The sequence below is a fragment of the Larus michahellis genome, chromosome 1 (genome assembly GCF_964199755.1).
Source record: "Larus michahellis chromosome 1, bLarMic1.1, whole genome shotgun sequence".
NCBI classification, from domain to species: domain Eukaryota; kingdom Metazoa; phylum Chordata; class Aves; order Charadriiformes; family Laridae; genus Larus; species Larus michahellis.
The window spans coordinates 160,521,848-160,593,936 of NC_133896.1; positions in this window are offsets into that span (position 1 = coordinate 160,521,848).

Consider the following 72,089-nt stretch of genomic DNA (forward strand, 5'->3'; position numbering starts at 1 on the left):
ATTACATGAGTGTCAGTCTTATTAGTTGCCCTTAGCCTCTATGTGAAATTAAGCTGAATGATGAAAGAAAACATGAACTCTCACACTTAGTCAGCTTGAAACATATTCTTGTTTCAGCAGGAAAAGTTCATTCCAGACATCTGAGGTGCATTCGCTGAACCTTTAACCATGTATTTTTGCTAGAATATTTCATTAGGGAATAATTCAGACATTCAAAATAATTAAATGAGTGGGAGGTTTATACATTCATTTTAAAAACTAGTTTCTATAGTTCCCATCAGATTATATTATTTATTAGGTTAAAAAAAAGTAGATAGAAATCCTTATTCAATTTTGTATTTAATATTTCATTTAGGCAATTTAATTTGCAGAACAAGGGGAATTCCCTGAGTAAAGACCAAGCAAAGAAACAAAAAGAGGAAAAATGGCTGCTCATCCAAAGGAGAGCTCTCTGACACATCAGTTTGCACTGGATACAAGAATGAATTGGTTTCTGTTATGTATAAGATCAACCTTGATGATCATAAATGGTCTGTGGCCTTAAAAATCCACAGGAAAAAAATCCTTATCATAGTACTGATTGACATAGAAGGGGTAGGCCTAGAAAAACAGAGGAAGAAGTGTAAAATAATAATTGCTTCCTTTGATGAGACAGACACAAATACGAAATAGTACTTTTAGATTTTTTTCTCTTGGTGGTGCTTGTTTGTTGACTGTAATATTCAAGGAATGTTCTTGCTTCTCTCCATTTATAATTTACTTTGTGACCATATATAAAATGTTTTGAGCACTTACATTCTATTCACTCTGTATTGCTATTTTAATGCAAATGATTACCAAATAATGACTTTCTACTTAAGAAATAATCTCTATTGTTGCAGGATCTGCATGTGATAATTGAATATTACTACAACTGTGCATCCAGAGCAGAAGGTGCAGATGTATAACAGGGATCAAAATCAATTATTGGGCTGCCTCACTCACAACAAAGGTGAACTATTGCTATTAGCATATTTTTTCTTAAAAAAATAAATAAAAGAGATAAATCATAATGTCTTTAAAATTAAAACAAAAAGTATACCGTGAATTCATTTTTTTCAGGTGACACTTAATCAGAGAAAAAGTCAGCCAGAGTAATTGTTTTTAAACAATCACTGTATCCTCATATTGTTTCTACCAACTTATTAAGCATCTCTGAATGCAGATGGGCTTGTGAGATGGAGGGGTGAGTGCGGTTGTGAATTATGGAAGACATTCTTATTGTCTTCTGAGAGAAGTTTATGACTTGGAAAATGAGGGACTTTACAAGTTTTCTTCACCTGGTACACTGACTAACTGCTACCATGATTTGTACGCTCTTCTATCACTGTTTGAATTTCTATTGTTTTCCACCTTCTCATGCACACACACAGGCACATATGTGTACACACACACAGTCATGCAAAATACCGAGAAATTTAAAATATCCATTTAATTCATTTTACTCAAAATGGCAAGTATTTTTATAGGGTTTTTTGTCTTTTTGGTATCACTTTCTCTTACAAGGCACACGCTGCATAATCAGCCAACTACCCTGTAATTACGTTGCAAAGACTATGTAAATACCTAATTATTTTCATGCAGATTACTTGATAATTATACTACCAGTTACGAAGTAATTCAAAGAATAATTACCATGTAACTTCCACTTTTTAGATCTGAGGATAAGGCTTTGTTTTAAAGATATAGAGAAGTGCATAATTATCCTGGGGTTACATTCTACTCAGATTGTCGATTATCCTATATTTACTGTATTATTATATGGCTACTGGGCTTAGTATCATGTTATCACAATTTGAAAAAAAAATCTTTGCACCCTGCTTTGTAACAAGTATTAGTCAATGCCAACGTTAACATTTTTTCTAGTGTCTTATTAATTGAAAAGATTTAAGGCCTTTTTTGACTATGAAGAAGAAAACGTCATTTTGTACTAAATTGTATTGTGGTTTTTTTTGAAGAAAAAGACATGGGCACAGATTCTTAAGGGGCACTTGGATACTGAAAAGCTCAATTATGCCAAATGTATGTTTTCAATTTCTAGAATGGATACCGTAGTGTATAGTTTATAAGAATAGGGAGGTTTCCCAGAAAAGATGCTGTCCCCCTCATAAGCTAGCCTAGAGGGAGAAAGGATGATGGGTGTCATCTGCTGCTCTCAGGACGGAGTTGTCTTCTTCCATTTGCAATTGCATAAAATAGATTTTAGGCAAAATACACAATGAGCACTTTGCAGTATATAAAGTGACTCCAGGACTGTCATTTCATTTCTAGCCACGAAGCTACAGATTAATGAATTTGTTGCCTTGTTGGCCCAGTTAATCTTTCATTACATTATAAAAAATGAAACTACTTGAATAGCAAGGGATGAGAATGTTCTTTTTCTCCTCTGAGAAGCCTGGTGTCTTGTTTGTTGGCTGTAGCCAGTGGAGAAAGAACAGTGCGTACAGTATGATTTATTTCTATTATAAAGCCCAAATACTCTCTCAATTATCTTGATGCTGAATTTAGATGCAGTACACATCACCATGGAAGTAACAAGGCTGCATAGAGAGGATACGACCCCAGGCTATCTCATAGCAGGCAGTAGTTGAGTAAAGGGATGAATCCCATCCATAAGATTATAGAGGACCAACATTGGTCACAAGCAAAATAAATGATCGCCTGGAGCAGCACGTTGGTGGAGAGGTTGCAAATTCATCATCTGTCAAAGAGGATGTCTGGGGATCTTCATGTTAGTGATAGCAGCCTATGACTGTCTGGTACCACCTGAGCAGCTCCTCCAGCACAGCCCTTCCAGGACAAGCCTAGCTGCAGAGCCTGGACAAGGTCTCTGCTACTAAGGGGACACAGTGGCGCCAGTACTTGAAATTTTACCTTTGTTCTGCATGCTTCCACCCATGCAGGTGGCAGGTGGCTCTATCTCTGAGGAACAAAACGAGAAGGAGGGAGACAGTGCCTCCTTTCTTTCTTCTGCACTCATCTGACCATGCTTCTTCTACCAGATGGAAAATAGGCATCATTGCCTGATGCAAGTGAAGCAGAATGGGAAGCTTGCTGAGTGATGGCTGACGCTTCTGAGAGCTGCTCTGACTGTCACACAGCTAAATTTTACCAGTAAGTTATTTTGCTGATGAAGGATGGCAACACTTGGTATTATTTACACTGTTCAGAAACCCTGAATGAACTTTGAACATATTTTCATTAAGGGGCTGAACATGTTATGGTTGCTCTGTTGTTACAACTGTGATTACAGTGTATAAAAAAATCCGTAAAAACCAGTATAATTGGTATCAGGATCTGTTGCATCTAGTGTAAGAATGCAGAGAAAACTCCATGCATATAGGTATGCAAGATATCTCAAAAAGCACCTTGGTACAGGGTGAGGTAGCTTCCAGTTTTGAATGCAATGTACCTTCTCTCTGCTGCCTCGGCATCAGTAGAGAAACTCAACAGAATTATCTGAGATCTGCTATACTTACTCCTTTTTACTCAGGCAAAGAAACCTAGAGAGCCATGCTTCCCTCTTGCTCTTGCACAATGCAAATGACTGCTGACATTACATTAGTGCTAATTTGGCTTGGAGGGGGATTTTCTTTGGGATTGTTCAACCCATTTTTTGCCTAAAAACCTTTATAAATCCAGTGTGCTACCCACGCTCTTAATCAAGGCTTGCCCATGTATATGTTGTTTTATAGTTTGTAAATCAGAAACCAGTCTTTCATGTATGTGTGTGCAAGCTTCCCATTCTGCTTCACTTGCATCAGGCAACGATGTCTATTTTCCATCCGGCAGAGGCAGCATGATCAGATGAGCACGGAAGAAAGAAAGGAGGCACTGTTTTCTATCAATGTCTATATACAAAATACATATAAGTCTGTGTATTTTTTGTATCTGCATGTACATATCAGACAGTGGCTGATCTTAAAGAGAAAATGCCCCATTGTAACTGAAAACTTGCTGTCAGGCACCTTAGTATCATATATCTAATCCACTCGAACTGCTAGACAACATGTCCTGGGGCTCCCTGATAAGTTTCAACTGGAACCTTTCAGAAGCATCCCGCCCGCTGACACCCTGGAGCTGCTGAGATGTTGTATAGGTGACAAAAGGTGCCAAGGCAAATCTGAGCTGCCAGGAAACCTCTTGGCTAATCGGTAAGAATAGATTGCCAAAACATTTTGTTTCATTAGGCTGGAGGACGATCAGACCTAACATAATTTTCTATGTGTTTTCAGTGTTCCAGCTTCTCCCATTCTTACTATGGCTACTGGCCAATACTTCCAGTGTAAAATGTACAATAGGCTGTCAGGACCAGAGACATTGTGTTTATTTGGCAAGACTTAGATATGGCTTATTGCATTGTATTAAAAATCCACTTGGGTTGTTAATTCCATCCCTTCTTAACCTGGTTGTTCAGATGTGCCATTTTTGGGAATGGATTCAGCCAGCTGGTATAGTAAATGATGAAGAGTAAGAGCTGGACCTCCCTACTCTCACTGGATACTGCTTCCTTTAGAAAAAGCCAAATATATGAGACACTTCCCCTCTGCGTTGAGCCAATCTGTCCTTTCCTGCATACCCCTCAATGCGATACGCACAGTGAAAAACACAAAGCTGCACTGTGAAATATCAGGAATCTACCTATTCCAAAAGAGTGGTATTGGTCTCTGATTCCTGCAGCTGTTCAAATGATTCAGGCACTGAGAAAGCCATGACTCACAGCACTGTTACTGGAGCAGCCCAGTCTCCCTAATGGTGAATATCTGACTTGCTAGGTATGATTACTCCAGGAGATGTATGATGTAGGATACTGGAGAGATAGCACAGGATGTGTGTGGGTGTTACAGATGGCACAGAAGTATGCGTGCAGGGCTGGAGCACATGGAGCCTTAGGGTTTGCTATGCCATATTTAACAACAACCACAAAAAAAAAAAAAAGAAAAAAGTCTGCATTAATGACCCAGTAACAGCAGCTTTGGCTCTGCACCCTTGTCCTCTAATGTGCTCAATTTTCAAAGCTGGAAGTAAAGGGAATGTAGTCCGCATCTTCATCAAAATCTGCTTTTGAAAGCTATTTTAAAATCCTGGGTGTTGTAGCAGCAAGGCTGGGGAGTATTCAAGTGGTGTAGCATATGTTCATGGTGTCACTAACTCTCCTGGTGCAATCACAATCCTTGTGATAAAGTTAGCATTTTTTTCCACTTGAATCAACTGCTCAAATGAGGAAGTTGTATGAGACCAACAGCTATGTGTCTGAAAAGAAAGTGCAATTTACAATTTCCTTGGCCAATAAACTCCCACCAAGACTTTCAAAAAGTCTTTTAAAAAAAATGTTCAAGTGTTCACAAAATATGTCAAAATGAGTTGTTCTTAGGAAAATAAATTACTTTAAATCATTACTGCAAAACATGGGATGGAATTCAGTGGCCTAGGTGCAGCTGTTTAATGCTGTAGGGTACCCAAGACATCCACATGGGACTGAAAGATATGGCAAACAAGGAAGACCTATAGCTGACCCAAACCCTTCTGGAGACCAGGCAGGGTACATTTACTTTTGTGGTAGGTGTGTGGTTTTAGGCCACTGAATTCCACTTCTGAGTTCAGCTGATGTGGATTGTCTCACCAACCCACTTCTTGCAGGTGGTGTGCTATAAACAGCTTGAAGAAATCTTGCTCTGTCTTCAGCCTGCTCATCTGGTCCTCTCCTCTGGGCAGCGTGCTCACAAGGACTGCATCTTTGGCTCCAGCTTTAGGCTTTCCATCTCCCTGTTCAGTTCTTCCCTTTGCTAAAACAGGCAGATTGCAAGAAGTCATCTGGGTTCTTGAAAAAATCTGGTGGGAGTTTTGGTCACTGAAAACGTCAGCAAAGTAGCTGGAGGGATGCTGGAGTAGCTTGAGGGTTTATTAGTTTCTAATGGAAGCTTGGCTACTCTGACTAATTTATGTGTTAAAAGCTTGCTCAGGTTATACATCACGCTGGCTTTCTTTTTATGCCCACGCAAGACAAAATGCAATGCCAGTACCTCATCTGGAAAGCCTGAGCTTTGCTCCTGACTGACCAGCACTTATAAAAGTGGGCATGAATGTTAGCTGACCTAGAGAGCTGCGTGTGGCTGCGACTTCCTCTGGGGGTTTTGCAATGGGAGATACTATTCTGCGTTACAATGAACGACTGGGGGCATGATATTTAATCAAACAAGTATAATATACCTGTGCACTTTGTTCTTTCAAACTGTAGAAACAAGTCCAAGCAGGTAACCAAAACAAAGCTATTTGGAAGCTTTTCCTGGCCTGACGTTGTCTGCTTGGACCCTTGCCTAAGCAGCTCCTGTTCAATACAGAAAAGAAATCTGGGCACCTATCCTGTGTCCAAAACATAATCCTTTTGTGTGTGTTAGGATATGTTCAAATCCTACCTTACAAGTGACCATTTGTGCTTTTTCTTCTGCTTAGAACTCTAAATAATACGTATAATTTAGTGGATTCAGGTTTTTGGAAATGTACGGCCTCATTTACTTATTTTTATCACACCAATATTACATTTTGCTATAGTAAACATTACAAAGATGCTCAGTCTGCTCCCTGTGGCTATTTAAATTCAAAAGGAACCATAAGACTTTGTGAAGAAGTGAATATTCAGTGGATTTCCTGGTCATTTCTTGTACCAGCTACTTCATCTTATCGTTTTCTTAGAGAAGATACTGTATGATTCATTGAAGTCATTCACAACATTTTATATTGACTCGCACCTTTGCAAATTGTATGAAAATTCATGCAGTGTCAGAATTAGACAGTGATCCTTAATGCGTCCTGTAGAACTCCATTTGGCATTTTATAAATGGATTTAAGATTCCAGAGTGATTCAAGTGAAAAAGCTATTAAGCCAGTCTTTTCTTAAAAAATATAAAATTGATGATAAAGCTCTTCTCTTCCCAACTATATGAACAGACATATGAAGAAATTCTTTACTATTTTAAAATAATACAAAACTCTGGAGTTATCTGGTAAAATCTTCTATAATGAACGCTGTTGAAAATGAATATTACACAAACATGATCCAGTTAACACTACATTTATTTTCAAATTGTATTTGCCACAGCTATGTTGACATCTCTTATTCCTTTGTTTTCAGGTGACATCTTTTCGTCTGTTTATAAAGGGAAGAATTCAATGATACTTGGTAAACAAGTTTTAAATAAATAATTTGCAATGTAGTCATCTATAAGTACTTTTTGTTGTCAAAAATTATGATTTTAATTAAGTGAACTACATCAAAATATCTGGAAAATAGTACAGCTTTTTAAAAGAAAAAGTTTTCAGAAGTAATTTCGCTATCTGAAAGAAAACTCAATCAAAATATTAAAGTGTTCAGTGTTTTCAAATGGAGCAAGTTTTGTGGGTGCAATATTCAAACAAAACACCGTAGGAACTTTGAGAATCAAACATCTGAGAAAAAAGTGTTGACAATCTTCCTGTAAGTACTCTTTCTGGCTAATAATAAATGTTCTTCAAAGTGTTCTACAGTATTTCATTACAAATGAATTTATATTTTGTTGTTTTATTAAAAGCAAATGATTTGAACCCCTTCTCTGTGGAGTTCTCCATTTCGAATCAGGCTCATCCCATTCCCAAATAACACTCATTAAAAAGGATTATTTAACTCACAGCCATTTCACACTGTACAGTAGCGTATACTAAGCTGTTCAGTGAGGGTGAGGTAGGGGAAGACTCCTGTAGGAACAACAGGATATGTCGACATCATCAAGAGCAAAATTTGACATTACAATTGCCAGTGCAATATTTTGACTTGAGTTGTGCATATCAGGCAGCATCCTTATCAAGGTGCAGTCTAGAACTGAATTGGTCCTGCCTCTGGGGGTGCACAGTAGCTGCAGCCTGATCCTACGGGTGCTACATAATGGACTGATGGGATGAATTCATTATGTCTGCTCCTGAAATATCCCACATCTTTCTGAACCCATGTATGGACTGTTTGAGGTGGCTCACTGTGTCAGCAACACGGTCTTCTCTTTCAGTTGGGTTTTTGATAAATATAACAACTCGTGATTGATTGTGTAACTTTGACAGTGCCAATAACCCTCCCCCTCTCCACCTCTTCAACTTAAGAAAAAGGTGAAAATGTTTAGGAGCTGTTTGTAAGTATAATGCTCTTGCTTTAAATTACAACTTTTCTCAACCACCAAACATAAACAAGGTGAAATATCAGAATGCTGAGTAGTTCTTCTTATTGGGTTGTATTTGGGAGTTGGATGAATACAGAATACATGAATACAATGAACACCTTAGTGGTTGTAGCAGCTTTAAATATGTTATTTTAAAGAAAAATTCACTCCTAGAATATAATCTGAAATACCAAGGTCCTGGCTACAAATGAATCATTAATGTTGATTTACTCTCTTCTCCCTCTCCTTGAGGCTATATAAAAAAATGTTCTGGCCTCTAAATGAAGGCATTGCGGAGTATTATCAAGTGGGGGGAGCGGGGGGCGGGGGGACATAAACCTCTTGTTTCAAAAGACTGTTATAATGACTTTTTGAAGAAAAAGGAAAAGCAATACCAGCCAGTTAATGAAAAGCAAAGCAAAAAGCTTTCCATAAGTAACAGTGGACCACTTGAAGGGAAAACAGAGACGCTTCACATTTTCAATGCATATTTATCAGGGGGCCTCACTGGAAAAAAATGGAAATTCACTGCATATACTAAGCATGCTGTAGTGAACAACAGTCCTGCCTGCCTACCCTCCTGTTTCTATATTTACCATTACAAACTGAAAAAAGGCTCCTGCATATGTTGCTATTTCTGAAGCTTAAAATGGCTTAAAATCAGATAACAGTGACCAGAGTAATCTAAGTAACAACATTTCCTATGCTGAGCTACCATCAGCCTCTTTTTTCTGTTGCCTCCCATTGTTTGCCTCACCCTTTTGCTGAACATGTGTCTTAACTTATCTCTGAAGCCCAGAGAGAGAGAGGGACAGGCACTGGGGACAGAGCGGACTGGACAGCACTGAAGGCTGGGTGTAACCAGAGAAAGCTTTCTGCACTGGTTGTAGCCAAAGGGAGAGGTGACACAGGTTGATTCATGACGGAAACTTTTCAGGTTGGCACAGGTTTGTGGGACCCACGCAGTGATTCCGATCTTGGTTGAGATGCTAGTGCATTACTTAAAAAAGAAATAAAGGCTTTGATAGCATTTCAGAATGAGTGAAACACATCTAATGTATCAGAGGCAGTCAATTCTGTGCTGTGACTTTTGTCTTATATTCAGTTTGGAATAAATAGATGGGGATCTTGGTGCTGCTGCTGTAACCTGACATTTTCGGTGCATTGAAGTTTCTGTAGAAAAAAGCATGAACTGCAACAGCTGTCACTTTGCAGAGACCGAGTGATTGAGAACCTCATAGTGCCTTGCCAGATAGATCCTGATGCATCACTGATGCTTTTTCCATTATAACAGATAGCCGCCATCAGAAATGATATACAACCAAGAGGCAGCATTTCATGTCCTGGATAACTGTGTTTCTTTTGCAGGATGTGGTACTGGTTATTTAGTGAATGTAGGCACAGGCAGTCCTTTTCCCCTACCCATATCTGAACTTCAATTTTTGAAAGGTAATTTTAATATTTATCTCTAAGATTATAATTTGTTCTGAGGATGACAGACCAACATGCATTTTAATGTTGTTCATATGGAAATATATTAATACAAACTGATATCCTCAAAATGCAACTGAAGCTGTTGGATGTCACCTTAATTGTTTCAATTAGGCTTTGCATTCCCTGCTGCTGGGAAATAATCATGCTGTAAAGCTTTCAAAGAGATGACTTCAGCAATGTGGTAAGCACAGTTTTTATCTGCTGCATGCTAGAGGAATTGTTATTTGAACATTTTTAGCTTTTAGATTGTGAAAATTTTAATGACAGTGATTGTCCTCTTGTATCTAAGAGGTTTTGTATCAAAGGAAGACCCTCACTGAAGTGAATAGATTTGATGCAGCCATTGTGTAAATAGGCAGCAAAGTACATCCTATGATTCAGGGGGCTATGACTGATTAAATGGAAAAAGCTAAACTAAACTAAATACTGAAAAGGATTCTGCTAGTCTTGAGGATTAAACATCCCCTCCCCCCGCTCAAAAAACCCACCCAGAATTAAAATTAGGAGTAAAATTAATGGCGTAAAAGTCAATCAAGAACTCAAGAAAAAACATTGTGGGTTAATGGTAAGTAGTGAAATGACTCTGGCTTTCTTCCTACTTTAGGGGTTCGGGAAAAAGAGAAGGAAGTGAAGGCTCCCAGGCTAGCAGATTAGAGGGTTGGGAAACTTGTCACTTGCCCATTGCCAATAGTAAACTTCTCACTTCAGCCAAAGACAAGATTAGTTGCTTGTTTGCAGTTGCTTGCCATCTAGTGAATCTCACATCTGAAACCTAGATTTTGAGAAACATTACTGCAGACTAGCCACTCTAATTGCAGAGGGGAGCAAACGATAGCCCTTGTGTTCAACCTCATTTTTTTCCCTTCAATATCCTATCTCTGTAGTTTTATTCTTTGTACTCTGCATTGCACCATAAGAGGAAAGGCTGATGAGGTTGAGGGGTGGGGGTAGGGAGGCAAGTATGAGAGATTGGAGGTGGCATTCAGAAATGTGAGTCATGCACGTATAGAAATATAGTGGAGAGTTCATCATGAATAACTTGAGTTACGTGACTCCATAAAATTTTAGTTTACAGCTGAAGTGGGATGTATTCACATGCCTATATGATTCCACGTAAGCTTCCACACCTGCCATAGATCTACATGCAGCATTAGATGTAGGTTGATTACTGATGTATTGGGTGTGCTTTTTAAATTTCAGGGCAAAATGCCTCTGTTATTTGCAGTGGAATGAAAATGCATGTGTTTCCACTTACCAGAGGTGACAGCCAGTTTTGTGCAAAAGGGTCTTTTATTTAACCACTGAAAAGCTATATAGCTGTCATAAATCTCTTTGAAATGGTATTGTATTAATTTCTGATAATATCCACCTTAATATCATTGTGTTCACTTTACGCTTCTTTAGCCCTTTCCTGTGTATTATGTAATAAAGTTCAATATTCACAGGAAGTCTTTATGCTGCTGGATGTGAAAGTCTTGCTTTCAGAAGATTAATGATGGCCCCTTGATTCTTCTTAACCCTCCCTCCCTGCAGCTCTACACTTTCACATATTCATCCTGCCTTTCCTTCCTTTGCCTAATATGACATCTATATCAAACACAGGGGCAGCAGGACAGATTTCTCAATTCTCCATATTGCAGCAGTAAAGTGCTCTTTTTTCTTTCTTCCTTTCTTCCTTTCTTCTTCCCATTCTTCCTTCCTCCCGTTCTTCCTTCCTCCCGTTCTTCCTTCCTTCCTTTCTTCCTTCCTTTCTCTGTCTCTGTTTCTCTGTCTCTGTCTCTCTCCAGTTCGCAGTTCTTTTCACTGCAGAAAGCAGCTCCCTAACTTTTCCCAAATACATATAAATAATTTTTTGAGAAGTAAAAAAAGGCTCTGAATAGATCCTAGATCTTTTTTAGCTTTAGAGCTTTCTAATCTGCTTCTCACCCACACAGTTTAACGGATGGCATCCCTTTCCTGTTTGATCTGGAAATGCTATGAACAAAGCTGTGTACGGCAGTATTTTGACATACAACTCTGTGCTGGTTTTGGCTGGGATAGAGTTAATTTTCTTCATAGTAGCTACTATGGAGCTGTGTTTTGGACTTGTGCTGAAATCAGTGTTGATAATGCAAAGATGTTTCCTTTACCGTTGAGCAGTGCTTACGCAGAGTCAGGGCCTTTTCTGCTCCTCACACCACCCCACCAGCGAGCAGGCTGGGGGTTGCACCAGAAGTTGGGAGGGGACACAGCTGGGACAGCTGACCTCAACTCACCAAAGGGATATTCCATACCATATGATGTCATTCTCAGCATACTTCTCTGGGAAGTTTGTCTTCCCAGATAAAGATTATGCGTGATGGAGTCCTGCTTTCCTAGAGGTGGCTGAATGGCTGCCTGCTGATGGGAAGCAGTGAATGAATTCCTTGTTTTGCTTTGCTTGTGAGCAAAGGTCTTGCTTTACCTATTAAACTGTCTTTATCTCAAACCACGAGTTTTCTCACTTTTACTTTTTCAATTCTCTCCTCCATCCTGCTGTGGGGGGAGCGAGTGAGTGGCCGTGTAGTGGTTAGTTGCCAGCTGGGGTTAAATCATAACAAACTCCAATAAGTGAATTGTACAAACAGAAGAGGACGGGTGGAGTTGGCATTTTTAGTGGTTTGGGGAAATAAGGTATCTTTCAGAGCTACTGTGGATACTTACTACTTTTTTTTTCTTCCCCCCCCCCGCTTCTTCTTCAAGGGAAGATTTATGGCTTTAAACCTTTGTTGACCAATATTGCAACAGTGATGTAGCAGGCTTGAAGTTGAAGGGTATCATGACTTCTATGGAAAGTCTTGTATTTGGTCTTCTCCAGGCCTTTTCTATATGGCTGACAAGTAGTTCACATTTTGATATGTTTTTTTCATATATAGAAACTGATGGATTGAGTTTTTATGGGTTATTCTATGATAATTCAGCACTTAGAAATGAGCTAAAATAAAATATGTGCCTCTTCTTTGTAAAGCTCACCTCAGAGATCTCTAACAAAGAGAATGTTCAAAAGTGGAGGGATATTGGTTTAGTTTAAAAAGGAGGTTCATAAATTCCCAAGGAAGGAGAACAGATTAGGGTCATGTCAGAAAACATTTGTGAATTACTCCAGAAGCACAGGCAAGGAGATGAAGGGAAGAACACTCACAGAAACACTCACATGAAGTTTTAGCTGGGAAGAATTTGCCAACTGATGTTTAAAAGCATGTTCCGAGGTCCAGGTAGGTGACACACTGTGTTCCCAGACGGAATGGCTTTTGTGTTTCAGATTAATGCAGTTAACCATGAGATACATCTTCTGCCAGAAAGACACACTGCTAGTTCCTTTGAGTTCTATGATTTTTTGATAGGTTACTCTTCTCACGAAACAACTACAAACAACTGCTTATTTTAATATTTCATGTTGGGAGTTTTGAAACACCTTGGCATGTAAGGGATGGCAAATCAGTGTCCATGGAGAGACTTTTAAGAGGGATGGGGTACAGGGGCTGCTGGAACTCTGGTAAAATAAAATATCAGATGCTGAGAGGGTATGAAATGCAGCTGAAAGTTTCAAACACGAAGCTACGTCTGCTGTCTGAAGAGCACATTTCTGCACACGCCCAGTAAAGGTCAGGAATACTGTCAGTGAAGATATCAAAGGACATACCTTTTGATATTTTGCTTGGAAGTTATATTATATGCATGAGCCAGAAATCCAGTCCTATCCTCACTAAAAGCACCGACAGCTGGCTGCTGGAATGCAGCTGAGGGTATCAGTGAAAATACACATGAGGTGATAGGGAAACAAAAGGGGAGGGAAGGTCAACATCCTCTCCCTCCACTACAGACAAAAGTGAGAGCTGTTATCCTCAGGTCACAATCCCAGTGCCTGTAAGCTGACATGACTCAGAGCAAGCAAGTCCTCCACCCATTTCCACACAGAAAGCACCAGGTATATCAGTTTTAGCTTGGAATAAGTGCTGTGTGACCACAAAAGATAACCTACTGTATATTGTTAGTGAGCAACTAGGGACAAAGGTGTTATGCAATATGACACACTTGAATTTGGGGAAACAGTGAAAAAGAAGCCATTCAGTCACTTAAAATGTGTCCATCTGTCTGTCCGTCCATCCGTCCGTCCGTCCGTCCGTCCGTCCGTCCATCCATCCATCCATCCATCCATCCATCCATCCATCCATCCATCCATCCCTGCATTTGTAAAGAGTACTATCAAATATGTAAGCCTTGACAGAAAAGTCCTTGGGAAAGAATGAAGAAGTCAGGAGACAGCCAACAAATTTTGGGGGCTCATTTTACCTAGAGACCTCGAGTTACAACTAGATGTGCTTGGAACGAAACATAGCCTTGTTGAAAAGAAAGGAGGGTTTGGGGCAATGAGGTCACAGGATGGAATATGGAACTTTGATCTGGGAAACTGATATGTCGAAGATGATGCCTGATATTTTATGAAAACTCCAGTGTTGATAAGAAAGTACTCAAAGAAACATTTTACTTCTAGGTGTACCATCAAAAACAGAATTTGTAATGGGGAACGAAGGATGTATCAGTACTGTAGTGTACAAATATAATATGTTTACTAATTTACCTAATGCTCCGTAGTTACTCAAGAGTTACTAGTTGTGCATGTAGCTGTAGATATTATTCTGCCGGCTGCACGGTGTTAAAATAAAAGAGGCTTCTATAGGGAAAATGAAAGGAAATGAAACAATAACAAAGACCAGGAAAAGAATGGCAGCCATTTTTTCCAAAAAACGTACCAAAAATCCTTCAGAGACATGTAGATGAACATTTCTGGGTAATGTTATCTGATGTACTGTAATGGAGCTAACGATGTATTTTCTAAGGCAGTGGGGCCAGCGGGAGAGTTTAAGACTGAAGGCACACCTCACAGTTCAAGGTCGCTTCTAAAGAAGGAGTTGGAAGCAAAAAGAAGCTGAGTGAAATAGCGTACATGTATTTATTGGTAGGGGTGGGACCTTAGTCCATTCCTGTCCCTGTTTTGGCACTGGTTTCTGTGGTGTTCCCACAGGGGTTGTTTGGCATAGTCACAGAGCCACAGCCATGCAGCTCCCCGTCTAAAAGGGAAGGCACTGAGACAGTGCAACAGCACTGCGTGGCTCCTGCTACACGGGTCTGGGTGCAACTGGGCAAAGAGAAGCCAATACATGCTTCCAAACAAAGAATAAATTCAGAAAAAAGCACATGCAGGCTTGTTATTTCAATGCTGTTCAGTGCATATTGTTTGTGTTTGGCTGCATATAAAAAGCATTTACTTTAAAGAACCTGTTTTGGGATTAGTTTAATTAATGGAGAGCCAGATAGAAGTTTTCAGCAGAGCCCTCTGTAAGACCTGGGACCTTTTTGCAGGTCTGTTTTGCAGCCATGGGAAAACTGCCGTGCAGTTCAGTATGGTCAGTCCAGTTCGAGTATGGTCAAACAAAGTTTCTTCTCTCTTGTAAGAAAGCCTTATGACCTGAGGGTGAGGTCACGACAAATTACAAAGGAATGTAAACCACAGCTTGTCCTGTAACAGGAGTATGAGAGGAGGCACCCCAGCCCCTACACTGGGAACAGCTGAAGTGGGAGTCAAGCGACACACAGCTTCATTGGAAGAAGCCTGGACTGCACTCTGTGCATGGCTTGGGCAGGCAAAGGCAACACACAGGGTTTGGCCAGGGAGTGGGTACATGCTTAAGTGCCAACTAGGTGAGGCACAGGTTTCACTCAGGCTCTAGCAAGCAAGCTCAGATCAATGATAACAGCCAAGGGAGCTGAGATATTTCATACCTGTTATCTCCTTGCAGTCATCTTAGATTGCCTTTCAGAGGCAGAAGACTCATTGCCCGTTTATTGACAAGCAGTGGCTCGTCACGGTTTCTAGCTCCCCCACCAAGTACCCTTCTCATTTAGCTGTTGCTAGATCTCTGCTTTTCATAAACAAGCCTGGAGACGAACATTTCATGTAGTTATCACCGACCAAACTTCATGAATATGTTCCTACATATGGTAAAACTACATTTATACCTTGTTTCTGCACCCCAAATATCACGGTGCAAATGAGGGCTCTACACAGTTCCCTGGTGTTCCGGAAACTTGTCCATATGCATATAAGTTGATACAGTGTGTTAAGAAAAGCATCTTTCCAGCTCAGTACTTACTTTTATTCTCAGCTGGAGCAGGGCATAAGGCTTAGGCATTGTTTAAAACATGGAAACCCTTCCAAGTATATTGGCAGATAAATACAGAAGCTCGTAGTTGGTTGCCTTATGAAAAAATACGGTAAAAAAATAGGTGAGCAAAAATATCCAAGAACTATGTGGAAACATTCTCATTATTGGGATCACAGAACATACTGCCTCCTGGGCATGATCCTTAAGGCCAAAACTCCCCAAATCCCATGAAGCTCCTGTAACAGAGCAGAATGCCTTAAGAAGCATAGCACAAATCCTATGAACCATTTAATAGGTCTTGGATCTATCTAAGGTAAAATTGACACATTGCGTTGGATTATTGTCCAGCATTCCTCCTCAAAATCACCTCTGCTGGTATTTATAAAGCATGAACAGCAAGCATAGCATGAATGCTATTTTTTATACTAAATATAGCATTTGCATCTATTGTTCCTTGACAGTGATTTTGGGTTATACGGACTATATTTTTAAAGGTGCTAAATGAGCTAGGAACCTTCACTGAAGTGAACTTCTAGTCCAAAAAAAAAACCCTAGCAAGAAAAGAAAAACCTTTTAGTATGTCATGGCACTTTAAAAACTGTCACTTAGAACTTTAATATTGGTACTTGAGGGGGAAAAAGGGTCTAGAAGTAACTCAGGGTAGTAGGGAGCAATGCTTCCCCAAAGGCTCCTATCCTTTCGTTCTAGGGTGGACAGATGGATAGACGGGTAGCTGGATCCAAGGATGATGTGACAGTATTACTCTTAGAAGTCCCTGCTGATTCAGTCTCTTTGACCACAGTCTCATATTACTCAACCAAGATGAATAACCTTGTGGTTATTAACATGATGCAGCACTATGGAAGTTACGCTTAAACTCTTTGCAATGTTCCATAGTTACTCAAGAGTTACTAGTTGTGCATGTAGCTGTTGATCTTATTGTAAAAGCAAGTAATATTTTAAAAGTAGGCATATAGGTGGGGAACAAAATGATTATTTAGCATTTACCCTGGTTACTCTGTCTGATTAAATTACAGACCATTATAAAAATTCTTCTGTAATGACAAAATTCTGCAAATAAGAGGAACCATATGTTTTATCACCTGTACACCTACAAAAAAACCCAAACCCTGTATTTTATCTCTTCTTCTGTATGACACATTCTTTCCAAAACCACACTGAATACTCCCAATGTCAAGTTCAATTTAGACATTTCTGCACTCAGAAGCAATCCTGTAGAGTAACTTTCTTCCATTCTGATGCTGTCTGTGGATTCTAAATCAGTACAAACTGCAAAATGAGGAACACTAAAAGTTATAACTGAAAAAAGCAATTGCCCTACTTCATTAATTCCACCAACAATTCCATGTGTGATTTACACTCATACTCCTGCTTTAACTTCCTTTCAGCCTACAAACTGTTTTGAGGTCTAATTTATATCACTTCAGGTATTTCTCTGACTTTGTTGAAGACAGCAAATAAATCTCTCCCTTGTCTTTCTGATTGCTGGCATTCTTTAGCACATAGCAAAGTTTTTTCACACTTTGTGTGTGGTGATTTTGTGTTGTGAAGTATTGCTTTATATTGAAATAACAGTATCGAATTAATTTGATCTGATCCCTGGAGCTGAATTCCAACCACCAGGCCACATAGGGAATATGTCTTTTATTTATAATTAATTTACTACTGACAATCATAGTGGCAATTTCATTAAATGAAATATATCCCAAATGTAGAAGTCTATTAATATGAACTTATAATTGATCTGACTTTATTAACTTTACTGACTTGTTCTATTTGTTTACAGAGGATTAATAAAAATATGTTTCCATTATATTTTTTTTTAAATATGTATGTATAGAATTGTTTTAAATAGTTCAGAAATAGGTGTTTCAGATAGAACAAATAAAAGAACTGTCCCTTTTTCTAATAATAAACTTTTAAACAGGTCATTATTCCTTAAAATATACAAAAGGTTAGTCTTTCTAAAAGCCTAATCTCCTTGGAATTATTTCTCTAAGGGTTAAAAATAAAACAGACTTTTCAAAACTAAAGCAGGCTGAATAATAGTCCAATTTTAACCTCACTAACAATTTTTTGAATAGTATAGAGTAGTCCTCCTTTCTTATCAGTTGGGCAGGGATTTCCTGCTACTGAGCGCACATTTGTGTCTTAGACAATATAATGGGTATGTACATTAGCTACTGTATTGCTCTTACAGTGCACCACAAATAAGCAATAGAAAGCTGTTTTATCTTTCACTCAAAAGATATTTTCTGCTGTCTGTATTAATTGGCATTTCAGATCATATGCTGTCACTTTTACATTTTGCTAAAGAAAAAGAAAAGGAAAAATATGTATTACAGCTATTGTTGTTATTAATATAAAGCCTGGCTTTTCTTACAGAGATTAATTTGAAATGACACTATGGAGCTTGACAGTTCTTGTTGGTTATTTTCATTTACTAGACAATTTTGCATGCTATTGGCATGGGGACATGGTCTTAGGCAACAGCTTTGTTCTATTGATTATTATTCTAAATGAAATAAATACTGAAGCAAATAGACAGTAAGCCTAACTAAAGACTAAATTACTATGGTAGATAAATCTCAGTAAACAATTATTGAAGAGAAATTTGGTGATACACATAATAAATTATGAAATATTCAACTGATAAATACCTTTTCTGCTGTATGAGGGACACACAAATTATTGGCTCTATTTGGAAATTTTAAGGTGCTCTGATACTGGCTTTGGAGTGTGTGTTATTCCTCTCCATAGCACAGTCATTTCAGGTCACTAATATTACTTCTTCCATTTCTTTATTTTAAGGCAATTGAAGACATTTATGAGAAAAGCATGACTGTGTCAGCCTTGCATGTATTAAAATGTTATATTAAATTGAAAATTAAATCTTGTATATTAGAACTTTTTCTCTTCAGCAAAGACCCAGAGAGCGCTACTAAAAAAACCTGATAATCAACCAGATTTAGTAACCAATCAAAGTCTAGGTAGTTAGAAACATGTTGCTATACTGAATTCTGTGAATTGTTAGTTAAGTTGTTAAGCTGGGATATGGTTCTAAAAATGACCATTCTTTCCTCAAAATAAATATAAAAGTTAGAATATATTTGCCCTAACCCTGCAAGTGAATATTCTAGAATGGTGAATTTTAAATTAGTGCTCTACAGCCTTGGAGATCAGTAGATAGATAATAAAGAAAGCATGCAAATATGTCCTACATGGACATAATTCGGCTGGTTTTTAAATTACAGGAAAACTCCCTCTTTTTGGCTCAGGTTTGTTTTAGTCTCTGTAGTATGCATCCGTCTTATTTTAAATGAAGTTTGGTAGGGCTCAGTGTGTTTTTCATGGCTTTTTCACCTTACTTTTATGTTTCATCTGCTGATGCCTCATTGGGTTTTAGAGACTGCTTCTCAGAGACTGCTCCATGGGCTGCAGCTTCCTTTAGGGCACCTCCACCTCCTCTGGCATGGGGTCCTCCACAGGCCGTAGTGTTGATATCTGCTCCACCATGGTCCTCCATGGGCTGCAGGGGGACAACTTGCTTCACCATGGTCTTCCCACAGACTGCAGGGGAATCTCTGCTGCAGTGCCTGGAGCACCTCCACCCCCTCCTTCTTCACTGACTTTGGTGTCTGTAAGGCTGTTTCTCCCACATTTTTCTCACTCCTCTCACGGCCGTTGCACAGTGTTTTTTACTCTTTCTTAAATATGTTATCATGGGCTCAGCTTTAGCCACTAGTGGGTCTATCTTGGAGCTGGTTGAAGCTAGTTCTGTCCAACTGGTGTCTTCTTACAGAAGCCACCTCTCCAGCCCCCACTAACAAAACCTTGCCACCTACACCCAATACAACAGTTTTGTTAAACCCAAATGTAATTATGGCCTGTAGTGAAGGCATTTAAACATACAGGGAGAGCAGAAGAATGCTAAACATGTGACAGGGCCATTGCAAAAGAATGTCAGTTTATGGTAAAGACCTAAAAGCTGACAATGGAAAGAATATTTAATGGCTAAGAAAATTGTTTATAATGAAACTTAGTTGTTAATTTTCTATGACTATTTGACTAAGCTGGGATCTTTTTGTGGATTAGCATATATTTTGTCTTCTGACCATCCTACCATGATGACTGAAGGTCAAGAAGATAAGTAGAATGAATGGTTCATGAAATTCCTTCTTGATTTCAAGGTATAAAGGATGAAATTCATTCCCAGGCAAGTGAGCCATCATGCAACATAAAGAGGACTATGCTGTGGGACAGCTATCACACTCACTTCTGGAGAGGGGTCAAAGACTCTTTTTAGCATGAAATCAGTATTAAATCCCTGAAGCATTTCCCTTTTCAGATCTTTTCTTCCATTCTGTTTACATTTATATTGGTTTAGTTCAAGAAATATGCTGAATTCTGGGGAAAATATATATATATTTCTTCCTTTGCTAAACAAAATGTAAATAAACTTTCTAAGACAGCTCCCCTCACAGTATGACAGTAATAAGAAAACATATTGCCTAAGAGTTAATTGTGCTGTTTCATATCAAAAGTGTTTGTCCCAAAAGATTCATAAATATTTTATTTCTGTACTGTAAAATGTTATTTTCTTTTTTTTTTATTTGCTTCTCTATACTTTGTTAATGGTTTTACTAACAAAAAGTCTGTTGAGAATTATATAAAATCTCTTTCTTGATGCTCAATGGAACAATTCTTTGAATATTAAACATACTAGATATCTCAGTGTTTTGGTATCTATTTTATGACTGGATAAGTTCTAAGCAGTCCTAACCAGGTCACAGGCCTCAGTTTAAGGATGTTTGTTTGTAATAAAAGCTCTCCTGCACCTGGCTTTGTGCTTTGTAAGAAACTGTTTTTCTCCAGGGTACAATTACATCAATTTCTTTTTTTTTTTCCAGCCAGCAAGAAGAAAGGATAATGGGCAAAACTCAAGTTACACCAAATATTTGGTCTAGAGTTTGGCTTTGCAATCTTTTGGATATTAAGCATAAGAGTTTGAAATCCCATGAGAATAATAGGTTACTATTTTGTGGATGTTTTAAAAGGGTCTAATTTAGATTAAACTTCCTTTAATTTTTCAGTTCATATCAGAGCCTTATGTCAGGGGTGTGAAGCATGTTTTAAGTAAATTTTCCCATTCCACCAAGAAAAAAGGTAGTGTTTTCCTTAGTGAAGTTTAATATTACTAATGGTTCTTATTCTATGGAAAGGATTTAAGAAACTAATTTGGATTAACTGGGAGTATTATTAGTCTTTCTAATTGATTAAAAAGTGTTCTTGTTCTATACCAATGCTCTGTTTTGTACGGTACCTCCAGCTGCATGAGGCAGAGGTAAGGGCTTGATGGAATAAGGCAGAATAACTTATCAAAATATAATCAAAATTATCAAAATATATCAAAATATAATCTATACTTACCATTGCAGAAAGGTAGTGGTGGTGACACTAAAATAATACTTCAGCAACAAAACCTTTTTTTGCCTAAAAGATCTAATGTCAACCAATTATGAATTGTGATTTTACTAACAAGTCCATACAAATAAACCCACGTATAAAACTGATGCTAGAATCAGGGTCTGTCTTTATGGAAAGACTGTCTTCTAATGCACTGTAAGATTATGCTGATACCTATACATCACCTGCTTTCCATATTCTTCATTTTCTGCTTCTGTAGCTGCGCTGTTCCAAGAACAGAGAAGTAATGGCTTGCAAGAAGGAATGGTTTCTAGTGAGAGACAACATGCTTTATTAGATGAGCTGACACAGAGCAGTCATATATTCTTGTATAAAAGTAGACATCTAAAATGTTAATAGGTTTATAGAAATGTAGTTTATAATACCATCAAATTGTTTTCATAGTTCCAGCGTTTCAGGAATGATAGACTGTATTTTCTATAACACTAGCTAGGAAGGGGGCATGTTTTAAGTTCCTTCCTGTCCCAGGGAAAGAGCAAAGCTTTGGCTACAAACTGTAAAACTTCATCATTTCAAAGGTGCAAAGCCATGAATTTGAAGGCATAAAGCATCTGTTTTATTGCATCTGTCTTTGCCAATGATTCTCTTCATAATTCTCTCATGCTGGTTGGTCCTTGGCCATTAAAGAGGTCCCATTGATCTCCTACTCTGTTGAATGTTGGGAACAAGCTGGTTTTTTCTCCGTCTTCCCTTCATGTTCTCCTGTCTTCTGTCCTTTGAGTTTTTACTCTTTCTCTTGCTTACCATGTCCTAACAGTTCCTTTTCTGTGGAACTTCAGACAAGTGAGATTACCCAGCAGGAAAGAAAGAACTGGGCAAATAGTTTCTGAAAGATGTATAATTCTGTTTCAGGTAGGGAGTCATCATGGTTTAGATTTTGAATGCTACATTAAATGTACTGCCTTACAAAGACTTTACATAGACAGACTTTACTGATATCTGCGCACAACATAGAGAATCTCTGCTTCTATATTTGCCTGGAATCTCTATTTTAAGTTGTTTAAATGAGATCTTGTTTGTTTTTAAACTTCATCTTCATGAAATACTAATTTTTGAATGGACAAATTATTCTCTTCTAACTCTGTATTCCCTTGGTTTTGTGTGTATTTTAAGCTAGACTTCTGACAGTTCTGAAGTTTAATTTCTTTTCATGTAAATTAAATACTTCAAGCTTAAGAATATGATTTAAATCTAAAGCATTAAAAAAAAAAGAGGAGGTTTCCTTTTATACAGTCCCCGGCAGAAGAGTGTTCTACTTTCCATTCAGTAACAGGGCTTGGACTATATCAAATGCAGCTTTAAAAGTGAGGTCATGATGCTATGATTCAAAATTTGTCAGATGTAAAGCCATAAGGGATTTTTAGAAGATGAAAAGACTAGACTTCTGATGTGACCTGATGCAGCTGAGTAACTCCCAAAGTCACAAGTCAGTTTCTGACTATAAAAGAGACATCTGATCAGATTGTCATGCTTTATGTTTAATGGAGTGTTACGAGGACTTTGACACAAACCATTACCCACTATTTACTTATTCAAGGCAGAAACCTACTGGAAAATTGAACGAAATTATCCATACTTTAACAGCTTTGAGCAGATTGCAGTATGATCAAAATTTCTAAAACATGCCTTTTTGAGAATACTGGTATTAAATGCTCTTGAATTCTTGTATTGTACTTTAATCATTACATTTTCCTAAATAATTTTTAACCTCAGGATGCTAAATAGAAATGTTGCCAATATTGCAATTTATATCTGCCATACATGGCTATGTCACAGAAAGATCTATTATTGACTAGATTCAAATGTTAATCAGTTGTGAACCTGTTTTTTCTTTCACATCTTACCATTCTTGGAACAAAACTGTATTAGTCAATTTTTTTTAGTATTTACAGTACCGTTGGGAATCAAAACCATTGTAAAAATCACTAGCAATAACTCCAGTCTTTGATGTCATTAGGAATTTGAATTTTCAACTACAAAAAGATGCTCAGAGGAAGCTTGGTCCCATCAAACTGCACAGAGGAAACATGCTATCGAAGAATTAGTTCAAAACCTATTGGTTGCTACTCAAAAATGAAAAGCTAGTAAAATCATAATGCTTGTCTAGAGAGGGATGCTATTGTGAAATAACCAGTGAAGCAAAGCATGATAGTTCTTTTGTAAATCCACAGTTATTACACATTGGGAGAATGTGTGATTAGCATGGACTAGTTCTGAAACTTAGAAAGCTAAATGATTTGAAAGCTCTCTGAGGGTGGTATAAACACGCTCGCATAAGGAGAAAGAGTGGACTAAATATTCTAGGCATTTTTTTTCCCTGCAGAAATGACCAGGGTTTATATAAATATTCTCATATGTGATTATCACATGAGTTCACTACGGACACCAAATATGAACTAAGTAATTCAGCAAGCAGATTATATTTTCATTCAGGACACTAACGATGTTATAGAAAATAAGAAAATAAAAGAATTCTAAACCTCTGACATCTTCTGAAAATTCTGCAGTTAATAGAAAAGGATCACAAATAGTACAGGGACTTTTTGTTTTCCACTGATGGATAGAGTGGTGTAAATCTCCTTACTTGAGTCAAAGTATTCATTTGCGCCAGGCTAAATTGGATCCAAGAACTGCAGAGAAGAAATCCAAGTGCTTCAGGATATACTTCAAAACCTAGTAGAGTAAAATGTTAAGTATTACTTTAGAAAAAAGGGCTTTGAACAAATAACTTTGCTGGGTCAATCAATTTACTAATCTGCACCTTTTAAAAGTATAATCCATTGCTGAATTTTTGTGTGGACTTTATTTCTGATGAATCCTGTAATTGTAGAGATTTTTATCAGATTAAGCTTTGCCCTACAAGGCAAAGGATCAAATTGTTTTTCACCATCTAGCTGCATTAAGAGGGCCTGGAGGTCAACCATATCAGCAAAAAATCTATCTATGTCAGAGGTAGAAAGTTGACTGGAAAGTATTTCTGATATCTGCAATGCTATTGAAAGTAATGGTCAAGAGCCAGCTTTAAGTGAGGAGTTTTGCATACATTCGAATAGTTTACTATTGAAACACTCATACACCTTCCAATATTTTAACCACATATAAATAGTAAAAAAAGGATGTGCACAATGGCTTACTTTTTTGATGTAGGATGGCATCTTTGTCATTATTTGTGAATTTGATAAAACATATTTCAAGACCTGATTTTAACATGCACTATATTTGGACAATATTTTTAAAAGAACTCTCATCCCTTTAGATAGATTTCTTTGAGAGTTCTATTAAACTGGTGCCCCAAAACCGAAGTTGTTCATTAGACCAACTAAGTAGAAATAATTGAATATCTCATGGAATTGTAGAATCATTGAATAATTTAGGCAGGAAGAGACCTCTGGAGGTTGAATCCAACTCTGCTCAAAGCACATGCAATCAACTCAGATAGCTCAGAAACTGTTCAGTCAAGTTTTGAATATCTCCAAGGACAGGAATTCCATTACCTCTTTGAGTAACCTGGTCTGCTGTTTGTGCAATCTAACTGGAGTTTCCTGTACTTCAACTTGGGTCTGTTACCTCCTGTCCTTCATCTGCGGTGGATTCCCCAACATTGGAGACTTTTACAATTCAGCTGGACAGGGCGCTGGGCCATCTTGTCTAGACCATGCTTTTGCCAAGAAAGGTTGGACCAGGTGACCCTTGAGGTCCCTTACAACCTGATATTCTATGATTCCATGATCTGTGCTCCTTTGAGTGGGGTCTCACCAGAGTAGAGCAGAGGGGCAGAATCACCTCCCTCGACCTACTGGCCATAATTCTTTTGATGCAGCCCAGGATACAGTCAGCTTTCTGGGCTGCGCGCACACATTGCCGGCTCATGTTGAGCTTCTCATCCACCAGCACCCTCAAGTCCTTCTCAGCATGGCTGCTCTCATTCCTTTCTCTGCCCAACCTGTATTTGTGCCTGGGATTGCCATGACCCAGGTGCAGGACCTTGCACTTGGCCTTGTTGAACTTCATGAGGTTTGCACAGGCCCACCTCTCAAGCCTATCTGGCCATAGGCATGTTGTGGGGCACAGTGTCAAAGACCTTACTAAATCAAGGCTTGCAACATTCGCTGCTCTTCCTCTGTCCAAAGTGCCAGTCATCTAACTGTAGAAGGCAGACAGGTTGGTCAGGCATGATTTACCCTTCATAAAGTCTTTCTGACTGTTCCAAGTCACCTTCCTGTCTCCCATATGTTTGGACATGGTTTCTAGGAATATTTAACTTTCCCAGGGACTAAGAGTGAGTTAAGGCTAATTGGTTGTCTGTAGTTCTTAGGTCCTCCTTCTTGCCCTTGTGTTAGTGGGCAATAATATCTTGTTAATGGAACTGTTTTTTTTTTTACCATCTGAGTGAAACTATTGCAAAAGTTTGCTTATGAGAGGAAGTCCTAAAAAATGAAACTCCATTATAAAACAGTATATGATGAAAAAAAAAGCTCTGCCTCTGCTTCTCTAAATTCTAAAACCTATACACATATCAAAATTATTTGTGGAGGTTAGACTACGATACAGACTCTGAGTCTGTATTACAGGACTGGCTTAATGATGGTTTAGTGAACTACATTCACTTCAATCCAGTATTTTTCTGTATAAGTTTTTTTTTTTTTCTGAGTGTGAAATTGAAGTAAGCAAGAGGAGTGAAATAGAAAATAATGGGATTGAAAGGTCCTCCGGATAAAACTACCACAACCAACCTTGTATATGAAAACTATTTTTCGTAAAATGCCTGTCTTATCTAGAAATACAGAGCAAGGAAGCTCTGTCTGAACTATTTAGAGAACTGCTTCTAAATAGAGACTTTCTACGAAGGAGGGCTAAGTAGGATGAAGAATAACTCATATTTATCCAGAGAGAATAACACTCATGGTATCAGTGTTTTAACTGTTCATTGCAAGGTACTGACAACTAATAACAGGAGGAAAACTCAAGGCTAAAGTGACATAAATAAAGCTTAATACTAAATTTAGATAAGACATGTAGCTTGCATACCACAACAGTTTTAATTTTTCCCAGTTTTAAGAAATATTGATTGTAGTGCAAGTACAGATGCATTTATTGCAAAATACTATTTTCAAACAGAAGCTATATCTGTAAGCTGAAAATTTTGCGAATAGTGGACAAAACTGGTTGTTCTGCTTCCAGCAAGTAGTTTGAAACATGTTCAGTAAATGTATAGCTGTCACTGTGAATATATCTTGCATTCCGATCAGAACCTGAGGCAGGGAAAATTCCCTCTCATATTAAGGCTTATTGGCATAGCCCATCCTTTTCAGTACTTAGGACTGAAATTACTGTCCTAAGAGAAACCACTGAAAAGATAATTGTTCAACAGCCCAGTCAACCTACAATATGTGAGGAATGTACTTTTAAAATTAATTTTACCTTGTCTTATTAAGTAGTTATCCTTTCATGAGAGAGCTGTTTGAATCTCACTTGACTTACTCCTCATTTATATGACAAAAAATAGGAACATGCAGGAATTTGTGAATCTGTTGAAGGGCAAGTGGTACTGCTGTAAAATTAAAGTTGAGAAACAGAAGAACAGTGACGGTACCCTTCAAATATAACCCTCATGGCAATTCAGCCAAATAATAAAACTTTTGTAGACTTCTGAATATGCCATTGATCAATCAGATGCTGCTTTTACCTCTTATGTCCCCATTTGAAATGATTTTGAAAAATGCAGAGAGTATAGACATAATTTAAAGGCAAAAAGCCTGAAAACACTGGAAAGAATTCAACATGTGTAAGTCAGTGAACAAAAAGATGAACACAACTTGTGTCTTGTCTACTGCTATCAAGAAAATGTCAGATGTTAAAGAGATCTTCATCTTAACAGACTCGAAAGGTAGCAAGAATTTAAATCTCAAAGATAAAGACTGGCAAATCCAAACTAAAGTAACACTAATAAAAAAAAAAAAAGGCATCACAAACTAATACAGATGAATAAAGATGAAACTAATAAAGATGAATGACTGTTAAGTGAAAGTATGGTGGGGGATAATGTATTTTTTTTTTTTTTAGTTACTTAGCTTCTTTATTTTTCAGTTCAATGCTAGAAGGAGAAATGTGTTTAACTCAAGCTTAGTCCACTGGATGCAATGTAGCATAAAACAGATAACAAAACAACCACAGTTATGCTGTCTGACCATATATGTACCAGGCTGTATGTCAGATTCTCAAGGCAAGACACGGAGGTGAACAAAAATGGAACAAAATGACAATTTGTTTAACAATACAGGCCATGTTAGGTTAACTTAGCATACTAAATAATAACTTCAATTTTCTTTTAGAGAGGAGAAATATAAGGGGTCTTGCCAATCTAGACAAGAAGCCATAGAAGCATAGAATACTTGAGGACAAAAAGGACCTCTGGCATCTTCTGGTCTAAACCTAGCTAGTTCAGTTTAGATGGGACTGCTCAAAGACTTTGCTGAAATGTTTAATCAATCCTACTTAAAAAAGGTGGAAAGGAGGAAGTCTGTAAAGTAACTGTAAGGTAAATATGGATCTTACTATAGCAATAATAACAATAGGTAACGATGAAAATGAAAATCTAAGATGGAAGGGACATTCTTCCAGGATGAACCAAAGGACCAATATTCTCAAATATCCTAATTCATGGGACAGTACTAATGAGATTTGGCCATAACACAAAGTTGAGGGGCATCATGAACAACTAAAATAGTGTAAAATAGAATGCGTTTTATAGCAGAAAAAGTGCATGGTCAGATATCACGGAATCACGTAATTTTCAGAGTTGGAAGGGACCTCTAGAGATCATCTAGTCCAACTCCCCTGCTAGAGCAGGATTGCCTAAAGCACCTCCCTCAGGACTGCATCCAGGTGGGTCTTGAAAGTCTCCAGAGAAGGGGGCTCCACAACCTCACTGGGCAGCCTGTTCCAGTGCTCTGTCACCCTCACCATAAAGAAGTTTCTTCTCATATTTGATCGGAACTTCCTATGTTCCAGCTTGTGCCCATTACCCCTCATCCTGTTACTGGGAACCACTGAAAAGAGCCTGGCACCATCCTCCTTAAACCCACCCTTTAGATACTTGTAAACATTAAAAAGGTCTTCCCTCAGCCTTCTCTTCCCCAGGCTAAATAGTTGCAACTCTCTCAGCCTTTCCTCATAAGGGAGATGCTTCAGTCCCTCAATCATCTTTGTTGCCCTTCGCTGGACTCTCTCCAGTAGTTCCCTGTCTCTCTTGAACTGGGGAGCCCAAAACTGGACACAGTATTCCAGTTGTGGCCTCACCAGTGCAGAGTAGAGGGGGAGAATGACCTCCCTTGACCTGGGACTAATAAAAGTATTTTTACAGTGAATTGTAAATTATTTGCAAATATATCACAAAATTCTAATTATTTCACAGGGCTGTGTACTACCTATATAATGCAGCTATGAAAAGTGTTAAAAATGGAAAAGTTGCTGTGTGTTATTTGATGATGGCTTAGTAATGAAGGAGTCTAGCTTTTAAGTAGCTGCTAGACCAGATAATGTTTTCAGCCTTTATATAGTTAACAGCCATTGTTGATGGATCTGGTTAAGGAGAAAGAAACCACACCAGATAAAATAAAATTTCCGATTGACCCTTAGGAGCTGTTAAAAATAATTCTTGTGACACTCTGTCTGGATAGATCTTAGTAAGCATATACTTATGAAGGGTCTGGAAAACTACTCTCTTGCTGGAGCAAGGATTTGAAACAAATCTGATCCATGGCAAATACTCAGTGGTAAAGGGAAGAAAATGTGTACTGCAGGAATTATATTAGTGACCTAGCTAGCTGCCTTTACAGACAAGATGAAAGCTACAACTTCTCAGCAGCTGGGCTGCTTATACATTAACGGGACTTTTCGTACAGTGAGAAAAATTTCAATTTTTGTTGGAGTTTGAGCAAGTTTCATTTCAGCTTATTTCAAAAATTCCTGAGCTATTAATGGAACATACTTGTTCTTTAATGGTATTTAGATAAACCTCCTGACAGTTAGTAGAAAGAAACATGCATTCTAAGACAGCAGAGTTGCCTTTTTCATAATCACAGTATGACGTCAGAATTACTTTTCATGATAGCTCAAATAAAGATATGATAAAAGCATGTTAATGTGCAATAACATATTCAGGATGAAGAACCATGTGTAGCTACAAGTATTTGAGTTGCCATTTCAAAGAATGTCACTTCATACTGGACCATATCAAGAACATAAAAGTTCTTGATAATGGCAATTGTTTTCATTGATCAGTAGGCAAAACTAGTAAAAAATTAAGTAAGTGTCCAATATAGCTGGTGTCTCAAACTACTCATATGTGCAGAGGTCAACAGCTGTAAGGCAGCACATTGTGTAGAGAATACCAGGGGGAAGATTTTACAAAAAGCATCCATAGAAGGCATTAAAACATGATTAGAACAGCTGCTCTATTGGTACGTGAGAGATTTCTTGAAGAACAATGAAGAGTTTGTGAGATATGATCAAGCTTAATTTGGATTGTACTTAAATCTGTGGGGGGTATATCAGATTTCCCTGCATTAAGTAGCAGTGAAAGAAACTAAAATCCGTGCAAGAGACCGGAATGGCTGCTCAGAGGGTTCAAAAGAATTTGCTCACCTTAAACACTGGCAAATGTAATTATAAACATATCCCAACAGAAAACAGAGGATATGCATAGATCACAGGAGCTTTGGATGAGGCATAAGGGACTAGTTTTACAGAAGGTAGAAAAGCAGATAAATGGAATAACAAAACCAACTGGGAAAACAGGCTGTTTGTATAGCTTCATGTTGGAATGTTTCCACCTTAGATCTTCTTCTTCTGCACTGAGTGGGGCTTAATCCCACAGAAGCATTTGGCCCAATGTTGTCAATACATGCTGCTTCTGGCAGCAGACCGGCTCTACTCTGAATCAGAGGGAAAGATGCCTCCTCCATCCCACTCTCTGCTACCTGGGGTTTTCCTTGGACTTCTTTCAGCTCTGATCCTACTTAGCTTTTGTGATCTGGGAAGATCACAGCCTGACGTGGTATGAATAACTCCAGGTCACAGTGTAAATAGGTGTGTGGCAGCAGTGTGAAAACTGATGGCAAACATTTCCAATAGATTCTTTTGATTCTCCTTCACCAATAAAAACTAAAATATGTAGGTAACCCCCCTGAAAATCTTTCTCTTCCCCCCAAAAAGACTTCTTTCCTCAAAATGCCCTCTTTCAAAAATTTAAGGAAATTGCAGCAGGCATTATACCACCAAAACAAACAAAGGAAAAACCCAACCCAAACCACCCGCCACCCCCCGCCCCAACACACACAAAAAAAAGGCCCCAGACAATCTGGAAAAGCAGAAATCCAGCTACATGAGGAAAGGCTGTCATTACCATGTAAAGAACACAAGATACGTAATATACATGAAACTATTGCACGGTTCTCCAACAGATAAGAAAATATCAGATGGGAATACATCTTAAAGGGATATACTTGTTGAGGGGAATTCACAGTACTGCCAGGAAATGAATTAGAAGAGCAGTACTGAGTTCAGTTACCCTCCACGAGAACCGAAACTAAGTACAACTGTTGTGACTCATAAATAATTTATTTTTATAGAAGAGTGGAGGATTGCTTTTAAAATTAAATCCACAAAGTTAAATTCTACTAATTGAGTTAAATTGCTATCTTCCTTCTGGAAATGACTGGATATTTTCTGGTGGGACACTTTCTAAGTCAGGAAGCTCAAATTCACTGAACTGAAACATGTTGATATTGAGAAAACATTTGTCAAAACTCGGCAGATTTCTGATGGGGAAAAAATACCTTGGCTTTCTGTCAGCTTGCCTGATTGCCTTCGTCACTGTATGGCTTTGTTCCCTGACAGGGAATTTTGGAGCTAGACCTCTGTAAGTGCCTATTCTCTTGCGCTTAATAGCATCAGGCCCTACTCTGCCAGTTCAGCTTCAAGGCTTGCCATTGAGGAAAGCTGAGTGCTCAGGTAGCAAATAATCCAGAAAAGCAGTCAGCCAAGGAGATTCGCTCTCAGCAACCTGGCAGTCAAAGCACCTGAGCGTTTATTGAATGGGGAACCAGAGAGCCTTCAGAATTAATAGGGAGTTCAAGGAACCAGAAAAGCAGGGTGCAAATTACCAGTACAATCCCCAAGCCATTGCTCTTAATAGACCACTTAGTGTACTGCAGATGCGGAAAACCATCAAGTTTAAAAAACAAAAAACTCCTTCCACTAAAATTTCAGGCCCCTTAGCTGACTGCCTGAGATTTTCAGGCAATTCCAAAGTTTCAGAAGCTAAGTTTTAAGACAAAACACCGTGTAATGTGTGATTCATACCGAAATCAGAAGCACTTGCTGTTAAGCAAGCGATACAGTAAAAGGCTGGGTTTTGTTGCGGGAATTGCTGTGCTGTCTCAGACCTGTGGTTCACTGAGAACCACAGTGCCTGAGTTCATGGGAATATGAGAAGCTACACTAGACAAATGCATTATTTGCATTTGCATCATTTGCCGAGGAGATCAGCTCCAGTGCAGGTAAGTCTGTGCTGGGGAAGGAAATCGCGGCAAAGAAACGGCCAGGGGCTCGTTTTTGAGGCTTTTAAAGCCAGGAAAAGGGGCCAGCCCGAGCCGGTACCCGGCCCTTCTGGGGGGCGGGGACAGCTGAGGAGCCGAGGGAGGAGCCACCACCCCCGGCGGCAGATTTAAACGAGGCGTAAACACGCTAACGGTCATTTGCCGAGGAGATCAGCTCCAGTGCAGGTAAGTCTGTGCTGGGGAAGGAAATCGCGGCAAAGAAACGGCCAGGGGCTCGTTTTTGAGGCTTTTAAAGCCAGGAAAAGGGGCCAGCCCGAGCCGGTACCCGGCCCTTCTGGGGGGCGGGGACAGCTGAGGAGCCGAGGGAGGAGCCACCACCCCCGGCGGCAGGCGTTAACGAGCAGAGGGTGGGACCACTCTCCCCCCTCATAAAAGAAACCCTTTGGGAGCGCAGCGACCTGGTCGCTGCGCACTGAGCAAACACTGAGCAAGCGAGCTGCAAGGGGGCGTTCCCTGGGTGTGACCCGAGGTATCACCCAGGTGCACCACAACGAGAGTGTACTTCCTGGGCTGGAGAAGGGGGTGGCCAAGCAGGGTGTGACACACCAGTCCAATCACTGCGGTCTGCACAGCAGTTCGTGCAGGACAGAGCTGAAAGACTGCTAACCCGGCTAGGTAGTGATGGTAACTACTCGCAAGATGACTGTGGCGTCCATGAGCTCCACAACCACCAGGTCTGATGCCGCCTCTCAGACGGAGCTCTTGTGGGAACATGCTACCACACAGACATCGGGCTGTAGGGTATGCCCTACTCTTACGCCAGTGTCGGATGGCAATGATGGGCATACCTGTAGGAGATGTGCTCAGGTAGAGGATCTTCTCCAATTAGTCATGGAGCTCAGGGAGGAGGTAAGTAGGTTGAGGAGCATCAGGGAATGCGAGAGGGAGATAGATTCCTGGAGCAGAATCCTGCATCCCATGACAGAAACCCAGCAGGCAGATAAAACCCCTGCAACAGAGAGCTCCATATCCTCTCTCACCTCAACTGAAGGCGGTAACCTGGAGGACAGGGGGCAATGGCAGGAAGTTCCTGCGCGGCGCAACAGGCGCTGCACTCGAGACTGCCCGATGACTACCCCATCTTCCCAGGTGCCATTACTTAACAGGTACAGTGCTCTACAGAGGAACCTGGATGATGACGAGCACAATATTTCTCCTATTTCTCCTACCCTGGAGCCGCCAGCAAGGTCTAGTCAGACCTCCCCCTGCATCAAAACCTCTGTGGTAAAGAAGAAAAGACGGGTCCTTGTCATAGGTGACTCATTACTGAAAGGAACAGAAGGCCCAATATGCAGGCCGGACCCGGTACATAGGGAGGTCTGCTGCCTCCCTGGGGCCCGGGTCAAGGACGTGAAGAGGATGCTTCCTTCCCTGGTACGGCCCTCAGACTACTATCCACTTTTGCTCTTTCAGGTAGGCAGCGACGAGGTAACAAGAAGAAGTCCAAGGGCAATGAAGAAAGATTTCAAGACCCTGGGACGGCTGGTCAAGGGATCGGGAGCGCAAGTTGTGTTCTCGTCTATTCCCCCAGTTGCGGGGTATGATGAGGGGCTAAATAGAAGGACCCAGCAGATCAATGCCTGGCTTCGAGCTTGGTGCTGCCGGCAGGACTTTGGGTTCTTCGATCATGGCCTGATCTACAAAACTCCTGGCCTGCTGGTAACAGGCAGGAATACCTTGACCTCCAGGGGAAAAAGGGTTCTAGGACAAGAGTTATCGGGGCTCATTGAGAGGGCTTTAAACTAGATCTGAAGGGGGGTGGGGATGGTACTGGGCTTGCTGGTGAGGTGCCAGCGTGTAGTTGCTCAGCGCTCATGGGCCAGTGTGCCAGTATTTCTGAAAGCCAGAAGGCACACCACATCTCAAGGGTCAAAACTACACACACAACTCCCTCTCTGAAATGCTTATACACCAATGCACGCAGCATGGGGAATAAGCAGGAAGAGCTGGAGGTCTGTGTGCGGTTGCGGGGCCATGATCTCATTGCAATTACTGAGACGTGGTGGGACAACTCGCATGACTGGAATGCTGTCATGGATGGCTATGTCCTTTTCAGGAAAGACAGACCAGCAAGGCGTGGTGGTGGAATTGCACTCTATGTGAGGGAGCATTTGGAATGCATCGAGCTCTCACTAGGGGCGGATGAAGAGCGGGTTGAGAGCTTATGGGTGAGGATTAAGGGACAGGCAAATATGAGGGACACTGTTGTGGGTGTTTATTACAGGCCACCTGATCAGGATGGGGAGACTGATGAGGCTTTCTACAGACAACTGAAGGTAGCCTCGCAAGCGCAGGCCCTGGTTCTCATGGGGGACTTCAATCACCCCGATATCTGCTGGGAAGACCACACAGCCAGGCATGCACAGTCCAGGAGGCTCCTCCAGTGCATTGATGACAACTTTTTGACACAGGTGGTACAGGAGCCAACAAGGAGAGGAGCACTTCTAGACCTGGTACTGACAAACACAGAGGGATTGGTGGAGGACATTAAGGTTGGGGGCACCCTAGGTTGTAGTGATCATGAAATGATTGAGTTCAGGATCATGGGTACTATCCACAAAACAACAACAAGAAGTAAAATTACAACCTTGGATTTCAGGAGGGCTAACTTCGACCTCTTCAAGAAACTGCTTGGAGAGATCCCGTGGGCTAGGGCTCTGGAAGGCAAAGGGGCTCAAGAAAGCTGGTTGATATTCAAAGACCACTTCCTCCAAGCTCAGGATCGGTGCATCCCTAAGAGAAAGAAATCGGCCAAGGGACGCAGGAGACCTGCATGGTTGAGCAGGGAGCTTCAGAAAAAGCTCAAGTGGAAGAAGGAAGTTTATAATAAGTGGAAGAAGGGACTGACCCCTTGGGAGGATTACAAGAATGCCACCAGAACGTGCAGGGATGAAACAAGGAAAGCCAAGGCCGCCTTGGAATTAGACCTGGCTAGGGACATCAAGCACAACAAAAAGAGCTTCTACAAGTATATTGGAAGCAAAAGGAAGACCAGAGAAGTTGTAGGCCCACTGCTGAATGAGGCAGGAGTCATGGTGACGGAGGATGTGGAGAAGGCAGAGTTACTGAATGCCTTCTTTGCTTCGGTCTTTTCTGCTCGGCCCAGCCCTCAGGAGTCCCAGGCATTGAATAAAGTAACAGGGAAAGAAGACGACTTCCCTTGGGTTGAGGAGGAGCGAGTGAGGGACCAATTAGATCATCTAGATATTCACAAGTCCATGGGCCCTGATGGGATGCACCCGAGAGTGCTGAGGGAGCTGGCAGAAGTCATTGCTGGGCCGCTCTCCATCATCTTTGAAAAGTCCTGGAGAACAGGCGAGGTGCCTGGGGACTGGAGGAAAGCCAATGTCACTCCAGTCTTCAAGAAAGGCAAGAAGGAGGAGCCGGGGAACTACAGGCCGGTCAGCCTCACCTCCATCCCTGGAAAGATGATGGAACAGCTCGTTCTGGGTGTCATCTCAAGGCACGTGGAGGAAAGGAAAGCTATCAGAAGTACTCAGCATGGATTCACCAAGGGGAAATCATGTCTGACTAATCTGATAGCCTTCTACGATGGCATGACTAGATGGATAGATGAGGGGAGGGCGGTAGATGTGGTCTACCTTGACTTAAGCAAGGCGTTTGACACGGTCTCCCACAGCATCCTCATAGGGAAGCTTAGGAAGTGTGGGTTAGATGAATGGACAGTGGGGTGGATAGAAAACTGGTTGAAAGATAGAGCTCAGAGGGTTGTGATTAGGGGCACAGAGTCTAGCTGGAGACCAGTGACGAGTGGTGTTCCCCAGGGGTCAGTACTGGGTCCAGTCCTCTTCAACATATTCATCAATGACCTGGATGAGGGGATAGAGTGTGCCCTCAGCAAGTTTGCTGATGACACCAAGCTGGGTGGGGTGGCTGACACACCGGAAGGCTGTGCCGCCATACAGAGAGACCTGGACAGGTTGGAGAGTTGGACAGAGAGGAACCTTATGAAGTTCAACAAGGGCAAGTGTAGGGTGCTGCACCTGGGAAGGAACAACCCCATGCACCAGTACAGGTTGGGTGCTGACCTGCTGGAGAGCAGCTCAGCTGAAAGAGACCTGGGAGTCCTGGTGGACAACAGGATGACCATGAGTCAGCAATGTGCCCTTGTGGCCAAGAAGGCCAATGGCATCCTGGGGTGCATCAAGAAGAGTGTGGCCAGCAGGTCGAGGGAGGTCATCCTCCCCCTCTACTCTGCCTTGGTGAGGCCGCACCTGGAGTACTGTGTCCAGTTCTGGGCTCCCCGGTTCAAGAGGGACAGGGAACTGCTGGAAAGGGTGCAGCAGAGGGCTACAAAGATGATTGGGGGACTGGAACACCTCTCTTATGAGGAAAGGCTGAGGGATTTGGGTCTCTTCAGTCTGGAAAAAAGACGGCTGAGGGGTGACCTTATCAACGCTTATAAATACTTAAAGGGTGGGTGTCAGGAGGATGGGGCCAGGCTCTTTTCAGTGGTGCCCGGGGACAGGACAAGAGGCAATGGGCACAAACTTGAACATAGGAAGTTCCACCTAAACATGAGGAGGAACTTCTTTACCCTGAGGGTGACAGAGCACTGGAACAGGCTGCCCAGAGAGGTGGTGGAGTCTCCAACTCTGGAGACATTCAAAACCCGCCTGGACATGTTCCTGTGTAACCTGCTCTAGGTGACCCTGCTCTGGCAGGGGGGTTGGACTAGATGATCTCCAGAGGTCCCTTCCAACCCTATGATTCTATGATTCTATGATTCTATGATTATAGTCTATTTCCATGAACATATCATTCTAATTTCTAGTAATTTAATATGAGATTAAGCATTGAAATAAAAAGCTTAATTTGCATTAACTATTACATCTTTGGATGATAGTGGATGCTAATCTTCCCCAGCATAACTGTTTGAAGGCCTCTTCAGTGGTGAAATTTATAGCCCATTATTGAAAACACTTATTTTTATTATTTGCTCTGCATTTTTTTATATCTTTATTTTATAGTAAGAGCGATTAATTTTAAAAAATCTATCTCAGTGACAATTCCACATCTATCATTAACAAAACATTGATGAAAATTTGTAGACTGAATTTGGAGAGTATAGAAAAAGTGGTTTTTCAAAACTGAAGCACTACTGAACTCCATCCCATCTTCGTTAATCAAAATACCCAGTATCTGGATTTACTGGGTTCTATTTAGCAGAACTAGCATATGCATGGTAGTATGTACGTAGAATGATTTCTCATACCTGAGCCAAGCAGACCCTAAAAACTTGCTGTAGGCATGGGCATGTGCCATAATAGTGGATATAGGCTAACAGTCAGTTCTGTACAGCAGAAGAAAAGGGATGCACAATCTTTTCTGTGAATGTGAGGAAAGCCGCAATTGCTCAATCTAAATAAAAATTTTGCCGACATTTTGGCTGTACTTTCCTAAACTCAAAACAACAACAGTATTTCATGTGGTTAGCCCCTTTTAAAAACTGCCTCAGTAAAATTATCATCTCCTTTTTAGTGTGGTTGCATTATATATAGTTATATGTAGCTATTGCTTTAGCAGAAAACCAGCCAAGAAGAGTCTAGGAATGGCCTAACATAAAGTTTTCAAAAGTCTGAATGGAAGACAGTCCCTTGAAAATGCTATTTAGATTTCAATAGAAGAATGAAGCTATGGAGCTAAGAATTATTTCATACTCATTTCTGTAAGTAAATGAGTAATAATTTTTGTTCTTTTCAGCAGTGACAACACAAGTGTATAACGAGCTAAATACTGGCTTTTTTGAACACTGACTTGGGAGAAAAGTAAAAATTCTACTTGAAGCTTTCTCCTTTAAATTGCAAATTTGCTAGCTAACGGGGCACAGAATAGAACATCACCAAGGCTTGTCCAATTTAACTTCAGCATTATATTTCACCAATGAAACCGTACAGGCTGATAGACTAAGTGTTTTGTGGATAAGTCATGGGGGACCCTTTTTCATAACAGGCTTTCTTTGGAAAGCAGGAGGCTCCATCAGTGAGGCATTATCCCTCCAACCTAAAAGGATGCCATCCTTTTAACAATATCTCACAGCTATGTGCATGGCTTCTCCTTGTTTCACAAGAAATTGAGCAAAGACACAGATTTATTACCGATTCCTTCTGAATAGTAGTTTCTCCTGAAAGTACCACCCAATCACCACCCAATCTAAAAATATCCCTTCTGGAATGCAATCCTGCCGTGACACAGTCTGGAGGAGTTCCCCTCATGACCCCCAGGCAAACCACACTGGATATTGACTCTGTTCAGCCATCTCCCTGTTAATCTTCAAAATCACGCCTGCAACTGAATTCCTGTTGTTGCCTGAAAAGTTCGCTCCTCGATGTGAGTTTCTGGCTTGCTGAATTACCTTAAATAGGCTGTTCAATAGTCTAGACTTTGTATCTTTCTTCCCATCATAGGTTTTCAGAACACAAAACAGTTCTTGGGTATCTGTGTGCAAGGAGCTATGTGATAAGCTATTCAGTAAAATACTTTACTGAAAATTGTGCTTACGCTAAAGAAATCAAGCATGAGGTACAGTTAGATATTATCAACTTTAGTGTTCAATATAATATCAGTGGGACAAGCTGTGCGATAAACTGTAATGGCAAAAGAGGGAATAAGGTTGTGCATCGGAGAATGATTTCTGTAAATACATATTTTGTAGAAGCTTTCTGGAAAATGACCAGTTTTCATCTAGGCTAGCTGAAATATGGTATGAAAAACCTGATCATTGAAGGCTGTGATCTGTGTGAGAAATAAGCATCATCTGGAATGATGTGCAAGCAGAAGTCTACATGCAGTGTGTGAAAATTTTGCAACTGTATCACTGAAGATAATCAGATGTTTGGCAGGATTAGGATTTGTCAGCATTTATATGGGAAATTTTTGGAGAAACCAAGGTAATAGAAAGTGGAAGCAGTGATACAGCAGTTGTCATGGATTCGTTTAAGTCTGATCTACATGGAAAATTAATTCAGGCTGAGATAGGTTATAAAACAGTGATTGCAAATTAACTGTTTTTGACCTCCTGAGCAGGTTAATCCCACAAAACTTTAGTTATTCACATTGAATCACTTATTTAGACTTCCTTTAATAATCAATTTCATTTCTAGTATATGATTCATCTTATTCTAAACGTAGAAATCAAAAAAAAGACATATAAATCACATCCTCTGGGCGTCTCTATCTTTCTATTTGACTATAAAGATGACTCGTTTGATTATAAACATCTCAGCTGTAGATGTCTGTAGCTAAATGAGATGAATCACATCCTCTGACTCTAAAATAAGGGTCTTTATTCCAAATTACACACTTCAGAATTGAGAATATGGGCATCCACACAAGAAGTCAATCATAAATTCCAAATTAACCTCCCACGTTAAGGGAGGCCTTTTCATTGAGTTAAGGTCTTTTCATTGAGTTGATAGCATCCTTCTTATCTTAAGAGGCAAGATGAGACCCTCTGCAGTCATGGTTTCAAGGCTGCATTTAATCCATTACTACAGTTTATGTTGCGTAAAGGCATGAAACACTGTTAAAAAAAAAAGTAAAATACCCATAATTAATATAGTCATACTCAGCTGGCATTATAACTAGTCAGGCTGAACAAGATAGTATCTACTCTAATTTGCCACTTCCCAACATTCATAAATTCCTACTAAATTGCCTTACTGTGAAACATTGTTGCTTTTCTTGATTGATAATAGGAGTTCAGAGAAAATGTGATTTACTGACGTGAAAAAGAAGCTTTCTTTGATGAACTAGATTCCTACTTATCTTCTTGTTCCATTTATTGGTTAGAAGTTTTGGTAACAGCTTTTCCTAACAGTTTTTGACAAGTGGTGGTTTTGTATTGTAAGATGAGAAACTTCATGTTTGTGCCACAGTGATTGTGTGGGCCCATTGTGGGCAGCTGTGCTGCCCTACAAAGGGACCTTGATAGTCTGGAGAAATTGCCTGACAGGAACTTCATGAAGTTCAATAAGGGGAATTGCAAAGCCCTGTACCTGGGAAGGTGGAACAATCCCGGGCACCAGTACATGATGGGGGCTGCCCGGCTGGAAATCAGCTTGGCAGAAAAGGCCCTGAGGGTCCTGGTAGACGCCAGCTGAACATAAGCCAACAATACGCCCTCATGGCAAAGAAGGCCAACATCCTTCTGGGCTGCATTAAGCAGGGGATTGGCAGGCATCAGATCAAAGAAGGTGATCCTTCCCCTTTATTCAGCACTGGTGAGGTCACAACTGTAGTGCAGTGTTCAGTCCTGGGCAAGAGAGACATAGGCATACTGGACAGAGTCCAATGAAGAGCCATGAAGACGACTGAGGGACTGTAGCATCTCACCTATGAGGGAAGGCTGTGATAACTGGGACTGTTCAGCTAGGAGAAATCTCAGGAATATCTCATCAAAATGTACAAATACCTGAAGGAAGGGTGCAAAGAAATTTGAGCCAGGTTCTTTTGAGTGCTGTCCATTGACAGGACCAGAGGCAATGGGCACAAACTGAAACACAGGAGATTGTGTCTGAACAGCAGGAAACACTTTTTCACTGTGAGGGAGACCAAACACTGGCATAGATTGCCCAGGGAGGTTGTGGAGCCTTCATGCTTGAAGATATTCAAAAGTCATCTGGACGTGATCCTGGCTGACTGGCTCTAGTTGACCCTGCTTGAGGAGTGAGTTTGGACCGGAAGACCTCCAGAAGTCCTTTCCAATCTCAACCATTCTCTGATTCTGTGGTTTATTTTGAATAAAAGAGTTAATATTTTCACTCAGAAGTAGTTTTGTTTCTCAAAATCAAAACCTTGACAGTTTTTATTACCCCCAAAATTATTTTTAAATATTTTATACACTTTTTAAAATGTCCAGGTCTTCTGTATTTTTACTGACCTTTGCCTTCAATAAAACAAGGAGTTGAATTTGGACCATAAAAGATCACTGGAGAATTCTAAAAAAGCAGGGAGCTGCCTGTTCATGCAGAGCTGGTGGAGGTAATTTTCCGAGTGACTGCTTCCTGCTTGACTCTGTACTCAGGGTAAAATGGAAGGTAGGTGCTGTGGATGAGAGGTGACAAAGGTAGCAAAAAGCAGAATTTCTTGTGTTGGTCCTCTAATAGAATATGCATCAGAAACAGCTTAGGGTGCCCCTGCCCAGAGCTGTCATGCTCTGTATCTTCTCACTAAAGGAAAGTTTAGCTTAGGAAAAATGACCTCAAACCATGAGACTCTAAAAAACCACATATATATATATGTGAAAGAATGAATGGGCAAAGGACCAAGCCTATCCATACACTTACCATGATTACAGTTTCTTTTTTTCTAAACATCGTTCCAAATCCTCTAAATCAACAGGAAATGAAAAATCTTCCATTTTATTCTCTCTGACATTTTGGAGTTGAAGAATTAAAAAACAAAAGCAGGTCCTCTGCTGGGCCCCACTGTTCTCTCTGTTCATAGTTTGTTTTGACTTTGGCATCTAGAAAGTTGATGGTGGGACTCATGTGATAGCATGAATGTTAATTGTGGCGTTTATGGTCTTTACACAGATCCATGGGTAATAAAAGGGCATTATGATTTCCACAGCACTTATCACTGAGATAACTAAGAGTTTATAAAGTAGATGGTAAATGATTTTCACTGCTTAGTTAGTAAGACTAAGTGCTCTAAATAGTTCCCTTTCCTGAAATCTAGTCATTTGATTTGTATTCCGTGTATAAAACCTGAAGATGAAAATTAGAAAAAATACCCAAAACCAAACCCAAAAACCTTAAAACCAATAACCCAAAAGAAGACATTTCACTCCAATGGAGACTACATTTCTTCATCCCTTTTTGGGACAGGGACATGTAATATGTTCTAAGAGTCTAATATTTAAAACTACTACCCGCTTAATTAAAGAATTTTAATGCCTTCATGTTATCTGTTCATTAATCTCTTAAAAACCCACGGAAGAAAATAAAGACTCCAATTGACTACTTTGATAACTGTTTCAGGAACATGAGAAAACAGTATCCTTCCTCACCATCCCTCATACATAATTCTATATTGTTCAGCATGATCAGTAAACAGGTTTACTGATTTGTATGTTTATGATATGGCCTCTCTTCTGAAGCTGATGAAGTTGTGTTAACAAATGTATTTAGAGGGTTTTTTTTTAAATAAAATTGTGTTGATTATATATATGTGGTCTTGATGTATTACAGATTTTTCTGTCAATCAGTTCAGGTTAAAAAAACGAGCACTTCAAAGTATATCCTTAGCCTTCTACTTCTCAGTGAAAGGTCATGGACCATTTTTAATGGTATGCTTAATTCTCATTAACTCAAATGGCTTGTGACTAACGCTCTCTAAGAACCTGACTACATGTGTATTTGTGAATATTTGTCTTACTAATTCAAGAATCCAGCTCCGAACTACATGAAGCTTGATAAATTTGTGTTGCTCGGGAAGCAGGGAGAAAAGAGGTTCAGCTGGATGATGAACCATAGACAAAGGTGTATGTGTCAATGGAAATGGCAGAGAGATTATGTTTCTCTAAGAACTGTAGTGGAAAAAATTGTGTTTTCTCTAAAATTCTCCAAAACAACTTCTCAGCTACTGTCAATCCGTGGGTGACAATCACCGTCCATGCCCTCATATATATTCTCCCAAATCAGGTGACTACAACTGGCTCCTGGGTACAACACACAGTTCAGCTGTGTCTATGACAATTATTTGGTAAAACACAAACACAATTTTTAGAGAAATATTTATAGGATTCCTTAAAGGAATGACCAGTTTACATGACTGATCCCTCAGCAGAAGGTCTGAGGGATAAAATCTGTCTTGCTTAACAGCTGGAAGCACCTAGCATGTTAAAGCATACACAAGGAATTAAATAGAACTTCAAAGTGTGTGTGGAGGAAAACAACCAGTGTAATTGTCCATCTGTTGATAGAAAGACTTGGAAAGTCTTAAACTGCTGACAGGGCAGTTAATGAGTAGTCATCTGGTTATTATTATTTCAGGTCTTTATCTTTTCCTCTTCTGTAGGAAGATGTCATTCATAAGTCTTTCATTTCTTTTTTTTTTCTCCTTCTACCATTAGGCAATTTCTTTTTTGTTATCCAAAACTTCAGTCTATTGACGTCAGAGGGTGGCTAGTTTCAGTGGAAATAAACCCTCACCCTTCAAAACAAAAAAGACGTTATAGGGTGTGATACAAGAACAGGGTTAGAGAATATTACAGCAGCATCAAAGGCTAAGATACTTTGGCAAGAGCACTAACTACCGGTGCTTGCGAAAACAGTGAGTTCAATTAATGTGATCCAACCAAATACCACCACACAAACACCCAGCTTGCAAAAGTTTATGATATAGATATGGTGAAACTATTATAACTATTTGTGTATACTGTGTATATTGTGGTATCACCCAAAATATGCTAGGCACGTAGACAGGCATATTCTGTTCTCAGAGGGTTTTAACTCCGGTGACAGATATGGCACAACAATAGAGAGCTGGAACAACAGTGGAGGAAACAGCAGGATGGGAAGAACATAATCGCAAAGGGAAGGTCAGGCAATTACATAACTCTCTGTGCAGGCACCTTGCTCCCTAGTATAGACAATATTTCTAGGGGTTTTATCATGATTGTGAAAACCTTACTTTACCATGACCAAGGCTGTTGTTTAGATGTGAGTCTGAGGGGTTCAGGGTATACCATCTGCTCAAAACCAGACAATGCAATGGTAAAGGACATTACAGAGCAGTAAGTGAACTAGTGAAGACACTCAGATATGAGAGGTCCAACTGCAAGGCTTTGTCTCAGACAAAGCAGAGCACCTACTTTACTCCCGGTCACCAACATCGCAGGTACACGTCCTAGCGACTGGCTATGGATCCTTCAGAGTGGCATTTTTTCTCTCTCTTTCACTTTCTTTCTGCATTTCTACTGTTCCTGAATTTGCCAGCCGGAGCCTTTACAATGATTTCTAAAGTGAGTTCTTCCTTCTCGCCAGTTTCTTTCTGCAAAATTCAAGCTTAATATTCAAGTACACTTCTTCATAGGTTTAGAGAGACTTTCTGTATGTGTTTAGGTTACAATATTACTTTTGTTTTGTGTTGTCCCCCAAGAGTTATTTAGGACCCATAGTCCTATTTCTTCCTATGTCACTTAGGCTTCTAAAATTCTCAGTCTACCTAGATCCTGGGGGTCAGTATTTGAATCTGAAAAATATGACACCGGCCTCAGTTCTTGATACTTAATATGGGATTTCCTTTTGACAGCCACATGAGACAAGTAAATATTATTGTTATCTTTTCCCAGTGGGAAATTGAAGGCAGGGGTGGTTTCTGGCACACCTGAAACACGTGAGCCTGAATCAGAATTTTGGAATGTCATGTTCTAAACTCCTACATAAAACCAAGGCATTTTCATCTGTTCAGTCTTATGACTTTATTTTGAAGGGATTTTGTCCAACCTTTCTCTTGTATTTTCACTTAGGTATCTTCCAAAAGAAGATTCTATGCTGGCATAGTTACGAGCAAAGAATACAACAAAGATTTGAGGGAATGTCTTGAAGATTAATGGCCATTTGAGAATCCTTTGGCTGATCATTATTTCTTAACAAACACCCTATGCTGAAGTTATTTCTATTTTAAAAAGGAAATTTAACCTAAAAACAACCAACCAAAAATAACATGAATGAGGATTTCTGTTTTTATTTATATGCCTTCGGTTTTTTAAGAAATAACATATAAGTTCTGTTCCATGATGCTTTATTTTGCTAATTCTGCTTCTTCTTGATGTTTGTCAACAAGAAGTAATGAGATATCAAGAATTAGTGTTCATTCCTGCTTGCCGCTAAATAAATTTGCAAAACCAAACTTATGGTTAACTTGAGATGATAAGTGATCACACATTTTTCATGTTTCAAACTGAATGCAAAAATAACTGTTTTGCAGGATGAGTGCTAGGAGAGCAAAGCTGTCACTTCTGATCCGATGGTTGTGTAAGTTATCTTTTTTTTGTTCCTAGTTCTTTGAAAAACTCTCTGAGGAGCCATCATCAGAAGTTTCCTATTTGCTTAGGAATCGATCCAAATGTAAAAGTTTCCACCATGTTAGATGTTGATTTCATTGGCGATTCCCTCACAGCATTTTGCTAGGCATTTGTGCAGAGCAGTAAAGACACAATACAAAACAAAATGCTCCAGGAATCATATAATTCAGTAGTTGTTTGTTGTTGCACATGCAGTATGGAATTGGTACAAAGTTTGGCCTCATATTTTGAAATTTATGAATTTTTGGTGTATTTATTAACTGCGGCGGGTTGACCTTGGCTGGCTGCCAGGTGCCCACCAATCCATTTTATCAGTCCCCCTTCTTAATGGGACAGGGGGAGAAAATATGATGAATAGCTTGAGGGTTGAGATAATGACAGGAAGATCACTTACTAATTGCAATCACAGGCAAAACGAGCTCGACTTTGGGGAAATAATTTAATTTATTGCCAAATAATTGTAACAGAGTAGGATAGGGAGAAACAAGAATAAAACCTAAAAATACCCTCTTCTGTTCCAGCATGGGGTCTCCGCATGGGATACAGCCTTTTATGAACTTCTCTAACCTGGAACCTTCCCACAAGCTGCAGTTCTTCAAGAACTGCTCCAGCATGGGTCCTTTCCATGGGGTATAGTACTTCAAGAATGGAGTGCTCCAGTGTGGATCCCCCACAAAGTCACAGGTCCTGCCAGAAAACCTGCTCCTACGTGGGTGGGCTCCTCTCCACTTGTTCACAGGTCCTGCCAAGAGCCTTCTCCTGTGTGGGATCTCCAAGGGCTGCAGCTTCCATCAAGGCACATCCACCTGCTCTGGTACAGGGTTCTCCACGGGCTGCGGGTGGGTATCTGCTCAACTGCTGACCTCCGTGGGCTGCAGGGGGACACCAAGCCTCACCATGGTCTTCACCATGGGCTGCAGAAGAATGTCTGCTCCAGCGCCTGGAGCACCTCCTCCCCCTCCTTCTCCACTGACCTTGATGTCTGCAGGGCTGTTTCTCTCACTTCTTCTCACTCCTCTCTCCCAACTGCTGTGCAATGGTTTTTACCCTTTCCGAAACATGTTGTCACAGAGGCACTACCAATGGGTCTGACTGGCCCAGCTTTGGCCAGCAGCGAGTCCATCTTGGAGCTTGTTGGCAGTGCCTATGTCTGACATGGGGTCCGCTTCTAGTATCTTCACACAGAAATCATCCCTGCAGCCCCCCTGCTTCCAAAACCTTGCCACATAAGCCCAATACAATAACGTATCTTTAGCCTTGTTTTCTTAGCTAGAAGGGATGATATAGCTGAAAAGTCATACTAAAGGAAAACTGTACTAATCAAATATTTAATATTGCTGCCTGAGAATCCTGGCCTGCCTTGAGGACTGACAGGGAAATAGAGGCAAAAATTATGATTTTCCAGAAACATATTGAAGTGGCAGATGAAGAGTTTTGAACTCTCTGGCAACTTCAGAACCTTTCAAATCTAGACTTGTCTAAGGGAATCTCCATTTGGCAGAAAGGAGTTTCCCAACTAGTAGTAGTTGATCCAAATTTCACTGTCATCCCAGAGACACACAGGATCCTTGTTTATCTCATTTGACAGCATTTTACAGTAGTGCTCTCAGCAAAATGCTATATATTCTCTTTTGCTTATACTTTAACCTTTCCCTTGACATTGAAAAGGTACAAGGTAAAGGAATCATACCTTGTTTACTATTATCTATTGCCTTACAGGAAGGGAAAAGATACAAATTTCAGAAATAGTATCATACTGATCCTAATGTCTATTATATGATTCTGTAGATTTGTGTGTCTGTATACGTATGCATACATATATATATATGTATACACACACAGACTCATATACATACACATAGAAAAACACATTTCCATTTTTTTGTGATTGTATTTAAAAAATATTACACTAATTATACCTAGATAAAAAAGGTTTCTGTTTAAATATCTATTCATGTAGCATTTAGTGTTATTTCATACTTTCCATTTTGCAAGGTGACTTTGAAGCATTTTTATTGGACAGAGATTTTACATTTTAAGTACATTTGACTCACAATCAGGATATACATTTTACATTTTTATGTGGGCACAGAATCCCTAATGTAACAGCTAGTATCATTGGTAAATTATTTCTTTACGCTGCATATGCCAAGCTACAGACATATAAATGCAAAGTGTGTACACATTTTGTTAAAAACATTTTCATTACTGAACGTAAATGGCATTATTTTCGCCAATGCTTATTCTTCAGTTTTTGTGCAAAGATCAAGCAAATCCAGACTCCTTTTGCCACTATGTCTCTTTTAAATTGGACTTATTTTTAAGTGCAGCTTTTTATGCTGAAAATTACTATTCTGGAACAAATTCTGAAGAAAGCATAAGGCATTATTAGATTTTACTGTTGAAAAGCAGGGAATAAAGGTAAAGAATCTTGCTTTTGTGAAGTGTTTCTGGCTTGTGTTTGTTAAGCTTTCCCTAAAAGTATTTAGTTTGCATTAGGTATGACTACCCTTTCTGTGTTTCTGCATTCACTTATGCTCTCAAAGCCTTTCAATCCTAGCTTGCTTGTACAATTGTTATTTCTGGTAGTACGGTGTTTCTCAAAGCCACCTTTATAGTAGCCTTCAACATATATTGTACATTTCTAAGGGCATCTATGCTAGGCATGAAGTACAGGATCTGTGATGGGGTTTGTGAATGATAACTCTAGGTTGTTCCTCTCATGATGCTCAGTGTCATGGGGAGCTTTGCAAAGGAATGGGACTGACTTACCCAGCTTTCCAGGCAGGAGAAGAAGATTTGCACGTGGGAGATATATCAAGCAGGCTCTGTACCACTGTTAGTTCTACATCATTTAAATTCCCTTCTTTGAATCATCGTGTTAGTTTGTCACAGCTATTGACAGCTGCTATCTGATCAGTCTGCTGGTGCCAGTAGTATCTTGGCAACAGCACAAAAATAGCTTTCCCCCCTTGTGAGTAAGATCAGTCTGCACTGACGAATTAGAAACGTACTAAAGACAAAATAAACTGATATTTTGGGCCAGATTTTCAGCCTTACAACTGTGCTGCAGGCAATTATTGTATTGTCCAAAGCAGCTGATGAAGGATTCCTCTAGAACAGAAAAAAAAGAGCTTCAAGATGCTCTGTTTTTCTCTGTAGCCTTTTTGTTAGGTATGGGTGTAAGAGGAGGCTGTTCTGCAGGAGGGACCCACAGCCAGCGGGGTGGGATTTTAGCTGGCTGCTTATGGCCAGCTCCAGATAGGAGAAATCAGAGTCAGCCAAGCCTTGGCTGGCTTGGGAGTTTTTCAATAAAAAGCTGGGGGAGCCCTAGCAGAGGCTCCCCGCTCCCTTTGGGAGATCCAAGCTGAGGGGTTTGCACTTGTCCCTGGCCATGGGACATCATCATCCCGGCTGTTCCCAGGAAGGAGGAATTGTCTGTGGCCTCTCCTCTCCCTCCTTTGCATCTTTCTTTTGCAGTATGTTAGTCTGGGACTGCCAGCTGGCAAGTGTTCAGAGTACCCAACCTAGCTGAAGCATCTGGAAAGCTTCACCCTTCCCACATGTGCTCCACACAGGCAGGCAGGGCACGCAGCCCGATAAGTCCAGACCCCACGATGGTCTCCTGCACAGCCCCCTTGCCCCTAAGGAGTGTGGTGTGTGGTGCGGGCTGCTTACCCACAAATTTGCCCAGGATTTCCTGACCACCTCAGCCCCCCACCCCCTCTAGCTGGATGAATGTGATGTCTGCTGTGATTAGGTTACTCCTTTGCCTCCACAAACCCACAATCATGGCAAGTGGGAATACCCTGAGGCACAGTCCCTACCCAGGCTGGTGTGAGAGACGTAGTGGGCACTCAGCTATTGCAGTTTATGTCCCTGGGGCTGCAAATTTTGGATTCACTTCTTTGGAAAAAAGGTGTATTCTCTTGGGCGTACTTGCATAAAACACTGGAGAAGACCTGGGCTTTCATGCATTAGGGCAACAAGGTATGGCTGAGAGCTACGATGGAAGATAGAATTTACTGTACGTAATGAATTTATCTTACAGCTCCAACTAATTAACCTTAATTAGGATTTGATTTCATGTAATAGTGATTACATGTTACCTAACCTGAGGGAAAGGCACACCTTTATTTTTCTAGTGGGAAAAAAAAATAAAATCCTCTGGACTTCTGTAGGAGAGACGAACCACAGTCATACTTCCTCTTCCTCTTTTGGAACAAGAGATGTGGAAATATATGAAAATATTTTCATAATTTTCTACATATAAATCCGCTTCTTTTCAAAACCTGTGCTTCTTGACAAGACTATTTTGCTTCAGCCCCGAATCCTCAATTAGGTCTTGCAAGGCATCCTGCTGAGAGCTTGCATGCACATTCATTATGTTTTGTTAACTCTAATCGAGTCTGGATGGCAAACCAAAACTATACATAACATTTTATTCAGTTTATTTTGCCTTTGACTCTAATTTTAATTCTAATGCCTGAATAACTTCTGTGTCTGAGACTCACAAGCATATTTATTTGACAGTGGAATAGTCTCCTCAGAGAGGTTGTAAAAATGGTATCAGATGATTCATTTAAAATCAGACTGGACCAAATTCTCAGGAGCATACTGTAAGGTACTATCTTGCATTTGGGATGGCTAAAAATGACCTCCAGGTCTTTCTGATATCTGCTTTCTGCCATTCTTCCATTTCCCATGTTCACTGTCCCAGTTTGTCAAGCACAGGCAAATATTTCTTTCAAATGTAAAGTAAAATAAAGCATTTCTGCCATATACATATTTTTCTTTTTTTTTTTTCTTTTTTTTTTAAATCATAACTTTTATTCACTTTAGGAAAAGTAATTTCATCCACGTAAAGAATATCTGTTTATTTGCTTCATGTGTTAATTCCGTCAGATCTTGAAAAGGTAGTTCCTAAATGTGTGGTTTTTCCTTTTGTCTTGTTTTGCAGATTTATTCCAAAGCATAAACATTACTATGAGTATAAAAATGATTTTATGCTTTCTTAAAAAAAAAAAAAAGCCAGGATGCATATAATAACTTTTCACTAATGGATCCAAAGACTGAGGGAAATTGGGTGCCAAGAAAACTTATTTCCTGATTGAGGTTATGCATTACCAGTGCTGTATAGATAAAAAATCACTCTAGAAGGAAGAATGATTTTGTTTGATGTATCGGTATTTCTGTTTATACGTATAAGTGTATACACAGCCGTGACCCTTTCAAAACTAAACGGAAAAAAACATTTCACACAGGGAGCATAATTCACAAACTGGTGACATTGTAAATATGATCAGGTTTTAATTTATGTTGATCTTAGTATTATCTGTAATTGCTTCCCCAGAGGGCAAAGTTTATCTCAAATTGAGTTCAAATGTAAAAAATGAGGAAAAAGTCAACAAGGAAACGGTGACCCTAGGCCTTATTTCTATTCTTGTTGAAGTCAGCAAAAAAAGATCGGAACTGGATCTTTGTGTTCCAAGAGCACAAAAAAAAGCACAACTGGTGAGTTAGGCAGACCTAATGCTGTTTTATCATTTTTGCCTTTCTCCCAGAGACTGAATTCAGAGTGTAATGATAGAATAGCAAATTCCGCCCCAAAATGTAAATGTGCAAAGAATATTACCAAACTCGTTCAGGTATGTTTTATTCCTAGGCCAAATCAACACTACTACCTTTGATATCCAAAAGAACCAACACCCTTAAGGCATGTAGCTGCTCAATGTGTTTAGGTTAACTTGCGCCCATGTATTGCCAACTGGCACATTCGTAACAAAAGCAGCCAGTCCAGTTGGAAACCAGCCAGACGGCAATGCACCCACAGCAGAATATGGTAAGGCTTAGAGCTGTGGTCCCAGGACCCAGTCCTCTTAAAATTTATATATATGCTAATACATTTATTGGCTACTTCCACTGATGCCATAGGACATATAGTGTCTCTGAAGGGGAAAAGGCTCAGAAGCCTGTGTGCTGTTGGCAAACTGATGAGACTCCTAATGGTAAATGCTTGAATTTAGGGTTATGCCTTCCATTAATTCAAACATTCACCATGCAGCTAAATCCTTATGTTGATCTTTACCCTTTCTGTTTGGATATCTGTTTGGTGGTTAAGAGTTCTGTGAAGTATATGCACAGATATCATGGCATATAGTGTTATCCTTTTCTCCCTTTTCTCTGCTGATATGTTCCAGGTCTATTCTAAGGCTACAGTAGGGCCAGTGCAACACTACAGAAAACATAAGATCTCTGCATCCACTAAGCATCCCTAAGAACAAAGTCCCTGCTGATTACTGAGTTTGTGTATTTCTACAACACTGCTTCTGGCCACTGTAATGTAATGTAGGGTAAAAATAACTGGGTCTAGTTTCTATCTGCAAAACAAAACCCCTTCTAAAGCTTAGCATATGAATACTGAGATTCATACTATCAGCTTTACTACATCATTTTTTCTGGTTATGAATGTAATTGAGGAACTGAAAACAAAGAAAAAAAAAAGGATGCATCATAACAACTCATTGTTTAGCTCTTCAGAACATAATTATGGATTTTTTTTTTCCCCAGATCTGAAAAGAAGTGACTTCCAGTTGTGAGAAGTGTATTATGGACTTTGTCAGGTTACTCACAGACTGGTTTAATTTAGGACTTCTTAGTGCAAGTCTGTCGTTTGCCCATTGCACTGTTGTGCTGGAGATCTGGTATCCCATTTCTGAAATGTCTATGCCGTTTTCTTTTAGGACAGCAAAGTACTAGACTAGCCTGGGGTTTTTTTGTTTTCCCTTGCATTATACCTTACGTGAAACTGGATTATTTCCAAAGGAAGAAGTTTGAGTTTTTGAGGAATCAATATGTAAATAGGATTTGTTTGCATGCAAGTTACACACCCTGTAAATTTGAACCATAAACATATGGTTTAACATACTTGCACCTCTGGATCAGAAGAAACAGTGATTTGATCACCTGAGGCTGCTGAAGAGCAGTATAAATGATCTGCTTCAGGGTATAAGTTCTGGATATAAATCAAAACTTTCCCAAAGTGCAGGAATATTGTTGGTTTGTTTTTTGTTTTTTGTTTTTTTTGCCAGATTCATTGTTATTTCTGGATCAAAGAGCTGTTAAGATGAAACAACTGGGAGAAAAGTTCAGGGCGTGCCTCCACAGATAGGAAATTTTACTGACAGAAATTTGTTGCACACCTGGAGCCCCCCCCCACTGTCTGTGATACACATACATCACAGATGTAAGAGCACTAGGATGGCGCTGAGCACGAGCTGGTAGGTCTTATGAGACTCGAGATACCTTAAGCACGATGCAGAGATACCGATTTACCAGGGAGTCTCTGGGGACTTTCACATGGTTTTTCTCCCTCCATCACCACAAGCCAGAGCATTTTTCAGTGCCACATAGCATAGCTCTGTGTGTGACTAGCTCTAGGTACAAGTAGAGCAGATGCGTTTCCTTGCACCAGTCCATAGACACCTCCTCAGGACCTTCCTTTGCCAAGGCCTTCCTTGTATAAGCTTACTCCATTTATTAAATTTGCTCCTCTCTGGAAAGTTGCTACAACTTGCACATGAGCAAAGTCTTTTCATGCTACCCAGAGTTTCATCTGCGATTTGTGGTGAAGAGAGCAGACGCAGTAAGAGGACAGACCCCTTCTTTTTGCAGCAGCTGGAGGCTTGACTTTGTGGTGTTCCTGTGGTGAACTTTAGTGAAGGGGAGGGTGTTTCCTGAAGAGGAACAGGCAGTCAATCTTGAAGCTGGCATGATCCATGAGAAAAGAAGCTGTGCAGGAGTGGGAACACAGAAAGCCCTCTGCTGAGCTGCAGTTCTCTGAACTCTCTGTAATGGATTTAGGTATTGATCTTGGAGTATTTATTCATCATCAGGTCTTCACTAAGCTGTCAGGTTTCATCTGAATTAACAAGTAAAATTTCTGACTCGCAGTGCTATGATTTTTTCATGTGTAAATATATAATGCCATGATAATACTTTTGTTCAAGCCCTTCTGTGTACCTTGCTTCCTGCCACGTTCACATGATGAAGGATTTGGGGAAATTTTTTGCAGCTCTTCTTTCCCCCCTGCCTTTTCATTTTGAAAATATATTAATTCATGCTTAAATCCGCAGAAATAAGAGGTCTGAAATAAGAGAAATAAGAGAAATAAGAAGAGCATCTCAGAATAGATGCTCCTAAGGATCTCTGTGTTCTCCCCTGTGGCTGGCACATTAACACTCAGAGTCCCATGCGACTATATAGGTTACATACTAAAGCAGTGCTTTAGATTTGAGGCCAAATTCTGGCTTGTTGTACATACCAGCAAATCCACATCCAGTAATGTGAGGAAAGGTAGAAATGGGCCACGCAGATTCTGGTGCTTTGAAGTATTACAGAGATGCTGTTTCACAAGCTTTTCATGATCACACCACAAAAGAATATTATACAGTGAGGCTTAGAAGCCAGAAAATAAATCTGCAAAAATGTTTATTCATATACAACTCTGGAATGGACAGCCCTTTTCACAGATCACTTATTTTAGGTGGCTTTTTTTTGGTTAGTTGTTTTTTTGTTGTTTGGTTGTTTTGGTTTGGGTTTTGTTCTTTTTTTTGAGAAAAGACAGATAAGATGGGGGAAGATCAAGGAGTTTGGACAACAGCACATGACGAAAAGAGACTACATTTCTATTGAACGGAGTGAACTCTGATCCTCTGTGCAGGCAGATAGCTCATAGTACAGATTGACTCTCTGTTGATGCCTCTGCAGTGAATCCTGTCCCTGTATTTCATGTTGTACTTTAAGGTACAACAAAGCAAGAATCCACTGTCAGATACAGCTGTCAAGGCAGAAATAAATGGCCTTTCCCCAGTGACTTAAAAGCCATCCAGACGAATCCACAAGCACATTGAGCAAGACCTGGCCTGGCAGTAACTATCAAAACATTATGATTCCCTTAATGTGACCCTCTTCCTTTAACAAAAAGGACATTTTAGGTTAGAATGAATTTAGTTTGTTACATACATGTCAGTCTTTCTATTTGTAGTTATATCTAATGAAAGAGACAGTTTCTGTCTCCATTTTGTAGTAGGATGCTGAGAATCTGTGGGGAATTGTCAAAATGTGATGAATCATTCTTAAAAGCTGAATTTAAACTACGTATTAATTTAATGTCAGCCACATTTATCTTACATTAAGGTAATTAATACTTCATTCTCAGAATTTGGTTTTGATACTTGCAAGAGGAAAAATAAAGCTAATGAGAAGTAACCATCAAAAATCTGTCCTTTCCTTTTTTCTTTCCATTATCATTAACTAGAATTTATATTATGTACATACGGTGTGCAATCTAATTACTTAAATTGCTCAAGATATGTTGCAGCCTTTTGGGGAAGTTATGTAATGGTTTGTTGTGTTCAACCTCGTTCTCTCCCCATTGTGTTTTATTTACCAGAGTGACCATAAAAGTTTTGAACCATGTAGAAAATTATCTTTTACATATTTGTGTACTTAGTCTTGAAGCTACTGATGACTGTCAAATAAATAGAGCTCCTGTTCTTTCTGTAATAAAATATTTACCCATGGGTTCAGAAAGGAGCCAGAATATTTGAGGAAAGTGTAGTATGCATATTATATATACACCTATCCACAACATTGTTCATAAATATACACATATATATGCATACTTATATGATCTAACTCCAGCCTACATAGATCTGCTTTTTGAACTGTGATTAGATTGAAGATTATAAGCTTGTAAATACACAGAAGATTAATTTTCTGTAGGTCTAGAAGATGCCTCAGTGTAATGTTAAACTACAGCTGTAGCCATGTGTAAAGTTCCCTTACACAGTCATTACTGATATTACTGGGTGAAAGATACTGTATGCATATTGAAATAGTTTTATGAAGGAGAAATGGGAGCTTTCAATCTGAAAGGAAGCCAATATGGAGGAATACTTACAGAATCACAGAATCACAGAATGGTAGGGGTTGGAAGGGACCTCTGGAGACCATCTAGTCCAACCCCTTGCCAGAGCAGGGTCACCTATAGCAGGTTGCACAGCGCAGCGAGAAGACGACCGAAAGAGAACATTATTTAGCAAATACTATCCTAAAGTTGGGGGGAAAAAGAGTTTAGGCAACATGTAGGTCTCAAGTGAGTAAAATGCTATCAAATATTGGAGGAAAGATTACTAATTTAATCTTATTGAGATTAAAATTCATCACAGGTAACTAATTTCATATGGAACTTTACCCTACTAGAAATATCATGCTCTCTGTGAGTATTCTGCTAAAAACGTATGTCTTCCCCTTCCCCTGCCATAAAGTACCTCATCACAGCATTTCTTCTTATGTATGCTATATAAAGCTGTAAACAAACACAGATTCCAGAAAAAGATCTTGGCTTTGACATTTGTATAACACAAAAATATACTGCCTTGGCACATTGAGAAGTTAGCAGAAATCGATGAAATTTGGATTCATTTTGCCCACTTTTATAAACAGTAGTTATTTAAATCCTTTAAGATATTCAGCTGAATCTGTCTGTCATGAGTCTGTAGTTCTGAAATATAAGAATAATCCTTTGGGCTAAACTCACAAAAGGATTTTGATATGAAAATGACTAATTCTTCTATGTCCTGCTACCTACGGGAATTATACCTTGCTCCATACACAGGGTACATTAGAAATCAAACTCCTGAGAACCTGAATCACAAAATCCGTAGTGAAATATGAAGCAGCCTAGGGTAGCTGATAGGATATTCAGAAGACTTGGGCTACAACTGAGTGCCATTTTATATATGTATAGATGTGTCTTTGCATAATTTCGTGTGGCCTTCTTTTTTTTTGTGGAAGAAAAATGGAGACATTGATGGAGTCCCTCTGACTCTGCTAGTCCTTCAGTAATCATGAGATCCAGGATGAAAGATATTCATGTTGAAATTTCTATTCCTCTGCCTGAATTAGGATTTCTAACTATCTCATTTGCCAGTTAGATGCTTTAACCCCTTTAAGCTAATGGCTATATAGAGAAAGTCTCTTTCACACTCTTCTGCTAAAAGCTTATGCTTTGCAGAAAATAAATCAAATATTAATTGGAGCAATGCCCAGATCCTGTCTGAAAAAACTAACTACAAGTCTATAAACTCATTCTCCCACATTGCCTCTTCACACTGTATATTTAAATAATTTACTGAAATAAAACAGCAAGGCACACCAAAACCAATCCACATTTTCTGTGAGGTGGGATTACTAGGCTCAAAAGCTCGTGGTATTTCAGGTGGTAATGCAAGCTGGGCACGCTCTCTTACACTGGAAGCTAAGCTTGCTTGGTTACTCCTTTGAATCCATGATAATTATGGATGACAATGCCATAGCACAGGCAAGCATTATTTTTTATTTCCATTTCAAACTCTTCTAAATTCTTCATCTTTTCTTGCGTCACTACCCAGTCAAGTCTAAGCCAAATCCTGCGTTGTCTCAGGTCTATTACCTGAACACTCTTTTTGATCTGTAGGTTTCCCTACTTCACATACCCATGAATGTAGTTCTCTCTGAGCAGCTGGAGCGTTGAAAGAACTGACTGCTTAGGAAAGCTTCAAAATCATTTAAAGGCACTCTTGATCGTGTGTTACTTATCAGACTTTTCTATTGAGCTCTTAGCTTCAATAAATTACAAAGAAGCATCAAATTGAGGAAAGAGTCAGGCCTGCCTGAGCTGAAGCAATGTTCCCCTTTGCAGGAAGGTATGCAGGGAGACAGCACTGTGTCCTGGCTCAGGTTTGTGTGTCCCTTTTCTGCAAGGCATGGACTTTGCTCCACCATGTAGGTCTAACTGCTCATGCCATTCACTTTTGTTAACTACAGGCTGACCCGGCATCTGGGGTAATCCCTTGACAAGCTTGGATATGGTAATGAGAGAGGACTAAATGAGCACCCTAATCTTTTGGCTCACTGCAAGGTGCATAGAAGCAGATTCAGGGAGGCCACTGAGGCTCTGCCCACTCAGTCATCAGCCGATTCAACTGAAAGACGGGTTCATTGTTAAAGTATTTGGTGAATATAAACTAAAGACTTATCTGTGCAGAGTTTTTTAAAGCAAAGGTAGTGGGCTCACGATTTGAACGCAAAACAAGTGGAATATTTTTATAGAAAGTTCTTGACTAAACATTTTTGTATCTGATAATAAATACTTCAAGTATGCCAAAAAAAGACCAAGTGACTTTTTTCTGCAAATGTCTTGCTGAGGGTGAGAAATTTCAAATCTTTCAGATCTTTTTCGTCAAAAGGTTTGAAAGGGTCAGTAAATAAAAGCTGAGCTGTAATGAATCTGTCTTTTCCATGTTAACTGTCAATAGGCCAATGCCACATTAGCTCGTCAAAAGATAGCTGAGTCTCAGTGTGTCTGCATGGTGGGGGGTAGTTTATCCTTCTGGGGTCATATCTGCACCATGAAAAGAGGAAATTAAATGTAATAGCTAAAATCATCATAATAGAATAAGAGAATTAACAGTGGGACATAAACTAATAATAAGGAAATTCACAGGCCAGCTGCCCTCCAAGACACAATAGGGGCACATTAAGGAAGTGGTTCAGGAGACACCCTGTTGGGCACAGATATTGGAAGTCAACTTCAATGGCAAATTTCCTTGTTTGTATTAGCTCAAGTTGAAACTGAACTATTCTTTGAAAGTTGTTTTTTTTTTCTCAGTGAATTTCCTTTTTTTTTTTTGGATGAAAACTTAAAAACAAGATTCTGTTCTCTCCCTCATCAAAAAGAATAAAAGTAGGTTTCATAATCAGTAATTCTACATTTTTATTATATTGTAGATTGTGGTATACTGATTTTTGTTCCACTCTGCCTAGATGAAAAGTACATATATGTTTAACAAGAATTTTAGTATTTAAATGACTATGTCATATAGTCATAGAATCATAGAATAGCTTGGGTTAAAAAGGACCTTTAAAGGTCATCCAGTCCAACCCCCCTGCAGTGAGCAAGGACATCTTCAACTAGATCAGGTTGCTCAGAGCCCCGTCCAGCCTGACCTTGAAGGTTTCCAGGCATGGGGCATCCACCATCTCTCTGGGAAACATTCCAGTGTTTCACCACCTTCATTGGAAAAAATGTCTTCCTTATATCTAGTCTAAATCCACTCTCTTTTAGTTTAAAACCATTATCCCATGTCCTGTCGCAACAGGCCCTGCTAAAAAGTTTGTTCCCATCTTTCTTATAAGCCCCCTTGAAGTCATGAAAGGCCACAATAAGGCTCCCCGGAGCCTTCTCTTCTCCAAGCTCAACAACTCCAACTGTCTCAGCCTGTCCTTATAGGAGAGGTGTTCCATCCCTCTGATCATTTTTATGGCCCTCCTCTGGACCCGCTCCAACAGGCCCATGTCATCTCACATCATAGGATTTTTTTACAATACGTGTTTCTTCGTCTTCTTCAAAGGCAGAAAAGATAGCACTCCTATTTAAATTTAGGACACACAAGGCTACAGAGAGGTTAATTAATTTGCACAAAACTACATAGAAATTCTGAATAGATCACATCACATTTTCTTTAAGTTGCAGTACTTATTTATTTATTGGAGAGGTTGCACCTGATTTTATTTATTTTTAAAAAAATCTAGCCTAAACTGTATTTTGCCTATGTGTAAGCTAGACTAATAAAAAAACATGTTGCATACTCTTACTCTTGCTTATATTGGCCAATACCAGAAGGAAAGATATAAAAATGTAAAGCTATGGTAATTTTTTTTTTTTTTTATTTTACCCTAGACAGAACAAGAGCGTAAGAATTTAATCCAATCTGTGAAACACAGGCATCAGATTTCACTGACTTGGATTCAGGCCTGTTTCTAAAGTAACTATTGGAAATCTTGCAAAAGGCTTGTTACTGTAGGCTTACCAATATAAAAGATCTTTGGCTACACCCTCTTCACGTTTCGAAAAGCAACTGAACTATTAGAAACATAATTAAACACAACTGGCAAACCTTTTGATGTTTAGGCATCTCCCACTATGTTTTGAGATATTTTCTGTGGATCTGAGGGTATTCTGGCTCGGGACGGTTGTGGAAAAGGAAAGAAGAAGAAAAACTAGGTCTTAGTAGCTAGCAAAGAAGCTTTAATTCATGTGGATCTTAAAAGAAGTAATTTTGTAATATAATCTCCAGCTCCTAAAAATAATGGACTATTGCTTCATGGTTATATCTCTGTGAAAATGTGAAGAGAGATTAATTAAACTGATAATTATTAGTTTGCATTGGCTCTTACCTGCTCCATGAGTTCCAATTCTATTTTGTCAATATAGGATCACAATCCTGGCACACATCTTCTTTCCAGATACAGTTTTGGCAATAATATCAGAAAATTAGGCCCAAATTCTCTGCTGTGTTAAAAAAAAAGAAGCAAAGCAAAATAAAATTATTCAATTGTCACAATCTGTGTACTGGGTTTTAGCCAGAAGAGAAACAGCAAAGACAACATTAAATATGAGTAGTGACAAAATAATCCCACCCTATTCAATTTCTTTTTCAAGTAACATATTTAAACAACAAATAATTTGGGGCAGAGGGACTTCTGAATATACATGCACATGTGTGTATACACACTAGTACAGAATGTATTTAGAACAATGTATTTGATTTCTGTAATTAAGTATGACATATTTTATTGTTAAATCCCTTACTAAGTGTATTTTGATTACATGCAAATTATTCTAATTGTCAGAAGGGTCCAACAGAAAACTGCCATTGTATGAACACTTTTTTCAGCCTAGTGCCCCTCACTGGAGTTGGGTACGCGTCCGTTGTGTTGCCTCCTATGCTGTGCAAGTCATCCTGAGTTTAAGGAGGGAAAATCATATAAAAGCTGATTGTTCTCTGTCAACATCTAGATTTTTATATCCTTTACACAACATAGTAAAACCTCAAAGGACATTGCAGCTGAAAACACTCCAGTTTGAGAAATCGTCGTCTTTTCCCATTGTAGACTTTGGGAAGTGTTTTGTTCTTGTGTACCTTTATTAAACATGAACCTTCTTCTCCGTTTTATTTTCCTTAGATCGTATAAGATGACATGGTTTGCAGTGTTGTCAATCCTGTTAATTTAAATGTCTTTAAACAACCTCAAAATGTAACTAAATGACTTCAACAAAATCAGTTTTGTTTTGTTTTAAAAGAAAAAAATCTTCCTTTTCTTTCTTGTTTTTAAGGTTTTAGGATTTATTTGTTCACACTTTTTTTGTGTGATGATATTGGTTAGAAATTTAAAAGCTGAGGGAGAAAAAAAAAAAAGTAAGCTGAAATTTTCATGCAAGTATCTGATTCCTGTCTGTAAGGAAAACAGAGACAAAAAATCTATTTTCTCAGGATTTTCAGTGAAGAACTGAACGCTAATAAACCTGAGCTTGACTACAGCAAGACGTACATTTTTTTCCTGATGCACTTGAAATGCTAAATATTTAGTGAGTTGGGCTTTCTTGACTTTCAGGCTTATTTTAAACCTTATTATAGGCTAGCTAATAGCCTGCAATTAGCACGGCTTGTCCTCCTATGAGGCTATAACATTTCTCCCAACTGACCATTTAAAAATTACATAGTACTACTGCATCATAGAATATTTCTGATCTCTTTGAAGCAATTTTCAGCTTATTTACAGAACAGAGCACTCTCAAGCTTTCAGTTTAGCTCCTTCTTCCTTCCTCCCCAACTTCCTTCTATGCGTACCTCTGACTCTCGCAGCCCGTTCCCTAAGGGTTCCTCTTTTTGATGCTACCTGTTTTCCCCAGACTGCTCACTGTGGGTGCTTGTTTGTCTGCTGCGTGTGAAAACAGAGTGATGATTTTGCCTCTGATCTCTTCCAGATGGTAGTTTCCTCATTCTGTAGGTTGCTAAGTATTTTTAACATTTGTCGACGTTTATTTTCTCTCTCGGAGGGTAGCGCAAGCTCGCTGACGAGGAAGCTGGTTTCGGTGTGACTTGCAGAACACTCTGGGTTAAATTGCCCATGGGGTAGTCCAAGCTTGGTCACGCTTGCACATTGCCTGCATCACCTATTTTAGCATAGCAAGACACATGGCCCAGCAGCTTCTTTTGAGCTCCTCCAAAAGCTGAGAGACTTTGCGGTGCCATGTGGTAGTCAGGGAGGCGTATGTACATCAACGTGCTAGGTATCCTTTACACACACAGAGTCCTGCGCCATTTCCAGGATCCAGTGTAAAGATGTAACCCGGCTGTTCGCTTTCGTGTTTCATCCGCTCCTGGATATCCTTCTACCACGCTGGGGAGGATTTCCCAAACAGGTTTGCCATGCATTTACATATTAAGGGTAAGTGCAATGAGCCTGAGGCTTCCAGGAAGCTACAGACTAACCGTGCATGTGTTTCTCAGTAATTTTTACATCATATTTACAGTGTACACACAGGCCATCTGTGCAGCACATGCATAGTGGATTGGTTGGCCTCATTGCAAATGCACTGTAAAGTTGATACGCGCATGTGGAGTGGATATGTCCAGATTTTCTCCACTACTGCTCTGATTAGGTTGCCAGACATCCAGAAATCCTGAACAAATGTCAAAAATCTTTGAATTCCCTCTGGATATATGTTCCAGGCATTAAAAAAAAGATGTGTTCAAGGGAACTGAAGCATATGGTAGTCTATCCGGCACAGACCACACTAAATGACTTAGTCACGTCTTGATGACAGAACACAGGAGGGCTGGGTCCAGATGCACCTTCTGGCTTCATCCCAGTTTCATACTGGGACAAGACTTGGGTGATTACCAGCCCTTTGTGGATTTCACGGTAGGGAAATCTAGATATATGGGTCAGGGGAGGAACTGCCATATCATCCAAATAAGTCCTTGATCTGCACAATCAAGGGAGAAGGAATTTGGAGCAAGCTATGGAGGCTGTCAGTGCAGGAGTGAAGATACAGCCTCACTCACATGGTGTCCTGGCAAGGAGTTTATTACGCTCAGTATTTTCCCATATGTTATGTGCATAGTTATAGAAAAAAGCTATTGCCTTCAGTGAATGTGGCTTTGATATTTGGAGGATGTTTCTACTTAAAAAAAACAAAGGGACAGAGTACTCAGTTGCTGTAAGAGATGCTGGGCTGTTATTCATTTGGAGAGCACACAGTGAGCAGTTACAAAACAGCAGTTCAGTAAAGGAAACCAAAACATATCGAAAACACAGTGAGTTCAGACGTTTGTTCTTACTACGTTTACCAAAGTGCCTGCAATTCCTGCTTTGAAGCTGGCAAAATAACAATAAACACTGAGGAAAGAAAAAGGTTATCTGCATTTATTTCATAAGCTATTTATTTTAAGTAAGTGTGGAGACTGTAAAGTGTATGAAAAACATACGTATATTTCTTTTTAAGATGCATCCTCTACTGCGTTGTCAGTTTGAAAGTCAGACAAGAAGCCGTAGACTACCAACATGGAAGTAAAGACTTTTTATTTTAATCTTGATCAAATTAAGGAAAATGCAGGTGTTATGTATGTATATGTATTTAATTTGTATTCATATCTTAAATGGCAAAGTTGTTTTTAGAACCAGTCTTAGGTACTCATAGAGATCAAAATTAATGCTTTTTAAAGTAATAACAAAGGAAATAAAACAAGACACAAAACATATTTCAGTATAATTTTACTTTTAAATATATCTTTAAATTTTCCTCAAGATAAATACAGCTACATAGCTATGAATTTTCCAGAACTATATGGTCACTGACCCTGCAAACTGTGTTACACATGCTTAACTTAACACCTGTGAAGAGTCCTACTGAAATCAAATGCGTGAAGGTAGTCACAGGAGTAACTGTTAGCAAGGCTGAAGCCAGATTAATCTAATGTATTGCATATTCCTCTGAAAAAAACCTCTTTGGACCGTATCCTACAAGTCTTATGCTGGCAAGTTTCCAGCTGATGTAAAATCGGATTCCTGCCTGATTGAGAGTTGCAAAAAACAGCACGCTCTTTCTTGGTAATCCTCCCAAAGAAAATAAGCAAACCACAGCTCTTCGTCATTACTGCTTTTTAATTTCTTGACACAAAATGCATGTGAAAGTGGTGTGATTTGGATAAGGAGGTAAGAGATCTACATTTGGCAAGTTTAATTTATTGTTAGTATTATTTCCAATGCATCACTTAGAGTGGTAAGGGTTGTTGTCAAATAACATTATTATTGAATCTTAATGGATAAGATGATTGTTATCCGAAAGATTCCCAACGAAAATAGCCTGAATCCTTTAAGTTTATTGACCTGGTAACTACAGTCACTAACTAAACACGATTGAGAAACCTGTCAGTCTTACTAACATCCTCTAAGTTTCAACACAATTTCTGTCTAGTCTCTTCATAAAATCCTCATCTGAGAAATGGGAGAATAAAAACTCTTACTTCCTTGATTCTCTCATTAATTTTGACCATAATTTCCAGTTATATCTTCAGGAAAGTTTTTATTTTCTAACATTTTGCTTGCACTATTTTTTTTCTTGAGAAATTTGTTTCTGCTAAATAATAATTTTTCAGTCACAGAAAATATTTTTCAGAACATTTCTGTATAATGCTGCACAATGAATTCTGATTACTGTTTGACATTACAAAATCTCAGCTCTGTAATTACCTGTATTCTGCAGCTATAGAAGGCATAGAAAAGAAAAAAAAAAAGCACAAACCCCTTTATTTAAATGTTCCTGATATACTGAAATCCCTTCCTTAGCATTTAATTTAGTACTACTTTTAAAAGCATACCTATATTAAAATTAAATTTTGTAAATTACTTCCCAATGTGGATAAATTGATATTATATCTTAGGAAAAGAAACAAAAAGCAAGTATCATTTGAACACCAGTTTCTATGTATGAGTCTTACAATATCAAGAAAGAACAAAGAGGCTACAGCAAGACTGACAAAATTAAAATAGTATAAATGGTGTAAAAAATCTATTTTGATATAGCAGACCATATAAGACAATAAACCTACAAATTCACTTTTATGTCAAGGAGTGTTAGTTTAGCTAAGTGTTTGTTTTGGTGGGGGGAGTGGTAAGAACTTGTTAACCAAATTTTCCCCTTTCTGGGTATTCCCCTTACCTGCAGAAAAGGTAAAGCAGTGGAACCTGTTCTTGCTGAGATACACCCAACCTGGAGGAAAACAGATGCATCTTGTTCTGTATGCGGGAAAGATTTGGAGACAGTTAGATATGCACTAAAAACTCTGCAGGTGGCATGGGAAGTCAAAATGTTTTGTTTTAAAATGAGAAAATGAACAGAATGAAATTCAGGAACACAGCCCAGACAGCAGCTTCCTGCCCTGGCAAGAAGAAAAACTTTAATTGCAGATGTTTTGTTATGAGAACAAATTCAGAAACAAAACTTCAGACCTGCAATTCTAGACCCCAAAATGAGACAGAAAGCATGCTTGCTCTCAAGTCAAAAGTATGTGTTAGTCATGATTATAGAAAGAAGAGATTCCTGTTAGGTTTATCTGAATGCTCGTTTGTATTTGTGTACCAGAGTATTTCATATTTTAAGACATATTTTTGTTAAGAAGTGACTTTTTATGTTTTTTTCATTCAGCTGACCTGAACTTCATATTCTCTTTTTTAATATTTAGGGTATTTGTCGAAGCTTACCAGGTGTGCATAAGCAACAGGGGCAGGTGAAACTCCAACAAAAGCCTTTTATTCGGGGAAGCTATTTATTACTAGAGTGCTGACACTATACTGCAGTGAGGCTTAAAATGAGGACTGGACAAATAAGTCACAGCAAACAATTTATTCAACACACATATTACCATTGTTCTGACTCATGAATTGTCCAGAAACAGCTTGCAAAGCTCTCAAATTTAGTTCCTGGAGCTGGAAAAATGGTGAGTAATTCTACTCGAGTGAGTAGCATCACTGATGTACGCAGCAGCACCATGCAACAATGTTATTAGTAATACAAATTAGCTTAAAATGTGAATGTTTGAGGCGAATATGTCCACAATATAGTTTCCTCAAACTTAATTTTCCTTTTGGCTCTCTGTCAAAGGACAATCCTTGTCTTTGTGAGGGCAGTCCTCACAGTTTCCTCTTGCCCCTCAGCTGTCTAGCTCAAGATTGTGGTCACATGTGCTCATGGAGATACATACGTTCCTTCTGCTGGATGTTAAGGATGTAAGGATGGAAAAACACAAGTAGTGAAAGGAGGTCAGAGGATGAAAAATTTAGAAAGGAACTGATTTCACATTGGTCAGATGTGATGTGCAACTTGACCTAAGAACTGAAGTACGCTTCTGATCTGGTAACATAGACATGGTGCCCCAATATAACGTTACTTTATCTCTTCACAAGTTTTGTATGGCAAGGAGTCTTGCAGAAAAAAGATCAACAAGTTAGAATTCTGGTTTGCAAGATATTCAGGGATTTTCAGGTAAGGACTATTTGTATTGGGCAGTGGAGTGAGTGTTTTTTTTCAATCTGAAGCAATTCAAGTTTCAGTTACACTTTGCAGTTCATTGTTGTAATTGATTTGGCTTCAAAAGTAGACTCCAAGAAGAGTTAAACCATACACACCACAAAGAACTAAATCCCTGTGTTGAGCATTCCTTCCACATTCCACAGCCTCTTCGAGGGCATCTTCCATACCTCTATTCAGTCTGGTCGTACAGACTAAAATCCTGTCCCGAAGGTAGACGTTTGCAAACTTGCTTCAGAAATTGGATGTGTAACGAGTCCCCTTTAAAAGGAAAGATTTACTGCTGATCAAAGGAGTTATATATGAAGTGGGAAGCCCTCCCTTGGGTTTGTAGATTCAAACCACATTCCCTAACTATCCTTATCCATACAGCTACGCTCACTCTTTTGCGGTCCTTCTCAGTAGATCCATGAATCTTGAGCGTGTTACAGCTCAGTGGTTTAGAGGAACATCTGTGTCCAGAATAACCTCCAATTTAGTAGCCTGGGGAATTAGAGATATGGAGCTGAACATTTTCAACCCAAAACCTAGTGTGGTATCTGAACAGTGGGCTATTACAGACAGAGTACTCTCATGGCAGCCACGCAGTGGCATTTTGTCTTTATGTTTTATGAGAAGCTGGGTCATGTCTGTGTAAGCTGTGCTTCAAAAGTGCAAACAGTTTTTTTTAAGTGAAATCCTATAATTCAAATATTAAAACAATAGTTGAAAAGAGTCTTTTTGGTAGTATTACTCACTGATGGGACATTTTACGACTTTTGGTGTTTTTGAGACCATAGAACCAGTAATTAGTACAGAAGTAGTCAGTCGATTAAATTCAGAGTGAGACAAAAGCTTAAATGTTTTCATTTTCAGGTATCAATATAGAAGGCTTTGGTTGTTTAATGGTTTGCAATACAGAGGAGGTTAGAGCAGTTCACCTAATGGGCCCTCTGGCCTTGGGTTTGGTAGCACTTTGGTATTTAAATGACATAAAAACTCACTATAAATGTATGTTTGTACCATCAGCCTACTGTCTGCTTGTTATTCTAGTCACTACAAAATGGTAAAATGGAAGATTCCATTTCCAAAGAGGAAAGATTGAAACTTGTTATGTCATGTGTTTTATTTTCTTTTTAGGAGTGTGTTAACTTGTCTTATAAAAACAAAGCAGTATATTGTACTTCAAGCTGAAAAAGCAGAATGCTTGTGTAATGGTTGTCTTTGAAAGAAATCCTTCAGTCCCCATTGGAATGGTGAAATGCTGGAAAGAGGGTAATGATTAGTCATAAATGGTTTTTTTAGCCACAATCATGGTGTTCATAAGTATCCAATCTATATTTGTTATTCCAAGTTTGCACATTATCAGTAATAAAAAAATAGCTTAAATGTAGCGTACAGCAAATTGAGGATCATATTTTTGTCTTTCCCTTTAAAAAAGAAATCGGTTTGGCTGATGGATCCAGTGTTGTCTATAGGAAAAATATGGATATTACCATATGTTTAGTTTTATTTCTAGGCTCGGTCAGAAAAACCCTTTCTCCATCTTAAACAGAGAATTCTCCTTTTTAATAGTCAAACTATATATATTAATTTGATTTCATATTAGTTATGAAATGTATACAGCTCTGAAGCCTACTGGGACTATATGTTTGTCCCAAGCAACTCACAGACATGTTAAAAAAGAAACACACCAAACAACAAAAGTTAAAGCATTCCCAATTAAGCTTGGCACCATATCCTGAACTCAGTGTTGTATTTTTTGTTTAGTAAGCACCACAACTAAAGGACCAAGTGTCAATTTTAACAAGCAGGTCCTAGTATTTGTTTATTTGTTTAGAAGACACATTAAATTACTATTTCTTTCCACTGTGAAAACTGTTTTATTACTATTTTCTTCATAATATACCAGAAGACTGCAAAAATTGAATACAAACTGGATGAAGTTAACTCATACATTTAATTATCCCTTTAAATAAACAATCTACAACCTTGTTGAGGTTTCTGAGACTGAGAAGAAAAGTGTTTTTTTCTGGAGGTTAGCATCAGGTCAGGTCAGTAACTCGAGCTGTTTAGTCATCAACTAGTTTGACCTGACTGGCAAGAATTTTCTTTACTGTGGGAAAGCCTAATCAAAAATCCAGATGTATGCAACCAATGATAGCAGAAAGCCCAGTTATAGTGTAATGGGAAGCGTGCAATTCACTGGTACTCAGGTGAGACAATTAGGGCTGACTGCCAGGGTTTGAGTCTAGGAAGAGAAGTAAGGGGAATGAAGGTTTTTGAGCAAAAGAAGTGTAAGGCTTCTGAGGGTTAAGTCCTTCATTGCTGTGGGAACTGGAGGTAAGACAGAACTGGATGAACCTCTAAACAGCTGCAAAATTTGCTAGTATTTGTATAAGGAACTTACCAATATGTCCCAAGGTAAGTGGAGAGAAATGTCATACCTTTTTGTTGGTGTAAAGTGGAGATCTCCACGGGGATACTTTCACATCCAAAGAAAGGTGACATCTTCAAGAGGACCAACACTATGCACAGTGCCTCTTGAATTGCACTAACATATTTCAGGTTATACTCCATCTCATTTGAAGCTTCTTAATGCAGCAGGGTGATATAATTTGTGTTGTTGCTGCCAATATTAATGGTGCCGCATTAACGGTTTAAACGCTTTTGAGGGATATTCCCTGGGCATCAACAGTCAAGCGCCTGCATTGTTAGATCGTTAGAGGGGCTCCCAACATGCTTCTGATCCGTGACAGTGAGCATGCTCCCACAAAATTCCTGCACATTTTCGGAATATCTATAGTAAAGGTGGAAAAAAAAAAAAAGAAAGACAAAGAAAAAAAAAAGAAAAGCAAAGAGAATTTAACAATATGGATGTGGGCTATACCAGTGGTTTCTGTACCAGAAAAAAGTCTCAAGCGTTTTTAATTAACTACAATAAAGACATATTAAAAGTAGTGCTGAAGGAATAAAGGACTGCTCTTCTAAAAGGAAGGTCTTGGGGAGAATGTCCATGCTTTAAGCTGAAATGGTGCTGCTGTCAAATAGTGCACCCATCTGAACTCTAAGCATCCTTCATGGTTGCTTGAAAGCGTCCCATTGAATAGGAATACCAGTCCCTGTTTTGGAGGCGTCTTATTTTTGCTTTTGAATTTAAATTAGTACTGCTTAAGAGAAGACATCTAGACTTGTCTGGGACCCTGATCAAGAGATCTTTGGTTTTCTTTGCTCCCTTACAGCTGAGTGAGGGAGCAACACTCCTAACAGTCTACTGACCTACAGTTACATGTTCTTTTGTTGATCCCATGGCTTTGCAGTACTACAATTTCAGAAGGAAGAATAGGGATATTGATCTTCTCTTGGGAAATGTAACCTGGGAGTTAGAGCAGAGAGAAAGACATGGTTGAGTTTGAAATATCTGAAAGGGTAAAGAGGAGTGAACCAAGATCTTCCTTTTTCTGAATGACTATCATAGCCAGCAAATAATTATAAAAAAGTTGTAACGTAGAGACAAATAAATTATCTCTACTCAGTTGGACACCCCCTCACCCACCCCCCCCCCCCCCCAAATAAAACAAAATAAAATAACGTAAAAGAGGCATTCAGGCTCTCTGGAACCTGTCCCAGGTTTTTTCCGTTTTTTTCAGAACTGGAATTTTGGTACTCCGTATGTTCCTGTCACATACATTTGTACTAGTTCCTCTTGCAAAAAGAACACTTGGCTTTCCTACGGGAGCATTCTGGTCAATGTGCTCATGAACTCCAGACAGTGATTTGGAGGGTAATGTTTCTGCAAGCATTAATCCCATTTTAATTTGAACTGTGTCAAAACTCAGGTTTCTATATCTAAATATCCCTGAAATATACGTATGCATGTCCTGCTCTTCTGTGTGCCTATATACGAGATGTGTTTCAGAATGTGATTATTTTCCCTCTTTATAATATAAATGGTTTTCTAGAAGCATGTCCCTGCCATGCAAGTCACCAAAATGCAATTGATATGTCCTCACAGGAACAGGAGAACACCGTGTGGAGAAATCCAGCTAATAGCAGAACCTCTCATTAGGGCTAGTTAGCTGTGTGCATATAAAACCAAAGTGAATCCAGCACCATTTCCCCACTTATTCTGCGTGCTCTAGGATGGTCCTACTCATACTCATGGAGTGTAATGATAGGACGAATGGTAACACTTTTAAACTGAAAGAAGGTAGATTTAGATTAGATATTAGGATGAAATTCTTTCCTGTGAGGGTGGTGAGGCACTGGAACAGGTTGCCCAGAGAAGCTGTGGATGCCCCATCCCTGGAAGTATTCAAGGCCAGGCTGGATGGGGCTTTGAGCAGCCTGGTCTAGTGGGAGGTGTCCCCGCCCATGGCAGGGGGGTTGGAACTAGATTATCTTCAAGGTCCCTTCTAACCCAAACCATTCTATGATTCTATGGCTCTACAGAAGCCTTCACGGTGAGGCTGCCTATTTATCCTGGGTTGTTGCCCTGTAAAACCCTTAATTTTGCTTACTGATGAAGTCAGGGACTGAAGTGTTACCGAAATCTTGATTCAAAGGTCCCAGTTTTGCAAAGAAATGCATTATCACAAAGGACACTAGCACCTACAATTTAGAGTGTCAAAATATCCACCTGTATCTGTTAGGTATTCAGGTGGAATTCAAAGCAAAACATGGCTTGATGCCAGTGCTCCCAACATCCGTAAGGGGATCTCATCACTCTCGGTGAGGTTACGTGTGGTTTGAGCCGTGCCTGGCATTAGCCTAGGGCAAACTTGCTGAAACTTTATGCCCTGAAGGATTCAGGTATTTCAGGCCCTACAGTCTTTTCTTCCATGGTACACAACTCCAGTCTTGCTTTTGAAGGAGTAATTAGGGCACTCTCTTCTCTTAAAGCATATTCGGTGGTAGTGCTGCCACCAACTGTGTATTTTAGCCAGTGCAGGGGTGACGACTGCACTTTGCAAGCTGCTCAAGAGCAGTCCCATGCTGAACCTGGGTACATCTCCAGTTAGCTGATAAAACAGTTACAAGCAGTAACAAGGCAAAAGCAACACAACATTTATGACAGCTTTATGACAACCTCAGCCTCACTGGGAAAGCAGCAGAATAAGCAGGGTCTGTTGGCTCCCACCTGTGAATTATTTTGTGGGAGAACTGTGTTGTCTCCTTTGCCTGTGTTGTATCATATTACAAGACAGACCAAACAAATCATCTAGATGACATTATATTCCATATCTAAAGCTGACCAAAAGTGAATATTTAGGGGAAAGTGCAAGAAAAAGTCAAACAGTGATGTCTTCTGCCTATTCTGTTCAAGTATCCGAACCTTTGTGGCTCAAGGAGTTGCTGATCCAGAGGTGATTCTTATACCTTTAGTAACATTTAATGCCTTGTAGCTATGAGCTTCAAGTAGATTTCCATTTAATCCTCAAACAATCAAAGAGGCTGATCATTACATATTAGTGGTGGGGCCGTCCAGAAATCTGTAGCTGTCCTCCCAACCCTGGCTGAGCACCTTCATCACCAGTATAGGTTTAAATACATGCCTGGACAGACAGCAAGAAGGACACACTCTCAACCTTTCTTGCTGAGTCTGTTCTGTTCAGGGCCAGCAGCCTGCTATCATAGTGGAAGAAGGAGAATAAGAAAAAAGTAATATCAGACTGCAGCATAACAGATTCTGGTGACTGCTCGATAAATTGTTTCCCTCTTTCATCCAAAGGCGTTTTGATATAAAATGGTCATACAATACAGAGAGTATTAAATCTTAGGTTTTCTTAGTAGAGGTTCTAAGTATGAGGTAAGAACCTCCTCAGGCCTTGCTTTATAAATAAAATAGCCTCAGAAAGTAGATGCATTTTGCAAGGCTAGTTCCTACAGACCTGTGTTGGATTTGGTCTGGGAATTTCTCATTTAGATTGACAGCTCACGGGAAATTTAAGAAAAGGAACACCTACTGTGTGGATCTTGATCAGCCTATGACAGGAACTATAGGCTGACTCAAAATGGTAGAAACAGGACTGGAGATAACTGGGAAACTCTAAAATCAAACAGTGCAGTTCTTTGCAGTGTATCTCTGGACCCCTCGCCACAAAAAAGACATTGAGGTGCTGGAGTGGGTCCAGAAAAGGGCAACGAAGCTGGTGAGGGGTCTGGAGAACAAGCCTTATGAGGAGTGGCTGAGGGAGCTGGGGCTTTTTAACCCGGAGAAAAGGAGGCTGAGGGGAGACCTCATCACTCTCTACAACTACCTGAAAGGAGGGTGTAGCGAGGTCGGGGTTGGTCTATTCTCCCAAGTAACAAGCAATATGACAAGTGGAAACAGCCTCAAGTTGCACCAGGGGCGGTTTAGACTGGATATTCAGAAAAATTTTTACACTGAAAGGGTTATTAAACATTGGAAGAGGCTGCCCAGGGAAGTGGTTGAGGCACCATCCCTGGAGGTTTTTAAAAGACCAGTAGACATAGTGTTTAGAGATATGGTTTAGTGATGGTTTTTGTCAGTGTTAGGTTGATGGTTGGACTAGATGATCT